Genomic DNA, 72089 nt, shown 5'->3' on the forward strand with positions numbered 1-72089 from the left:
ATCTAACCATCGAACCAGCTCCCTCTTCAGTTGATCGAACGTGGTGATGTTCCAAAACAGCATCAACATTTGAGGTTTGTCTCTCGCATAAATCACCTTACCGTATCGGCGACGAACACCAAACATGATAGCCAAATGATTATATGAGCTGTGGAACAATTGGTCATACAAAGCATCTATTTATAAGACAAAAAAGGCATTATGAGGGAGTCGCCAATTGAATTGGCGACTCCTCTTAAAACTTACACAAAGGCGCCAATTGGATTGGCTAGGGCACCTGCCCTAGCCAATCCAATTGGCGCCTCCATTCAAGTTTTAAGAAGATTCGCCATATGAACAACTTTCATGTTCATCAAAAATCCATTTGAAACTAGGAAACTCATCATTCATTTCAAAACATTATAGGTCATTTTGACAGAAACCCTAATTTTGGGTCAATTTCGCAAGGACCTAACTCCTTCATTTTTTATGATTTTGAGGTGGGACCAAGTGAATTGGAAAGTTTGAGATGTCTACTTAAATTGTTATGTTGGACAAAATTTCATAATTCTAAAAGAAACACATGTGATAATACAAAATATTCTAGGTCAGATAATAGTTGAAAAAATCAGAAGTCCAACTTCAAATACCCATAACTTTCTCATAAAAAATCCAAATGATGCAAAATATATGTCCAAATTCATTGTCTTGAAAATATCTACAACTTTCATGTTGGAGGTTTTGTCATTTGAGGATATTTTAAGGGAGTCGCCAATTGAATTGGCGCCTCCTCTTAAACCTTACACATAGGCGCCAATTGGATTGGTTAGGGCACCTGCCCTAACCAATGCAATTGGCGCCTCCATTCAAGTTTTAAGAGGAGTCGCCAATTCAATTGGAGACTCCTCCTAAAAATGGGGTACTTTGGGAATTTTTCTGAAACCTGGAGTATTTTGGATTTTTTTTTGAAAAACTAGGTTAACTCGGTAAAAAAATCTTATATGTTATATGACCGTTTATATATCTCATTCATTTCACTATTTTCTGCTATTTTATAATTAATTTAAATATATAACAATAGTTATGATATAATTTTATTCGTTTCAAACATGCATTTTAGTTTGTTTTAAACTATTTTTTTAGTAACTCTTATATGATTGTTTACATATTTTTTTCATTCTATTATATTTTTCATTAAAAATAATTAAAAGAAAAAATATCATTTATATTTTCTTATGTATATGGGCACTAAAATAATTGATAGAGACACTTGTAATAGTTTAAAATAAATTGAAAGTATATATTAAATAAATAGACCCATTAAATATAGATACTTATATATTGTGTGTTTTAAAAAAAACCCAAAATGAGATATATATTAATTATTAAAACAAATCAATTTAGTATAAGATGTATCAAAAATGATAAGAAAGAATCTAAAATTACAATTCAAAATTCTAAAAGAAAACAATAAAGAGCGGTTTGATAAGCAAGCTAAAGGATTTAACCTCTGGAATTGGTAATCATAATCGAAAGAAATATATTTTGATTTTAACCACCAAAACAACTGAAGTTTTACCCTTTTCAATAACGACTGCATATGCTTCGCTTTATTATGGAAAATATGCATATTTTGTTCTTTCAAATAACCCAAACCACAACGAACTAAATAGTGTTAAAAGCCAACCAAATATTTTTCGAAAAACCACCAAGTCCACCAAACCATATGAGATTATCCAAAATTGTTCTTTGGGATGTTGTTGAGAACCCCGACCAATTAGAAATAAAATACCATAACTGACCGAAAATATCACATGTTACAAACAAATGTGTTATGAAAACGATGTTGGAATTATAAAGTATGATTGATTTCTTGATTGGTAAGAAACCCACAAGGGTAGAAAAGAAGAAAATAATAAGAATATAATGAAATTGGTTATAAACTACCATTCTTTAATTTCTCTTTGAAACACGATTACAAGTGTTACAGATAGCAAATAACCTCTCTCACCCTAATTAAGATTTGCGTTATATAATAATGAGAGACTAGTATGCTATTTATAAGAAAAATAACATACTAAACTAATGTGCTTTCACACACATGCCCATTACACAAACTAACTTAGAGAACAAACTAACTTAAACAATTAGGCATAACAAATAGACCTTATTCGACATGCTAATAATCCTAGCATACTTCAACTACAACATGTGAATAGACTTCGACGTCATGCTAAGGTCCTGTCGAATTTTCGAACCAAGAAGCTACCCTTTGACCATACTAGAGTTAGATCCAATATCTCACAAATCTCCACCTTGGAACAAACTCTATAATATCACGGGAACAAACTAGCTTTCTTCATGTAGCTTTATCAAAGACATACAGTGGAAAAACTTTCAACTTGGTAATAACTTGGTCATCATATCAACAACATTATGATCTGTCAAAACCTTCAGACTTCTCCACGCTCGATTACCCCTCTGAAAAAATACAACCTCACATCGATGTGTTTGATTCGCTCATGATAGGCTGAATTTTTCGACATGTGTATAGCCCTTTGACTATCACATTTAACTGTGATAACTCGACCTTGAGGTTTTAGTTCCTTAGCAAAACCTTCAAGTCATAATGCTTCTTTCACAACTTCAGTGAAGACGATATATTCCCCTTTCAGTGATTAATAAGGCAACAACCTTCTGAAGTGTTGCTTTCTAACTAATTTATGTACTAAACATAGTGAACACATATCCAAAAATAGATTTTCTGGAATCCATACAACCTGCATAATCAGATTCGACATACCATTCTTCTTGTCAAACTTGCCATCTCTCTTTGTGAGTTTCGCCTTAACCGACAGACCATCACCAATCGAAGATGGTCTATGCTCCTTTTGTTTGTTCAAATCCTTAGAGAACAAGGTTGATTGAACTTCTTCAAAGGTTGAAGACTCTCTTCCATTCAAGAGTTTCTTTGAAGTGAGCATGTGTTCTAGGTAAAGCATTCAACACTAACAATGCTTGATCTTCATCCTCGATTTTTACATTGATATTTTCAAGATCAAGAATCAGCTTATTAAACATACCCAATGGCTCATCCAGAACTTTGTCTTCACTCATCTTAAATGAATACAGAGCTTGCTTCAGGTAGAGGCGATTGACCAATGATTTGGTCATGTACAGACTTTTGAGTTTCTTCCAAAGACCCGACGCCGTCATCTCCTTCGAAACCTGTCGAAGAACCTTATCACCAAGGCTCAATAAGATGGCACTGTGGGATTTCTCTACCATAGTCATTTTTTATTTATCCTTTAACGTAGCATCCATGGTTGTGACTCCCTTCAACGCTTCTAAACAACCCTGCTGAACCAGTAGGGCTTTCATCTCCAAGCGTCATAGACCGAAATTGTTCACTACGGTGAACTTTTCAATCTCATACTTTGTTGATGACATCTTCTCCACACTCACCACACCAATTTATTGTGAAAGTGATGTCGAAATTGCAAAGTATGATTAGTATCTTGATCGGTAAGAAACCCACAAAGGTAAAACGAAGAAAATAATAAGAACACAATGAAATTGGTTATAAACTGCTATTTTTTACTTTCTCTTTGAAACAAGATTACAAGTGTTACAGAATAACAAATAACCTCTCTCACCCTAATTATGATTTGCGTTATACAATAATGAGAGACTAGTATGCTATTTATAAGTAATGTAATGGAATTTTACACAAGCTCATTGCACAAGCTAACTTAGAGAACAAGCTAACTTAAACAATTGGGCATAACAAATCAGCCCAATTCTACATGATAACAATCCTAGCATACTTCGACTACAGCATATGAACAGACTTCGACGGCATGCTAAGGTCCTGTTGAATTGTCGAACCAAGAAGCTACCCTTCGACCATACTAGAGTTTGATCCAATATCTCACAAAATGATATTTTCTTTCATCCTCGCTACAATTCGCCATGCATATTTGATCATTTGTGGAAAGAATCTGCCGGCTAGTCAGATTGTCCTTCGTTAGACTACGGTTCAGTAACAACCACCATACAAAAATATACCTTAATGTGTACAGTCTTCAACCACAAACATTGGGAGTTATTATGGTTATTGATTACGTCAACTTCAGACAAATTTTTATAAGCACCGCTAATTGTGTAGCAAGAAGAGGGATGGAAATTCCAAACCCAACGATCTTCTACTTCCACCTGCAAAACAACCGAGGTTAACAACTTAATACACTTTCCTAATAACTCATCCTCCCAAGCAAACAACCTCCTACGCCACTTCCATGTCTTGTCGGCCTTCCCTCATCCCAACTCGTTCACTTATGCTATTGTCTCTCTTTTATACTTCACTAACTCAAACAACATACTAAATCTTATCTTCAAAGACATTTTATCAAGACAAGGATCTATCCAAAACAGAGTAGAAGACCCATCTCCTATTATCCGATTAATGTTATCAAGAAACCACCCTTCATCAACCAAACTGACACCCCCCTTATATTTTTCAAATTCCTCCACCAAATTGAACCACCACTACCCCCAAAACATAATCACCCCCTTCCTCACCATATCGAGCACACAATACCATATACCAAATACTTCTCGTCTCATTTAGAATCCTCTAACACCATCTACCAAATAAGACTAATAATATAAAACTTTTTTATATTGTCAACACATCTTCATTAAACTCAATTATCAAAGAGTTTAATTGAATATAAAACAGATTTACACTATCGTCCACTAAAATCCATGTCATGTCAATGTGAAATGATTTTACACCAATGATATCTCTTATTTTCTCGTTAAAAAAATATTGAGAATAAAGAAGAGAAACTTGACTCATCTACTATATAATATGAAAATAAATATCCACCAAAATTACTTCATTACCTAAATAAAAACTAATATAATGGTGTATTTCAAATCCTTAATTCTAATTTGGTAATGCTAATCATTATTACTACTCTATTAATACAATTGCATTTTTCTGTACATTTTTTTAACAAACTTTCACGTTTTCCAGACGCCAAATAAACCTTTCCAAATACCTAGGTTCAATGCTTTATTGGAATAGTAATCATCAACATGAAGAATAATTAAGGTAGTTTTCTTCTCCAATACATAACTTATATCTAAGCCGGTATAAATGTGAAACATATGTAATTTGCAAGCAAGCTTCCGAAACAATTGCAATTTGAAGCAATCTTCCGAAACAACTTCGACCCAACTTGTAAAGGTACTTTCAATTTTGTATTGTATGAACCTTTTTGTTGCATTGATATCGATCATTTCATTCTTTAGCATGAATCTGTTTCTTGATTTTAGCTGGCAAAGGTACTCTTTTTATGATTAGTCTGCTTTTCCATTATGGATCATGTTGTATGTACCTTATTGTTTCATTGATATCTATCATTTCATTATTTTGCATGAGTATGTTTCATGATTTTAGCTGGAAAAGGTTATGTTTTTATGATTATTTTTCTTTTCCATTTCCATTTATGTTGTATGTACCGTATTGTTTCATTGTTATCCATTGTTTCACTATTTTGCATGAATTTGTTTCATGATTTTAGTTAGAAAAGCTACTGTGTTGATGCTTATTTTCAGATTATGTGCAGCAAATATGTCTAAAACATTCGACTGTGTTAAGGACATCAATGATTCCAAAGAGACATGGCATCTTGTTATTAGAATAATCGACGTTTGGACCATGACTAAAAACAAGGGCATAGAACATGTTGAAATGGTTGTTATGGATGCAAAGGTAGTAATGAAATATAAATTGTTTCTTTAACTGTATTATATTGATTTATCAATGATTTGTAAATATTATGTATTTCCATTACATTATGATAGAATTCAAATATCGATTCGTCACGACCATACACAAAAGTGGAAGGATTTGCTCAAGGAAGATATGACATGTGTCATTGATAATGGTATCATTCAAAGAAATTTGTATTTCTAAGTGGCACAACTGTCAAACCTATTATGCTTCCAGCACCTCCCCATGAAGTTTTACTTCAAGGATTTTGCCGATATTCTGGAAGAGAACTGTAAAAATGACAAACTTGAAGGTAAATTTTTATAATTTGGCTATTTGTAAAATAAGCACTTTTTTAATAAACAAACTCATTTTGCATCATATTCAATCATTCTTAGTATACATTTTATTTATATCATATTTGATTGGTGTTGTCCATGAGATTAACAACATTCAAGAAAAAACAAGTGAGAAAAAGGTTGTTGTGTCATTGAAATTAAGGGATTTGAAATAAGTTAAACAATCAACAATATTTAATTTTTATTGTTTATTTGCCATGGATTTTGTATATCAATTTTTTTTAGCAATAATGTTTTTGTGATACAGGGGGAATATCATAAACTGTAGTCTTTGAGAAAATTATGGATCTAAGTTCATAACTTATTACAATGAGGCTGCAAATTCTGGAGGAATAGTCATTATTTTAACACATGCAATGATAAAAGATACACAAGGTCATTAAATCAGAAACCTTCATACATGTGCTTTTATATTTCCATATATTCTCATTACATAATAAAATGTTCCACAGTTTCAAATGGATAGAGTGGTTCAAAATTGCTGATTAATAAAGACATTCCTGAAATACAAGATTTTTTGTCAATGTTTATGTACTTGAACCTTTTAAAACTCATTGATAAATTTTATTATGTATGGTATATGTTGTTTACATTTATATGATGATTCAGGTTACCTCTATCTGAGAAGAATGAGAAACCTACACAGTCAACAAAGTCTTTCTCTAATTGGTCAGGTGGTTCGCAATTTACAACAATAGATAAGTTTATATATAATGTCAAATGCATGTACTTAACCGATTTTTCAAAACTAAAACAAGTAATATTAACAAGAATTTGTGTATTCAATTTCACAGTAAAGTTTTATTCAACTCGATTATTGGTTGCATATGCTTAGGAAACTTTCTGCGTTACAGTAGCAACTGCTTTGAAATTTGCTGTTTCAAAATACGAATAATTCTACTATGATTGCACCAATTTCTCCTTAAAGGCTCCTAATTCTACTAACTCTTTTAAATGTGGTTGTGGAGAAAATGTAGAATAGCCTATCCCCAGGTTAATAAAATGATTCAGTTTGTTATAGTTGTGGAAATTTATTTTTCTTATATTGCATTGTGTTTAATTAGGTACAAGGTTGAAATATGGTGCAACCATGGAGACATAAAGTATCAATTTATGTTTTGGGATGCTGATTATGCAAAAATTATTGGAAATACAGTTGTTGCACTTTGTACAACAATGCTGTGGGTATGGAAATTTTAAGTTAACTATTTGTATTTTATGTTATTTGTATAATTATCATATAATAATAATTATATATCTATTAAATCATTAGGACGAAGAAGATGACCATATGGTTTATCCAGATGATCATGATCTGTTATTAAAAAAAGAATGGTTTTGAGAGTTAAGGTTCAACCCACTTTTAGCCAGACTTATGTTTTTAAACTCGAAGTTGACGAATCATTTGTTAATGAAATTGAAAATGATTTCATCCTTTGAGAAGTACAACAATTATTCACTTATTTCTCACTGCCACTTCTATTCGTATCTTTATTCTACATACTGAAATTAATTTATTGCTACAATTTTTTATCAGAATTAGTCTAAACCATAAAGTTCAAAGCATAATGGTAGTGAAGAGAAAGTTGATTCACTATTGTAAGTGCAATTTTTTTGTTTTATGTTGTTACCAATCTGTACATTCAACATACAAGTTTTAAAACCAGAACTTTTTATCCTCGATTCACAATAATAATTATTTTTTGAGTTTATGATAACTATATGACAATTAATGACTCCTCCTTGAATAACTTTTCAGTGTAAGTCTAAATCATAGTCTGTAAATGTCAATGCGAGTGAGGAGAATGTCGATTTCTCATTTGTAAGTTACTATCAATTCGTTGTGTAATATGCCTTATTTATAAATCTACATCGTTCATAAATTCAAATATTCACCATGTGATTTTATATATTTTTCATAGCATTTAGTTTTTGCGTGTGGAGAAAATGAACCTGATGTTAAAAGTGGCTCAACACTGACAAAATTGGTATCAGCAGTGACCAGCAATGTGGATGTAGCTTGTGACATAGTTGGAGCTACTCAGGAACCAAGCCACCGAATAAAATAAAGACGGAGCCAAATAATCAACAAATATGAACTTTATTTTTTCATGATAATTGTTTGTTGTTTATCTTTATGTAGTTTAGTATTATCCATGTTTAATTATTCCATTTTCACACATTTGTTGGTGAAGTTTTTATTTATCTTAGAATGTCGTGTGAATTATTTAAACACAATTTTATGAATGCAACATAGTGACAAATTTGTCTGCATGTTCACAATTTGGTATGCTTTAGTAAGAACATAGAAAAGTATCAGTCAATTGTGTGTTGCTACTATTTTTGGATTGAGATTTGAATATTTCATAACATAAAACATTTTTTATTTTGTTCTATTAATGAAACATTGTATTTTTTTCTTGCATACATGTCGTGATGTTTGTTATTAATTTCCAGTTTAATGAGTTAGATGACTTTCTATTGCCTGAATGATGTTAATTATGCATTCATAATCTACAATATCTATGTTAAAATCAGATAATCTACTGTATATCTTTGGAAACCATGGAACAAGCAACTGATAGGTAACATATGTTTTTTACTAATACTTTGAAGAAGAAATTGGCTAAAAGAGCAAGGATGCTTAGAAAGACCATTCTTCAATACAAAAAAATCAAGAGATTGAAGACCACAAACTAAGAAAAAAATGTATGCACGTCTAACTGCATTTGCATAACATCTACAAGTAAAAGAACACCATTGACTAACATTGATACCAACATTCTAACTCATCTAACTATGAACACTGAATTGCAAGGTACCCACATTTCTTCAACAAGTTCTTTTCGACACAATAAACAACTTTCTATATCCATACCTCAATCAAATACAATGGTCAATATCAGATCCAAAAAACGAATGACAATGCATATTAAAAGGCTTGGAGTTAATTTGTCAAGAAAATTTAATGAGACATTGTCTCATATAGAGTTAAATATACCAAACATAAGTTATGATACACGTCTTGAGGCTAATGAGCTTTTCGCCGATTCTTCTCAGGATGAATCCGACAATATATTTATATTATATCCTTGCTTATTTTTTTGTTTGGCTCCTTAATTGTACTTTGTATAACATTTTATACTTTGATTGGTTTTTGTGATAATTTAGAGTTCCTAATACATTTGATTTTATATTATTTTAATCAATATATTTTTTTAGATTTTTTTATTTAAAATAAACACATCTTTCAAATTAATTTCTAAAATAACCAATATTTCAAAAAAATTATCGGAATAACCACATTTCAAAACAGACGCGCCAGATCAACTGGCGCCTCCATTTAAAAGCAAGATGATGCGCCAACACCATTGGTGCATGCCTTAAAAACTAATACATGGAGGCGTCAAGGTTGTTAGCGCATGCATGTGCTTGCGCCCATGCTTCTGGCGCATGCATGTGATCACATGTGTGGCGCCTAGCCCCTTTGGCACATGCATTTTGATACTTCTTATATAAATAACTCGCCCGTCACCCATATTTTTCACACAACTTTTACCCTACAACCATATTTTCTTTCATCCAACTTCAATCTCTTTCAAATTTTTTAGTTTTAACCATGTATTTTCATATTCACAAGAGAAATGCTAATTTAATCTTTTCTGTCGCTGCGTCTCCGATAAAGATTCGACTTTGGAATATAGATTTGTTCGAAAAGTCTTAATCAGACGTTGGAACATTGGTTAGAAGGGGAAATTGCAGATGGTGAAAGGATTAGAAGGATTGAATGGCTTGAGTCCATGTTCAACCAAAATAGAGAAATGCGTGAATGAGTGGATATAAGACCAACAAAGACGTTCGCAAGATGATGCATGATATGTTCAAAATTGTTCTGATGGTTGTAATCGCTTAGTTATAGTAATGGTATTTTAATTATTGTAGTTATTTGTGTTGTTGTTTATGTAATGGTATTTCCTCACAAATTTATAATCTGAAATAAATTTTGTTTTTTATATATTGCAAAAGAGGTACATGTGAATTATCTTGTTGTACTCGTTCTAACACTAGAACAATTAGTACGATTGTGACCCGGCTGACGGCATGAACTACATAATCTAACCATTTTGTTCGATGTATCCATTTTAGTTCGAATACGGGTGCTATTTGGGCGACCCTTTTTCTTTCTTCGCATAACTTCGTTGTGCTAGACAATGTCCCCTTGATATTCTGGCTAGTAATCCTCTTTTGCCACTACTGAAAAACTAATTTTGTAAACATTTGATAGACTTATGACTTTGTAAACGTCAGATAATAAATAGGATGGATCCCTTCGAACCTTTGAACATGCCACAACGACATGGGAGCAGGGCGTACGAAAGGTTTGTAACTTTTTGCAGTCGCACCAACCTCTATCCAGTTCCACTCTGTATTGTCCCATCGGCATGCCCTCAATGTGATCCATGGACTCAGCAACACTATACCAACCTTTAGTATGGTCAAACACCGTGACCACATGTGTGTTTGCTTTGGCATCTTCGTGTCTAATGAATTTCATTGAAGCATCACTGAACAACTGCCTAGATTGCACCACTGAATTCCATTTGGAATGTCTGGTCTCAAACAACGCCCCTAGCCTGAAATATGTTGCCTGCACCAAAGTAGTTATAGGTAGGTTTCAGATGCCTTTGAAGACAGAGTTCATTGATTCCATAATACTTGTTGTCATGTGGCCCCAACACAGATCGTTGTCGTATGCCCTAGTCCACTTCTCCAATGGAATATTGTCGATCCACCATGTTGCATCTGCGTTTGACAATCTTATTTCTTCGCGATAGTGTTTGAAAGAAGGTTATGATAATGCTTAACCTGCGTTGACAACCTTCTTCCGCAATGTTTTATCTTTGATCTCCCGCATAAAATTCTGAGCAATATGTCTAATATAGAAGACATGTGTCGAAGGAGGATCCTGCCAGCCATTATCAATGTTTTTATATGCACTGATGATTGAAGGGTGTCAGTCGGAGATCAAACATAAGTTAGGTTGAGGTGCAACGTGCAATCGGAGATTTCTTAGGAAAAAACTCCATCCCTCAGCAGCCTCCCCTTCAACAAGGGCAAAGGTGATTGGAAAAATGTTGCAGTTGCCATCTTGTGCCACTTCCACGAGTAACATCCCTTTATATTTCCCGTGCAACCATGTACCATCAATTTGTATAATAGGTTTACAGAAAGAAAAACCTTTGATGCATGGTTGATACGCCCAAAAGAGACAGTGGAATATTCCATTTCCAATAGCACACATCCCGTCTAGTGTATATGCCGACAACATTTCCAACTTGACAATAGTCCTTGGAGCATACTGTTTAAGAGCCAGCATGCATTTTGGAAGTTGTTTTTTAAGATTCCTCCCAATTGCCATACACTTTTTCAATCGCCTTTGTCCTAGTTATCCAAGCCTTCCTATATGATAGAGTGTAGTGGTATTGTGCTACAATATGCGAGATTATTGTACTCACCTTTAACGATGAATTGTCGCTAATGACAGACAAAATTTCATCGCATATTAAGTGAGAGCTAAGTTTCCGATAGTCTTGCATTGGGTTTGTGAGCATGCAGGCGTGAACTGGACCCATGGATCCAATCTTCCAAGAATCACTCCTCTTCCGGCACGAAGCTGAAAAACCTGAAAAGGCAGTGCTCATTTGGACAAGAAATTTTATATCTCAATGCATTAGTTCTATCAACTATGAAATCATTTGATAGTTCCATGTGAAACTTTTTAATGGCTTTTACACAATCTTCTTTTGTGCGAAAGGTTTCTCCTTGTTTCAAAGATCCTTACATTTGCACATAAGGATATCTGATGAAGGTTCATCGGAACCCAAATTCAAGCTTGTCATATGTTGAGGTGGACAATATACATGACTAACTGGTAATGGCTCCTTTTCTTCATCATCGTTCACCATTGAATAAACCAAAATCTCAACTTCTTCTTCTTCTTCCTCATCTACAACATTCACCTCAGCTTGTTCGTCATCATTATTTTCACAAAACACTTGTGTCTGATCCATGAACTGAGACACTTGTTGTTGTTGTGGTAATATATACAACTTTATATCGTTGTTCCTGGATTGTTTGTGATTGACAAACATATGATGAACATCGTCATCATCTCGAATCTTCTTCTGATAAAACTTTACCTGGTTGTCTGCAAACCACACCAGATTTTTATAGATGATTTGACCCACAGGACTGCACTGCAATTTCTTTTTTATTCTTTGTTTCAGATGTGAAAAATTTGATCGTCGATTTATTATAAACCGAGTTACCTCTGTGTTATAAAAATAAAAACCGAATAATTGATGCTCAAATATTTCACCTTCGGTATGGGCACTGATCATATAATGTGGTGAGGAAGACATTTTTCACCTTTATATTACAATTAACTGTAAATAATACTTTTCAATTGTTTATGATCTAGGTGGTCAGTTAGAGGGATGAACTACAACAGGTGTCTGAAACACGCTATAGTAGTCTATCGCAATCTATTGGACCACATTGGATTAGACGATATAATACTCCTACACAACTCTATTTTAATTTAAAAATACTTATCAAATTATTTATCATCTAATCGTCTCCTATTGTTGTACAATTTATCTGGATGCCATATTTGGGTCTTGATCATCAGGTTAACCATGATGTTGTTGTAGTTTGGACAATAATGATACAAATTATCCGGTTCACTACTGTGGAGATGCACTAGAGTGATCGGGTAAAATTGCAGTTCGACATGCAGCAACAAATTCCAGAACCTTCGACGTGTTTGAGAGATTGACATAAAAAAAGAGTCGATGTCCAATGGGATTATTCCGATTGGAGAGACTTCACAAAAGAGATGTGTCGTTATTGGAGGAATCGACGATAACACATCTTAAACGAACAAGTCATACATGATGCTAGACCAACTCAACAATATATGACATGGTTTATGTCGGTTACAAGGCAACACTTTGTGTCTGACCCACGATATTTGATTGATCCACGCCAACTAGCTTCGTCATCATACGCCAAATAACAAGTCCCCGTCCAACACCAATGTCAAACCACTCAAACCCAACAATCAATCTCACACCATCACCCTACCACATACACCCAACAACCAAACACCCAACTTCGTAACCTATTCATGCCACCCACCCAACCTTGCAATTCATTCATGCCACTCACCCAACCTCAAAACCAAGAATCAAACCCTACCCACCAACAACTATACGCATCAACCACAACTGTCTATAGCCTAGATGATTCATACGGTTCACTTCATCGTATCAAATACCGCTGGAACTTTCGCCGGACCTTCACACCAGCCATCATTGGATCAGGTCAGCACACAAACACCCCAAATACCTCAGGAAAATTGTGGGAGACCTCGAAGACAGACTAACGCACCTAGATGTGGATCAGGGGGCGTTTCAATCGGATCGGTCATTGAATTTTTGTCAATCTTATGTAACTTTTATTATATAATGAATAATTTTTTTAATAATATTTTATTTAATTATTTATTAAATAAATAATAAAAATTAAAAAAAAAATATATTAAGGTGTATGCGCCAGATGAATTGATGCATACACCAAGGCACATGCATAGGCGTCATGGTTGCTGGCGCCTCCATGCAATGCTTTGAAAGCATGCACCAACACCACTGACGCCTCCTCTTGCTTTTAAATGGATGCGCCAGTTGATCTGGCGCATCTGTTTTGAATTATGCTTATTCCGATATTTTTTTTGAAATATTGGTTATTTTAAAAATTATATTAAAAAATATGGTTATTTAAAAAAAATCTATTTTTATTTATTACAATTTCAAAATACTTAATTAAATATTAACAAATATTTATTTTAATTACACAACAATTACCATTTTAAATATATTTTATAATTAAAAAATTTTAAACACAATTATATAATTTTTATTCATATTTATTTAATATATACAAAGTAAATTAGAGATCCAAATAATAAGAATGACATGTTTCTACCTGATAAAAACCACTACTTTTTGCAAACGTGGGAAGAGAAGCAGTGGGCCAAGCAAAAACCGTGAGTTCTTGTCAATATCTTTTGCCGGGAAATCGTCTTTGACGGAAACAACCACCGTTCACAACATCGCTGATAATTGAAGCTTGAATCTTCATGGCTGGGTCTGCGTGTGCATCTTCTTGTTGTGCCTCTGCGCTCATTCCTAAATCAACGACTCGAATTTCATCGCTCGTTGGCGGCAATGCAAGTTTCGTCAACAACCGAATTTCTCGTCTCTGTGTTAGGGTTTCCATGGTTGACTCTTCCTCTTCCTCCTCAGATTTTACTAAACGCATGGAGCAAGCCTGGTTAATCTCTCAGGTTCCTAATCCAATCTCCAATACCAATTTTATCATCACGAAATTGTAATTGTGTGCTATTTTGTTCCTATTTTGAAATTTGGGACAAACGAATGAAGCGAGATAGGATAAAAATTTGAAATTTATAGCTTTATTACTCATGTTCTATACCTATAGTTATGTGCTTAACAGGGTAAATTAGCTTTAGCTGTAAAATTAGATACATTTTGATATTTATCTGTTGGTTCTTGATCCTTGCAGCAACCAAGACCAGTTGTGTGTTCGTCTTGCAACTCAAAAGGGCATATTGAATGCAAATGGTGTGGAGGTACTGGTTTTTTGGTTCTTGGTGACCACATGCTTTGCGAAGTTCCATCCAGAAACACTAGTTGTATTATTTGCACTGGAAAGGTACATTTATGAGGAATGAGTACACTAACTTGTAGTGTTAATTAGTGCACTTTCAGCATAGAACAGTTTGCAAGAGACTTATTCTGTTGTTAATTTGTTGTCATTCACTCTTTAGGGATCAATGTGCTGCTCAAATTGTCAAGGAACAGGCTTTCGTGCAAAGTGGTTGGAAGAGCCTCCTACATCCTAGATGTGGACATATGTTTTAAGTTGGGAGGATTGGATCTGTCTGACTGGTGCAGCACTCACTTTTGTTTTTTCAGCCAAGGCTTATTATGTTGTTGTATTTTTCTCTGTATAATAACACGTACAAGTGTAATTGTTATACCAAATGAAACAGAGTATCCTTGAAACCACTGCTGTAGGTTTCAGTTTCAAACATGTAAATGCCAAGCTTCCTGTAAGAACACAATGTATGAAAGTTGTTTGATTTTGCAAGGAACAGTTCAGTTAGGATGTAGTTAAAAAATTATATTGTTTTATGTATAATGTAATTCTTTGCAGTAATGATGTTTTTTATTTGTTTTATCGATCTAACATTGTCAATGTATTATTTTTTCTTGACCTCTTTGCGGCCAAAATACAGTAAAGTACTCTATTCTTTGCTTAAAAAAAAATACTGGCAGACCTTGACTTCCTCACCTGAAAACATCTTTAAAAAGTTTTTCTTCTATTCCCTGTTTGGCCTAAATAACATAGATGGATAAAACACCAGATGTCATCCAACCATAATACAAACTGTAAGTTGCTCACAATCTCCTATGTATCCTAATAAAGTTTGTTGTATTCATTGCAATAGCTGTTGAACACGCATATACTCCAACAGAGCACAGGGATGCAGATGCCAATAGAAGGACTTTCCATTGTCTCAGATAATCAGAATTGCCAATGCAGCTAAGGCAACAACCACAGCCGATAGGACTTTTTTCCAAATTTGAAAAGCTTTGACAGCAGTACTACATTCTTCACAATGTATTACATGTCTGAAATATCTATTTGCTGAATTTGGAGCATGCATTGTTCCAATGCCTCCTTTGGTAAATTTGGAGCATGCATTTGCTGAAATATCCTCTTCGTTGATTTGTGTTGTATGATGAACAATTGATTGAAACTTTGTTTTTATGCTATGAAGTGCTTACAATTTCGTGTACTGTTTTTGTGTTCATGGTCTCATATGCTATTTGTTCATAAACATGATTTTGACATGAAATTTATTTCAAAGCATGAATGAATTCTAGTTTTTGTGAATTAATCAAGGGAAATATATGTTAGATTGATATGAATTAACATGTTTTTATGTGAGAATCGTGTGGGTAATGTTTATGCACTCTTTGGGAGTGTTTAGAGAGAGCTTAGAAGAGTTTTTGAGGTTCTTCCATTGTAGAAGAATTTTTGCTTCTCTTAGCAGGGTGACGGGCGTCACCCGTATGATGCCCTAGGCGTCATGCGCTGTTAAGCGCTGATGGATTTCAGACATCTGATGGGGAGACCGTCATGGTCTCCAGGCGAGCGTAGTCGTGTCAGGTCGTCATAGTGTGACGTGTTGAGTGATGGGAAGGATGACAGACGTCATCCTGGTGACGGGTTACCCGTCGTCGAGTCAGAATGCGTGTTATGGTTTGCTGAGTTGAGTTTTGAGGGTGATTTTGTCGGACGGCCAAAGATTGGTTTTTGTTTGGTATATTTTGATAAGTATGAGTTAATTAATTAAATTATATGATTAATCAAGTGGTATTATGCATAAATTGTGATTATTTGTAATTGTGAGTATGTGTGATAAAAGTGAAAATATGATGTGATGTTGATTTGTGTTATTGAGGCGTGTGATTTGAGATATGAGTCATTATTGATGCAGTGAAAATATATATTGGTTGCAGTCAAAGAGGGGTTGTATTGCATTTGTTGTGTTGAGTAATTAAGTATAGTCAGAGTGAGGTTGTACTGCTTTATGTGAGACATTCATCATATGTGTCATTGTTGTGAAAAGGGCATGTTCGCTAGTTCAGAATGGGGACTAGTGACTTGTCTCAAGCCTTGAGTGGGGGCTCGGGGTTCGTAGAGATTGAGATCCGGTACGTATGAAGAACCAAATGTTAAGTCGATACCGCATGCATGTAGAGTTGAGTTGTGAGTCTGGTTCAGAGTAGGGACCGTGACGAGCATGAGTCGAGTCATTGTTTCACTATATCGCATGATTGTGATTGAATAGTTGTGGCGTGGGTGAAATGTGAATACATGATATTGATGTGTTTTCTGATAATGTGAGTGATTATGTGGATATATAAATCTACCTTGAATGTTTATGCACTGTTTATTATTTGAATGTATTCTTATCCTTTTTGCGTTGTTGCGTATGTGCTTTTTAGGAGTACAAATAATCAGATACATGAGTAGGAGTTTAAGGTTAAGGACAATGTTATGCCTCTTTAGTTGCTTGTCTTTAGAGTCTATAGTTGGAGTCGCTCTGATATGACACGACGGGATCTGGATGTCTTATATTTATTTATGTTGTGTATCTTTCTGTTTGGTTCTTTTTTGCGATGAATCATCTTTTTAAACTAATTATGTTGTTAAGGATTGTATGCCAAGTGTTTTTTTTAATTCTGCTGCTTAACAAACGAGTTGTCTTTCTTTATTATGTGGTTCTAAATGTTTTAATGGTTGTGAGTAACATCCTGTATGGTGAATATTTATGGTTTATACATGTTTTATTATTTAATTATCGAGTTGGGAAATGGGTTGTAACATAGTGGTATCAGAGCAAGTTGGTTCATCTGGTCAGGTTTTGACATGATAAATATTCCATAGTATGCGACATGTATGTGTACACTATCGATGTGTTGTTTCTTCTAATGTTTGTTTGACGGTGTCCATAATGGCTGGAAGAAACGGTCATGCAATTGATGATGCTTTGGAGTCAGTGGCTCAGGCGATGCATGGACAACATAATCAGGTTGGTGACGAGTTCCGTGAAAATGGGAATTTTCAGAGGAATAATTCACCAATGCTCAAGGGCATGTATGGCCCAGAGGGTGCTTATGCATGACCGAAAGAGATTGAGAAGATTTTTCTATTGATGGCATGTACTAAGGAATAAAAGGTATTGTTCGGTACTCACATGTTGTTCGAGTAATTCGAGAATTGGTGGGATAACACACGTCAGAGGTTAGAGGTGGTTGTTACTGAGATCACTTGGTTAGGTTATGGCTTATGCTTCTAGACAATTGGGAGTTCATGAAAGGAATTATCCTATGCATGATCTCGAGTTTGCACCAGTGGTATTCGTGTTAAAGATTTGAAGACATTATCTGTTGGGCTCTAGGTTTGAGGTGTTCAATGATCACAAGAGTTTGAAGTATATCTTAGATCAGAAGGAGTTGAATATGAGGCAAATGAGATGACTCGAATTTTTGAAGGATTACGATTTTGGCTTGAGTTATCATCTGAGTAAAGCCAATGTGGTAGCGGATGCATCGAGTAGGAAGTCATTGTATATGTTGATGATGATGGTTCGAGAATTGGAATTGATTGAGAAATTCAGATATCTGAGTTTGGTGGGTGAAGAGACTCATATCAGTGTGAAGTTGGGTATGTTGAAGCTGACTAGTGGTATCCTTGAAGAGATCAGAGAAGGTCAGAAGATCGATGTGGGAATAGTTTACCAGCTAGTGTTGATCGATCAAGGTAAGGGAGACGACTTCATAATTAATGAGAATGATGTGATAATGTTCAAAGACGGAGTTTGTGTACCGGATGTACGAGAACTTAAGAAGAGTATTATTGAGGAAGGTCATAGGAGTGGTTTGAGTATTCATCCCAATGCCACTAAGGTGTATCAAGACTTGAAGAAAATATTTTGGTGACCAGGAATGAAGAAGGAACTAGCTGAGTTTGTTTATGCTTGTTTGACTTTCCATAAGTCGAAAATTAAACATCAGAAGTCATTGGGTTTGATGCAACTGTTGAGTATTCCTGAGCGGAAGTGGAATAACATTTCCATGGATTTCGTGACAAGTTTGTCGAAAACGATGAAAGGATATGATTCTATTTGGGTTGTTGTTGATAGACTGACTAAATCGGTTGTTTCATGCCGATTAAGATCAATTATCCTTTGCACAAGTTGGTTGAGTTGTATATTGAGAAGGTTGTCAACTTGCATGGTATTTCATCGAGCATTATATCAGATAGAGATTTGAGGTTCATGTCGAGCTTTTGGCAGAGTTTGCAAGAAGTGTTGGGTATGAAGTTAAAGTTGAGTTCGGCTTATCATCCACAGACAGACGGTCACACAGAGAGAACTATTCAATCCTTGGAGGATCTGTTGAGGGTTTGTGTGATAGAACAAGGAGGTGCTTGGGATAACTACTTGTCGTTGATTGAGTTCACTTACAATAATAATTTCATTCGAGCATTGGAATGACCCCCTTTGAGGCGTTATATGGTAGGAGGTGTATGACACCTCTGTGTTGGTATGAGTCAGGCGAAAGTGTGGTGATTGGACATGAGATTATGCAACAAACATATGAGAATATCAAGATGATCCAATAGAAGATGAAAGCTTCACAGAGTCGTCAGAAGTTTTACCATAATAAGAGGAGGAAAGCACTTGAATTCCAAGAGGGAGATCATGTGTTCTTGCGAGTTACTCTGGTAACTGGTGTTGGTCGAGCTTTGGAGTCTCAAAAGCTTAAGACACGTTTTGTTGGTCCATACCAGGTCTTGTAGATGATATGAGATATAGCCTACCGAATTGCCTTGCCACCGCCACTTGATATTCTTCATGATGTTTTTCATGTGTCTCAATTGAGGAGATACATTCTGGGTCCGTCTCCTGTGATCCAAGTGGATGATATGCAAGTGAGAGAGAATTGACTGTTGAGGCATCACCCATGCAGATAAAGGATCGGGAAGTGAAGCAGTTGTGTGGTAAAAAGAATGTCTTGGTGGTGGTAGTGTGGGGGAGGACCAGCAGGTGGAAGCGTGATGTGGGAGCTGAAGAGTTGGATGAGAGAGTCTCATCCAGAGTTATTTTTTAAGGTAATTTTCAGGAGAAAAAATTCTTTAAGTGGAAAAGAGTTGTAACACCCAAATTTTTTATTTATTTTATTTTATGATGCTAAGTGAATTATTCATGTTTTATTATATGTAAAATTATGTGATTATTGATTAATATGAGTTATTGGAATAAATGTGGATTTATATAGTTTATCGGGATTTAGAATAATTCTATTTAATTTAAATCATAGGATAATAATTATATGATGATAAAATAGGAGATTGGGTGGAAAATTTAATTTATTATTAGTATGAGTTTAATAATAGAATAATGAGAGTTTGGTATGATAGTTTGAATTGAAAGTGTTGAGGGCTAATGAGATAGTTAAAAAGAATCGTGTAGAAAATCCTAGGTATATATATATTCTAAAAGGTGATGGAGAGTTAGAGTTCATTCAATTCTTAGAGAACTTGAGAAAGAGATGAAAAGAGAATCCTAGAGCTAGCAGAGAAAAATAAAACTATTAGAGAAGAGACTTGCTATTGGAAAACGTAAGATAAGAGGGGGATTTACTCTTAATATGGTGTAAAATGCATGATTGGGTAGAGGGAAGTCCTCAATCCCAATAGAGTTTCCTTACTTTTTTCATTTTTGATGGATGATTGATGAACAAGAATGATATTCTGAAATAGCATGAATGATATGATGTACTATTTGATTTTCGTGCACTTTTTTACTATAGGATTCATGTGTTCATGTTCATGATGTTTATTTGTTTGGGTGTTCATATGTGGGTGATGAATTTGATGAATAAAGTATGTGAATTCATGGTTAAATGAGTGAAATTTCATGTTATTTGGTGTATATGATGTGGTAATAGTAGATAATTGGTGTATAATATTAGATTTTCGAAATAAGTTGTTATAATATGTGAGGGCATGTTTGGATGGGCTTTTGGAAGAGATTTAGGTGGCAGAAACTGAGTATTTTCGTCATGGGTTCTGTGGTTATCGATTACCAGCTTAAAAATTAAGTTTTTTTAGTCTTTTGAGGTTGGTAATCGATTAGCACGTATTTGTAATCAATTATTGTAGGTGACATGATATTTTTTTGAAGTAAAACTAAAAATGACATAACTTTAGTTTCGTAAGCCCAATTGAGGTGTCATTTTAAGTGTTGGAAAGCTAACGCACAAATCTATATTATGGTAGTTCCTTGTGATATGAATTGACATGTTTGAATTATGTGTGAATGTATTGTTAAATGTATGAATGTATGTATAATTGTCTGAAGTATTGTAGATGCTTAATGATGAATCAATATTGAGATGATTTAACATGATTGAGTGACGTGTATAAATATGATTAGTATTGTGTATGAAATTCATGATTATATGGTGATTAATCATGTATTGTTGGTGTGCATAATTGTGGTAATTTCATGGTGATAATTCTGGGGTATTGCATGTTGTTGAAAATCATGCATCATGGTGTACGAGCTTCGGTCCAAATTTGATGTGCTTTGGTCTGATGGTGTGGATTCAGAAGTGAGTAGATAATTCCAATGAGGGATTAGTGAAACGTTTCTTATGGTGATATTAACTAATTTTGGCATGCTCTGGTCCGATGGTATGAATTCAGGAGCGAGTAGCCGGTTCCATATGAGAATTAGTGAAGAGTTACCTATGGTGATGGTAATGATTGGTGTGCTCTGGTCCTATGGTGGGGATTCAGAAGATAGATGAACTTGTGTTATCCATAATGGTACTGCATGCATTATTGAGTCAATGTGTTGAGTACATTTGCATTCATTATTTGCACATGTAGTTAATGATTAAGTTGATATTGGTGATTAAGAATGCTTTGATGATGTATGTGATTGAATTATGTTGAATAATTGTTGATATCGTTTAGGCCACCCTTGAATACTTTTGCACCATTATATATTATGAGCATATTCTCACCCCTTTGTTATTTGTGTGGCTCTATTCTCCTTCTTCGAGTACAAATGAGTAACTACTTAAAAGCTGAAGAATGACGTTGAGGTTGTTCTTCTTTATTTTCATTTTAATGCGATGTTTTAGATTTCTTTGCTCTGATCTGTAACACTGGGAGGATGAACATTTATTTTTCTATTTTCTATTGGTTTATGATGCTTATGTTGAATGCATTTTTCGTAACTATGTTGATGTTATTAGACACACTTGGTTGTTGAACTATTTTAAAATTGACTATTTTATTGCGACGAGCCTATGTAAAGGCGAACATGTGATGGTAAATGTTTTATTTAATGCATATTTTCAATAATGCGTGTTACGGAGCATGCTTATGTTATGTTTTGAGTGACGTCCTATATGTATAGTTGTTGTATATTCGCTTTATTTCGCGTTTTGGGATTCAGGGTCTTACATCACAAATCTCTTTAACACAAACATATTTCTCAAAACTTTTTCAAAAATACACAACAGATAATCTCAAACAGGTTCAACTGAATAAATACAAACATATAGTTCAACACTCAAGCATGAGGGAGACAACCTCATAATCTTAAAAAAAAATAAAACACTAATAAAAAATCACGTCCCAGTGTTACATATCAGAACGACACCGCAAAACTAATCAAAACTCAAAAATGTAATAAAGAAGAAGGCAATATGCATCATTCTCCAACTCACAACGAATGACTGTTATATGTATCTGCAACATAAGAATAACAAGTCACACAACAACATAAAATGGGTGACAATAACTTTACAGAAGTTATTGGTCTATTAGTCAGCAAGGATAACATACATAGACATTATACAATCATACACAAATGACAATAATGAATCACAACGCAAATGTATTAATGCAATGTACTCCTTTTCAAAAAATGCATGTGGTACCAAAAGTTTGGATGTCCGAGTTATTTTATGGAATTATCCATGTCTCCAATTCCTCTCTGAACAATGAGACTGTCACTGTCTCTCTCTAAGAATTGGACCTCATCATTGGCTCTTTCTGAGAAATGGACCTCGTCATTGGCTTTCTCTGAGCAATGGACCTCGTCAGACCAAAGTCCCACCTATCTCCGATATACATAAATACATGAGAGTCAACAATAATTCTCAAAATATGTAAGCAACAATTCAACTCGAAAATCAAAGAAATGACATCCACATATCATACTTATTTTCTCTCTGAACAAAATGTCCTCTCTGGACAAGGTTCTCTCTGAACCATAATTTGCCAATTCAATGCCAACACAATAGTTCCCTCTGAACTACACAACTTGAAAATATGTTATACAATTATAACTCAATTATATAAACATATCATATTCACACATACTCATCAACAATACAAAATATTAACATATTATCTAAATACTACTCACCAACAGAGTAATTCACATTATTACTTATGTATGACCACTAACTGGGTAAGACAACAAATATTCAAGGCAACTCTAGCCTTATCAAAACAACTCTAAAGAGTCCAATTACTCAAATCTCAACTCAACTAAATAATATTAATATAAATTAATCAAAAACTCAATTGAAATCTTTTGACTCGACAATCTTAAACAAATAAAAATATTACTAAAAAAGAAGCCTTATAATATCAAAAGGCTTCAAACTCAACTCAAGTGTATCCTATATTCTGATCTCCAACTCTAAACAAATAAAAAGCAACTACGACAATTCTAAAATAACTAATCAAATAAAATAGGACTCTTAAACTCATAAAAAAAAGGTAATGAAGGTCATTGAAATCACCAACTACTCAAAACTCAACCTTCTTGATTCAAATCGATCAATCACACAATTGAAACTCTAAAATAGAATGTCCGACTTCAAAATAGCACCAAAATTTACATACTTATGATAAAATTATGAATCTCTCTAGTTTGAAATATCATTAGACTCTCTTTCTAATGCAACTTACTACACCAAAAATGAACTTACGAAACCCATGTTATGCGTGAAACATGATGACTAACGCATGACTGAAACTGACTACGCCTCTGGTATAAAAATAAGTGAGTTTCTACTGTTGTAGTACTTCTAGAATCAATTTCCCCACTTAAAAATAAATATTATTGTATTAGATTTCTAACGCAACCGACAACACCTCAAATAGACTTACGAAACTCAAGTTATGCATGAAATAAGACGACAAATCCCCTTATATGTCTACATGCGATTTTTTTGTGTGTTTTTCTCCCTATTTATCAGATTCAAAACTCGCATATTTTAGTTCTAATCGCCCCAAAAACATACACAATAGATTACAACTATTACAATTTTATATTTCCGCCTTAATGCGTTACCACGACTCATCAATCAACACCATAAAGGCAGAAAGGGCACCAAAGAGAAACATACACATTTATTTAAAATTCTCCTTATACAAGTAATAGGCATCTACAAGGAATAAAGTAAAATAATATAATATTTCTCAAGAATCAATCAAAAAGGTTTTTGTCCAAACCCTTTGTCCACAAATATAGAGCATAAACACAAACAAGGCGGAAGGGTTCAAGGCAAACTCCTTAGCCACAAACACACAACACATATACAAAATTGATAAGGAAAAGATAAGAGGGTTAGAATCCCTCACTATTCGACTGACTAAACACCCATATGTAAATAGTTTCTCTCCAATTACCTCGAAGTTGCTTGATCGTTGAACTCTCTTGTTCTTGGGATCTACCGCTCTCTTCCTTCCTAGGATTGTTATAGCCTTCTGTCTCTTTTTTCAATTTCTCAATTTGACGATCTAACATAACTTCACATCATAGGATCTATTTATTTACCCAAAATTCTCATTTACTTACTTCACCCCCAATTTCCCTTCACACCCTCACTAAACTCTATTTTCTAAAATTTCAATTTAGTTAAATAAATAACACTCTAATTAAATAATTATTTAGTTATTCTAATAAACTGAATTGTCTCAAATAATTAATAATTATATTATTTTCAAATCTCAACACACACTTAGCTCTTTACCCGAAACACTCATTTCTCTCTAATTTTCTATTTATTAACTAGTTATAATTAATTATAAAAGATTCCAATAAAGCACATATAACACTTAAATAAATCAATATAAATTAATATATAAAAAAAAATTAAAGTTGTGGTGTTACAATAAGCATATTAAATTCCAATCTTGTCTTTGAAACATTTTGCATGATCGTGCGTACATGTGGCCTTTAGTTCCTACGATAGAGTGTAATTCTGTCACTTAGAGTGTTCAAGTGCACTTGAGTTCTATTGTAATAATGCGTTAAAGTCATCATTTGATTTTCGTATGCCTACTCTCCTTTTGTTATGGATTGTAAATCTTCCTACCTTGCTCCCTTATATAAAGGTTGTTTCTACTTTCGGGTTATATTTCCTCTCTTTTGCTTAAATTGTCCCATTCCCTTTTCTACCTGCTTTGAACCTCCTTTATTGAGCTCCGACGATATCTAATCTTGTTTGTTTGCTAGTTTTTCTTTCCAGATTTTGCAACCCATTTTATTCTCCCGCGTTTCTAGGCGATCCTTTCATCATTGCTTTATCTTTATATCTCAAGTTTTTACGAGTACCATTTATATCTCTCTTGTTTAATGTTGTTGTTTATTGCCCTTTCTTCTTAACAATTATCAATTTAGGAGATGTTTCTTCAAACTTTATAGATATACCTAGTTGTAACGAGAGAAACGAAGTCTCATCTCAAACAAGAGTTGTAGACCTAAAAGTTTGAATGTTGTTCCTTTGACAATTATTCATTCCCCCTAAAAATTTCATAATTCTTAGTAATAGTTTTTATTTTATGGGGGGTTTCATCGAAACAGGTGGTAAAGTCATGAATCCTCAGTTTGGTGAAAATAAAAATGCTCTTTCAGAAGAAGGTGGATGGGGGAACTTGGTTCATCCCATCACTAGGGAAGTTGGTTTTGGCCTTTCCTCTTGTGAATTACATATGAAAAATCCAAAGTCTGTTGAGGCTTACAATGATGATCTGGGGGCTCATTCCTACATCAAACCATTTATATCTTTGAATGGGCAGAAACCCAACAACAAGGAAGCTAGGGAGCATCTTGACTTCTATGGGCATTCTAGAACTAATAATGGGCATTTTCTTTTGGTTGACAATGAGGAGAAGATGGTTCGAAAGGACTAATAAGGTCTCGAGGTATCTGCTGACACCATTAAGTATTATTGGGTGGATGTAGATGTTGTAAGGACAATTTTTATGTTTGGAGATGCCCAAAGATTAGAGAATGCCCATTGGGACCTAGAATCGTCTTCTGATTGGTTGGTTTCTCACATTGCACCCGACAAGAGATTTTGTAGTTCCTTTAGTGGATGCCCCGTGCCTTTTCATGAGTTTCTATTTTATGAATTGTGGTTTAAGTTCCCCCTCAATGATTTTATAAAGTGAGGATATTGAATCACCTGAGAGTTTCCCCTTCTCAACTATATTTGGTGAGTCGAAACTTCGTAAATGTGTTTTAATATTGGTGTGAATCCCAAAGTGGAGTGTCGGTCTTAAAGTTATTCTTCAACTTATTTAGTGTAACACGTACTTCTTCTTTATTGGAGCAAGGATATGGGTTGCTCTCATATCCTTAGCAGAATAAAGTGTTTGATGTTTATATTGATAGTTGAAAATTTTCAAAGATCATTATTTCCTAGTCATCTCCTAGAGTCAAGAAGCTCACTCTAGCTTTTGTGCTCTTCCAAAGACAACTATTCCCCTTCTTTCCCCCTAGTTTGGATCCGGCCAGATATGGAGATAGATTTCAAAAATACTTGACTCGAGACATCTTCATTAGAGTCCCGAACAAGTATTCATTTTCTTCATATGCTCTAACCTTGGAGAAAGGGTTGTTGAAGGAAGAATTAGTTGCTCTCTGGGAGAGTCTTGGTTATGAAGACATGGTCGGCCTTTCATATGTGTCGCCTACACAACACAATATGTGGTATATCGACATGCGATTGATGGTAGAGGTGGTCGATGCATGGGAGAGGAAAAATCTTTTTTGGTGAAAGGAGGAAGTCATCTTTTAATTCTTCTTTTATGTTCTTTTAATATTTGACATGATCGTTGTTTTTACTTTGTCTTAGAGATAACATGAGACTAGTTCATGATGTTATGAAGAGGAAGAAGGCATTGGCGACAAAGAATACTCATTTGCCTCCCCCACCGAATCATACTCTGATTATTGTTGAGGCGACGTAGGGGGTTACTCTTGAGAGAAGCAATGCTTTAAAACTCAAAAGACATAGGCGACCTAAGTCGGGTGAGAGTACAAGTCAAACTGAATTGTGTTAGAGGGTCGCAACAAGAAATTCCACGATCGATAGGGTGAAAAGATTGTGGATCAATCAATTACCCTCGGTGATGATTCTGCCAAGAGGGACAGGAGCAGAGATGTGGACCACGAGGAACATCTTGCTAAAAAATACAAGTCGACACAATCTTCTGTTGAGAAAGTGATCATGGGCGGTAATCAGAGTAGGCCTCTTGCTTACTCCACACATCAATTCTTCATGAACAATGACTCTCGTACTGTCAAGGAAGTACAATCTTGTTTCCCTAAATGGAACTACGTTTATGTTTGGAACTTGTCTGACACCACTAAGAAGGAATTGATGGTGAAATAACTTGTTAGATGCAAGAGGGTGCCACCTTGATGGCCATTGAGGCCCCTAGTCGGGAGGATGTTTTGGCATCGGGAAATTTGAGGAAGGAGAAAGAGCTCCAAAAAAAATCAATACGACTTTGTCCTCTTAGAGCGAAACAAACTTTAGGAGCAACTTGTCGCTCTACTAAAGGACATAGAGAAGCATATTGTCCTCCGAACTTGCTGCTAAGGCCACTCTCTTAGAGGGGTTGTTGTTAGAAAATGAGAAGACTCTCGGGAAATTTCGGTCTTCTCTAACTAAGGCGGAGGAATCCCGAACTAAGGCGGAAAAAGAGTTAGCTAATGTCTGAGAAACCCTTACTTCTTCCTCGACTAAGGTGACGAAGGTGGAGACTTCCGTGCAGAAGAAGGACGACCGCTCCATAGAAGCGAAGGCTTATGAAGATTGTTTGGTGGAGTTGCAGAAGGAGCTCGAAGATTCTGTCAACCTCAATGTCCTGGTCTGAAGATTCCCCAAGAGTAACTGGATGTGGAGAAAGAAGTTCTGGGGGAGAAGTTGGTTGCTCTGATAATTAAACTTTGTTGTTATAATGATTAATAGTTGTTATTTTCCTTGTCGATTTTCAATGTTTCTAATGTTACTTTCTTAAGGATATTTTGTGGCTTATCTTCATGGGCGATTTTAATTCATCACTTTGGCCTAGGTTGGTTTCATCACTAGTTGTATTGTTTGCATTGAAAAGGAACATTCATGAGGAATGATTTAACCTGAATTCAAGCATAGTACAATTTGCAAGAGAGACTCATTCTATTATTAGTTTGTTGTTTTTCAATCTCCAGGGATCAATGTGCTGCTCAAGTTGTCAAGGAACAGACTTTCGTGCAAAGTGGTTGGAAGAGCCTCCTACATCCTAGATGAAATAATACTGCTGAAATGGTCGACATACACCTCATGCAGCATCTGTCTGCCTGATGCAGCACTCACTTTGTTTTTTCAGCATACACTGATTAAGTTGCTGTATTTTTCTTTGTATAATAACTTGTACAAGTGTAAATAACACAGATGGATAAAACGTCACATGCCATCAAACCATTATACATACTCTAAGTGTTCCATTGGAAAGGTTTTCTTTACAACTTGTTGCTCACAATCTCCTATGTACCCTAATAAAATTTGTTGTATTCATTGCAATAGCTGTTGAACAAGCATATACTCCAACAGAGCACAGGGATGCAGATGCCAATAGAAGGACTTTCCATTGTCTCCCAGATACCAGAATTGCCAATGCAGCTAATGCAACAACCACACCCGATAGGACGTTTTTCCAAATTTGAAAAGCTTTGATGGCGGTACTACACCCTTTGCAATGTATAACATGTCTGAAGTATCTATTTGCTAAATTAGGAGCATGCATTGTTCCGATGCCTCCCTTTGCAGGCGAGGAAGCTGATAGTCCTGCAACAAGTCCAGCAGGTGCATGTTCAACCACAGCAGGCTCTTCAGGCAAGGAAATAGTGCTGTGGCCGAAATGATATGGCATGCCGTGTCCCACTTTATCCATCCACTTTCGGTACTCGGCAACCCATGTGTCTGATGATTTTAAATTCAGGTATAGTTCCTTTGTTGGAACCTTCTCTTTCAAAAGAATTTCATTTTGGGATGATAAGAATCCCATGTCTTGTTCAAAAACCTTGCTTGCATTCTGATGGAAGTACCATTCCGGAAACAGTTTTATTAATGGAGATCTTTTTGTTGCTCCAAACCTCACTATCAACATGGATTTCCCTTGCCCTGTTGGTCTACAAAGGAACAAACCACTAAAGTGGTTTATTTCACCATTTTTATCAACGATTTCCCGGTTATTTTGTAGAACACAAGGAGCCTCAAACCGCAAGAAGTTAGGCTTGGAACCATCTTTCTCTCGTCCCCACCAACCTGCAAAACCTCTATCAGTTCGTTCAGTCACCTCAAAACCTAGTGCCTGCGCGTCTTCTCTTTTTGCAGACCAATCCGTTCTATCGTGCGAGATTGGAACATGAGCAGGATCCATCAAGTTTTCCAGCAGAATAGAATGATCATACGGGAGTTCATGAGTTGTTGAAATATCTTGAAACCCTGGCCTCGCAAAGTTCTCAAACCAAGGTATTTTACTTACATTTGGAGGTGTCTTTCGAGACATCCATACCCAAAGAACACCTTGCGAGTCCCTTACCTCGTATGTTTTAACACAAGCTGACTTGGGAATTTTGGCATCAGCTGGAAGCTATTGAATCAAAGAAAACAATTACTTATTACCATCATGTGACTACATAGCAATTAGCTTAGAAGCAACATAAAACTACCTGAGGTATCTTCACACATTTTCCCTCTCCTTCGAATTGCCATCCATGATATAGGCATTCAAGCCTTCCATCAATCAACTGACCTTCAGATAGTTTTGCGAGCCTGAATCATACAAGAGTCCAGACCAGACAAGCATTAAGGAACAAAAAAAAATCAGAATTTCATATACATTAATTGAGGTACTAAACATCCTAGTCTCTTTCCTATGTATAAGTATTGTAAAAATCTATTGCAGAAAGATAACTAACATAATAACCTACGAAAACCAATATCCTATTCCGAAACACATTAATATAAATCTCATTATCAGACAATCACATTGAATTAGTTTATGTTCCTTGAGTTTGACTTCAAATAATGTTATAAAACAATGAAACCAAACATTAGAAGTGAGAGAAACTATAACCAACCTGTGAGGACATCGATCTTCATAGCATTGAAACTGATCATTACCATCTCTAAACAGCACAATGTTCTTATCATATACTTTGAGACCCAATGGTGCATCATGTGGTACATTCTTAGTGAGGTACAAAGGGTACCATTCTTCTGTCCAATCATAATCTGCAACCTCTCTCTCACCCTTGCGTTCTTGCTCACTGGAAGGTCCCACTAGAACTTTCTGATCTTCTTCTCCATCAAGTAAAGTTGCATCTTTGACATCTGCAGCTGCGGCGACACACCATGCTTGCTTCCTTCTTCTTGATGACAAGGCTTTGTTGAGATTGAATTTGGAAGATGGGTTAGTACAAAGGAGGAGTGTTTTTTTGGATGGTGGAGGTGAAACATGCAAAGCAAGATGGGTTTTTGTGGGGAGAAGAAATGAATTCGCCGACGCCAACGCCATGAAGGTAGCACTAGAAACTGGTAGAGGAAAAGAAAGTAGAATCAAAAGAGAGACTTTCAGGTGGGTGTGTGGTTGCAAAACTCGTGTACCATTCGTAGCCACATATTATTCATGATTTTACCTTAAAAATGAAATTATGACACGGGTAAGGTTTCGGTAACTTTAACGCGGCAAAGTCACCGTACCTTTGTCTCTTTGTCTCTTTTATTTTGCATTTTTTTTCATTTTTCTATAATTTGTTACTGTATACTATATTTTTTCCCGGCAAAAACATCATTATTTGTACTAAAGTTACGGCAACTCTCCCGTAATAAAGTTACCTGATCCAATTCCTTATTTGGCTAGGAGGGTCTATCTTTTATTTTTGAATTATGAATTCTTGAGAAGAGGTGGCAACGAGACATGGTTGCTCCGTTTAAAGACGTCATCTAAAAGTCTCTAAAAAATAGGGGTAAATGAATATATTTGAGAGTGTGGATTTAAAATTTTAATTTGTCTTGTATGAAAGTGAAGGTGAAACGGATCCGTGGATATTGAATTTTTTTAGCTTAAAATTTATAAAATTGTAGTATGAAAAAGCACAAGTCCGCAAAAATCCGCAAAAATTGAATGATGTAAGTCAGACACGTTAAAGGATGCAGGCTTAAAATTTTGAACCGCCCTAAATAAAGTGCTGGTAAAAACATACCAATATGACAGTTTCGTTTTGTCACCATTATTTTGAAGTATGGATTATATTATAGAGATTATTATGAATATTGTTGAAATAATTATAGATAAATATAACTTTTTGTCGAGGGTAATTCGGATTTTAATTTTGATAAACTGAATATATATATATATATATATATATATATATATATATATATATATATATATAAGTTGTAACATATAAATTCTAATTCCTAAGACATAAATAAAGATAACAATAGTTATTGTATCGTCGTAAAGGTAGACATCATTGATCAAACTGCGTTAACAAAGATTGTTTATGTTCATTGTCATTTACTTTTGTTTATCTTTAATCTTCTATATTGATTGTTGTTCTAACAATTGGTATCAGATGCCGGTTAACTTTAGTACGAGGTTCGAAGTAACAAGGTTGGACGGAACGAGTAATTTCAGATTATGGCAAAGGAGGGTTAATGATATGTTGGCTCATCAAAGTTTACAAAAGGGGCTACGTGAGACGAAACCAAATGACGTGGAGGATACCAATTGGGAAAAGATGAAGGAGAACGTTGTAAGATTGATTCGCTCATGTGCTTCGAACTAGGTCATGTATCATATTCTGGACTGACGACCTCGAAGGAGGTTTGGGACAAATTGGAGATTCAGTATATGTCAAAGATGTCGATGAATAAATTATTAGTGAACCAACTACTATACAATCTGAAGATGCATGAAGGATCTGAGTTGTAACAATATGGAAATATGTTCAACAACATAATCATCAATCTGGTGAAGTTTGGAGTGAATATTGATGACGAATATAAGGTAATTATCTTGCTCGGCTCGTTACTAGGTTCTTATGACCACTTGGTGACTACTCTAACCTACGGAAAATACGTTATCAGTCTTGATGTGATTACTGCAACAATTTTATCTCATTGTCAAAGAAGACAAAATGTAAATGAATGAACTCAAAGTGACAGTCTGTATGTGAAAGGGGATCAAGATCGTAGGCGAAACAAGTGTAATGGAGGTTCTAGAAATAAGAGTTAAAAATCCAAGAATCGTAAAACAACTTAGTGTTATAGTTGCAAACAGATTGGGCACTAGGAGACGGACTGTCCAAACAGAAAACAGGGGTTATCAAGTTCTGCAAAGGTGGTTTAAATTGATGATTCTGGCAATGAAGCAGGTTTACTGTGTGTTTTATCCAACAAGTGCATAAATGCATGGATTCCTGACTATGGTTGTTCTTACCATATGACGTTGCATCAGGAATGGTTCACTATATTGAGGTCGGATAATTTTGGATTTGTTTATTTAGGTGATGATAAAACATATACTATCACTAGAATGGGACAAACTGAAATTGTCATGGATAATGGTGACGTGCGATCATTGGGCAAAGTTAGATATGTTCCATAATTGAGGAAGAACTTGATTTTCGTATGCACTCTCCTGGAAAATGGTTTCTCCAACAGGTCTGATGAAGATATGGATTTTGTGAAGGTAAGTAAGGGTGCATTGAATATGATGAGAGAAAGGGGGACTACATGTAACATTTACAAATTATTGGAGAACACTATTGTAGGTGATGTTGCACCAGTTGAGTCTGATATTGATGCAACCAAACTCTGGCATATGTGTATGGGTAATCTCAGTGAGTGTGAATGATGGAACTTAATAAGAGAAATCTATTAAAGGGAGTTCGTAGTTGCAAGTTGTAATTGTACAAATATTATATACCTGGGAAATAATTTTGTGTTGAATTTAAGACCGAAAATCATAAAACAAAGGGAATTTTAGACTATGTGCAATCTGACATGTACGGACCTACCAAAGAGGTTCCCATGGGTGGTTTCAAGTATTTTGTGACTTTCACATATGATTTTTATCGCAAGGTTATGGTGTATTTCTTAAAGTGGAAATATGAAGTCTTTACCAAATTTAAGTTGTGGAAGGCAGAGGTAGAGAATCAAAAAGGCAGAACAATCTAACATTTATAGTCAGATAATGGGATAAAGTACACTGATTTGAAATTCAAAAGGTTCTATGAAAAACATGGTATTCAATGAAATTTCTCGGTCCGTAAGACACCACAACAAAATGGTATGGTAGAGAGATTGAATAGGTCTCTAACTGAAAGGGAAAGATGTCTCTTGTTAAATGCTGGACTATCAAAAGGTTTTTGGTGTCTCTACACGAAAATTACAAAGTCGCCATCAGATTTTATTTATTTCAAAGGAAAGGGAAAATATCGAGAAAACCCCAAAAAGAATGGTCATCACAACCATGAACGGATTCAGAAGTCAGTTATGCAAGGGGAAGGTATTAGCACCCCTCACATACATTGTACTCAATGGGAAGCATCTAAATTGTCTCTCGCTTGAATGGTGTATTTATCTCAATGCTTATTTGCTATAGATTTGCGGAGTGGGAGTGAATTTTTTATTAGTGTGCCCACCAAGGATTTGGGCCCTCGTGTCTACGTATGCTCACTTATTGAAGTGAGAAATCAGAGCCCCATAGTTTGTGGTAAAAATGATTGTTTGTTGGTTGAATTTACCTTGAAAAAGAGCTTTCGGAATGATGCCCTAAGGCACAAAAATATGATTTGATGAGTTGATGTTGTTTTTAGGTTTTTTGAAAAGGTGGTTAATTTGAATTGCACTACTACACGGAGTGCGCAATCCTAATTGTATTTTATTACTTTTTGATTTTTGATTGAAGAAAGACCGCTTGATGTTTGACCAATGGTTTATTTATAAAATATGGTGACGATCCTAGCTCCTAAGGTTGGCTAACAAGCAACAACACAACAAAGAAAAGCGAGGAAAAAAGTACACCAAAGTGGGAAGAGGGATACATGAAAAGTACAACTGAATAATGCGAGAAATAAAAGGTCTCGTTGTAAGGTAGCCCGAGAGAAAGCCTTGTGTGTGCATTGTATCCTACGCTAACAAATGGATAATGGAATCAACATCTCTCCCTAGTGTAATTCCATATGTGAAAGCCAATCTTGCAATGAAAGACTACAAGTTCTCAGAAACTCCAAGTTGTGCATAGGTCAATCACAAAAGTCCAAGTCCAGCAAGGGTACTAACAAGTCCTCTAAGTCTCACTCCATGTCAAGTTTGGGTGATACACAAAGTCTACTGTATCCATAATACTCCAAGCTTAGGTCTCAATGAAGATGAATTAAGTCTTTTTTGTATTTTCCATTTTTATCATGTTTTTGCTCATTTTAGATTAGATAACAAGATAAAGCAATAAAAGGTCAATAAAATGATATGAAGATAAAGGGCATGAATGCTAATGTGCAAGAATTTAAATTGCACAAATTTAAATGTTAGGAGTTATTAAAGGTGTGAAAAATACATGAAATGGGGGTTTGAATTGAGTTTTACAAGCAAAAGTTTTTTCCAAAACAAGAACACCACTAACAAGTTAATAACAAAGAGATAAAAACACGAGTATTTTGTTCCTGGATCGCTTGAAACTCAAAGCTAATCCAGTCCACCCGCCAAGGTGATTTTTCCTTATACACAAGGACTTGATCCACTATAATCAACAGATTACAGTAATCACAAATAATAACCTTCTTGGTATTCTCAAGGATCCAACTATACCCTAGTCTCCTTAAGGACTCACAAAGAACAATCTTTTTTATCTTCTCAAGGATAACCTCCTTAAGGAATCAAATAAACAATTTGAATAATATTTTATGCGTTACAAGATGCTTCTATACAAGCATATTTTACACAAATGAATAACAAACACTTAAAGAAAAATGTGTACAAAAGAATGATAGATTTTCACAAAGAAATAAACTTGTCAAAATATTGTGTCACCGATGTTTTTCTTCAAGTCTCCAAGTCTTACTTATATAGAATGAGCATAAGACCGTTGGAGGGAAAATGGGGAAAACTCATTTGAGCAGTTGTCCACTGTTGGATGGGAAAGGTCGCCCATAAAATCAGTGACATGTGTGATGTATAGTACTATCCTCGCCCATAAAACCAGGTAGTGGAAAAGATGTTCGATTTGTACTATGTACTATTTGATCATGTTCCTATTTTGATCTTATATTCGAGCTCATTGGCTTCTAATCAAAGTTGATGAAGCATGAAATAAAGAAACATAAAGTTGGATTCAGAAACTTCAGAATCTTTGGTCAGAACCTTGACAGCGTCAGTAGTCTGGCTTGAGATCTTCAAAACCTTCAGAATCTTCAGAGTCTTCAGAATCTTTAGTCAGAACCTTGATAACTTAAATTGTCTAGCTTGAGGTCTTCAGAATCTTTTTCTACATAACACAACTTCAGAAGCTTGCCAGTCTTCAGAAATTTGGTGATCACAGTCACGTCCAGAAGCATGAACTGAGAGAATATTTCAGTAGCAACATATTGTCTTCTCATAAGCTTCTTAGGAGTGAATATAAGCAGATAAGTAGAAAGATCATTGCAGCAACAATATTGAACATCTTTCAGAACTTCTAATAGCTGGCGCAGAAGCGAATTTGGAATACATAGTTCAAAAACTGATGAAGTTGCACATCATATATTCAGAATCAGAACTAGTTGTTAAAGCTACACAATAATAAACCATTATGGTACCAAAATTGTTCTCACACAAATACAATATTGTTATCATCAAAACTCAATGTATAAATGCAAAACCAAATCTTGTTCTAACAATATCCCTTTTTTTATGATGACAAAACATGTATTTTGATGAACAGTTTTGTACAGGATAATCACAGAAGAAAGAACACTTTCCTAATTAACCTTTTTGAAACACCAAAGTGAATTTTCTGTCATAATCTGGTTTATCTTCAGTGTTGTCTAGAGCACTGGTTTGTTAACATCATCATTCTGATAAGCTTCACTTCAAAAGCTTTATTGAGTTATTTTGAAGAAACTTTAGAGCTGGTTATCTTCTTAAACAAGTTGGTTTTCTTATAGGAACCTTGACTTTTCATGTCTGATTACTATAGAGGAAAATCTCCCTTATAGATGGATTCCAAATCCATGATTTTAATAAAGAACTTTTCATAAACACTTTGATGCTAAGTACTCAATGTTCTAGGTTCAGAACATGAATATTAGTTCCTTGAATCTGATATTCAATCATCAGCATGAAGGTGTACAGACTCATATAGAAGACCATTTCATCATAAACTGGTAACTTATATTCTAATCTTTGATACTTCATGACAACTTCAGATGTTTGATTTTAACCATTCTGGTTCTTGAGATATAACCATGTAAAACACTTAACAAACTCTTTTTCGAAGTAGTTGTTAGCATAAAACATTAATCGATGTTTGAGTTTTTAATTAAGGAATTTAGATATCAAAATAAGAACTAATTCCTCCCCTTAGATACATTATGTTTTCTCCCCCTTTGTCATCAATCAAAAAGACATAGACAAAAATAATAAAGTAAATGAAGATAAACAAATATATTTTCATTAAAAATGCCAAAAAGGCAGTGAAAGATATAACAAGTATTTAACAAATAGGATATACAAAGAACTAAAAAGAGCTACAAACAAAATGCATGAAGTAAACATAAAAGACATGCATACACACTTAGATAATAAAAACATGTGCTAAGGCACTTTTTAGAAAAACCAACGGTTTTAGGAAGAAGGAGGAGGAGGAGGAGGAGGAGTTGGGTACTCATCCGGGAGGTTTAGGGGATCTACCAATGGATCAACACCATCTTCAAAACAGATCTCCATGTAGTACGCCAAAACTTTAAGTGGATCAATCTTTGTGAATATAGGATAGATATCCAACTGGGTATTACTTTTGTTGATTTCATCTTTGGATGGAGGAGAGTTTTCACTAGAGACAGATCTAGGAGAAGATCTAGGTTGAGATAGTTGCAGTTGTTGAAACTGTTGTTGAATCGGTTATTGTAATATCCATTGATCAACTGGGAGATTGTTGTTGAGAAGCCATTAAAGATGATAAAGATGAATAACAATTATAGAGAAAGGGTTGTTTTAGGTTTGAAAACTGAAAGTGTGGGAGTAATGTTCGCGTAGTGTGAAAATGTGAGTGAAGTGGGTTTATATAGAAAATTTTGCAATGATGACAAAAAGGAAATATGCAGTCATAGGGGTAAGCGTAAGAGTTTAAACCTAATTCCAAGAATTTATAAACCCAATACGTCACGCTTTTATCATGCATGCTCAGAAAGTGGGATAGTTGTCGCCATTAAGAACCACATGAAATCGAATGACAAGACAACCATTTAGTGTAACAACTATTCAGAACCAGTAAGACAAATCGATAAGATTGCTTCTGATCAGAACCTTTCTGATTCATGAAAACTTCCTTACTTCAAAAATCTCATGTTTCAGAGTAAAAAAGAAAACATTCTCATAATCTAATCTAGAGTTCTGAAGACTTAAACATTCTGAAATACATATTTTCATTCTGGACATAATTTCATAAATAATTTTTTCAGAATGAACACGAATCTATCTTCAGCAAGAGGTTTTATAAAGATATCAACCCATTGATGGTTTGTATAAACAAATTTTAAATGAAAAATACCCTTTTGAACATAGTCACATAAAAAGTGACGTTTAATTTCAATATGCTTAGCCCTAGAATGCAAGATATGATTCTTATATAAACAAATAACAGAAGTATTATCACAAAGAATAGGAATGTTACTATCAGATATCTGATATTCTTTCAGCTGACTCTTCATCTAGAGTATCTGAGTGCTGCATCCAGAAGTTGCAATATATTCAGCTTTAGTTGTTGAAAGCGTGATTGTTGACTGTCTCTTGTTGGACCATGAGATCAAGTTATCTCCTAGAATTGGCAACTCCCAAAAGTACTTTTCATTTCTATTTTGTCTCCAGCATAGTCAGCATCACAATAGCCTACTAATTTGTATTCACTTGATTTTCTATAAAACAAACTAAGGTTAGTAGTACCTTTCAGATACCTAAAGATTCTCTTAACAACAGTTAAGTGAGTTTCCCTATGATCTGATTGGAAGCGAGCACATAAGCAAACACTGAATAATATATCAGGTCTATAAGCGGTTAGATATAAAAGAGAGATTATCATACCTCTGAATAGCTTTTGATTACCTTACTGCTTACCTCTTTTTTCTCCAGAATACATGTAGGATGCATTGAAGTCTTAGCTTGATTACATTATGACAAGTTAAACTTCTTTAGAAGTTCCTTTGTATATTTGCTCTGATGAATGCATGTTCCTACTGAACATTAATCATCTGGAATCCCAGAAAGAATTTGAGTTCTCCCATCAAACTCATTTCAAATTCTGCCTACATTGACTTTGTAAAATCCTTGCACAACGACGCATTAGCAGAAACAAAAATAATATTATCAACATAAATTTTCACAACCAGAATATCATTATTAAAGGTTTTGCAAAAGAGAGTTGTGTCCACTTTCCCTCTGGTAAAATTATTTTCCAAAAGAAAGTTATTTAGTCTATCATACCAAGCTCTAGGAGCTTGCTTCAGACCATATAACTATTTGTTTAGTTTTAAAAAAATCAGGATTTTGAGAACTTTCAAAACCAGGAGGTTGATGCACATATACTTCTTCATAAATATATTCATTAAAGAATGCACTCTTAACATACATCAGATAAAGGATGATGTTATGATTGACTGCAAATGAAATTAAAAGACAAATAGACTCTAACATGGAAACTAGAGTAAATGTTTATGTATAGTTTATACCTTCTTGCTGACTATAACCTTGTGCTACCAGTCGAGCCTTGTTTATGACAACCTCGCCTTTCTCATTCAGATTATTTCTGAAGACCCATCTGGTTTCAATGACATGGAAACCCTTTGGTTTAACTTTTTTCTGAAGACCCATCTGGTTCCAATGACATGGAAACCCTTTGGTTTCTGAACAAGATCCCAAACATCGTTTATGGTAAATTGGTTCAATTCTTCTTGCATATCCAGAATCCATTCATTATCTAGAAGAGCTTCATTAATAGACGTGGGTTCTATTAGAGATACTCAACCTAGAAGAGTCTCTTCAGAAGGTATTAATGAAGATCTTGTTCTGACTGGAGCATTCTTATCTCCCAGCATCAATTCTTCATAATGAGAAGTTCTTAATCTACTCTTCTTCTGAAGAGTTAGATCAATTATAACTTCTAGTTGAGTCATTTCTTCGAATTCGTTGGCTTTTCCTTCAGAGTCTTTTTCTCCAGAAACAGTATCCTTGGATTCTGAAAGATTAATCTTCAGATCTGCAAATTTCTCAACTAGCTTTGACTTTTTAGGGTCAAGCTTATCATTGAATCTAACATGAATTGATTCCTCGACAATTTGTGTTTCTGTGTTAAAGATTTTGTAGCCTTTAGAGCATTCAGAATATCCTAACAATAAACACTTATGTTCTTTTGAATCAAACTTGTCAAGATTCTCTTCAGTGTTCAACATAAAACAGTCACATCCAAAAGGGTGAAAGTATGAAATGTTGGGCTTTCTGTTCTTCCACAATTCATAAGGAGTCTTAGCCAGAATAGGTCGGATAGAAATTCTATTCTAAATATAACAAGTTGTGTTAACTGCTTCTGCCCAGAAATGCTTAGCCATATCAGTTTCTTGGATCATGGTGCGAGTCATTTATTTCAAAGTACTATTCTTACTTTTTACAACTCTATTTTTCTATGGAGTTCTAGGACAGGAGAAAACATGGGAAATACCATTTGAATCAAAAATATTTTCAAAATATTTTATTTTTAAATTCTTCACCATGATCACTTCTGACTTTGACTATTTTGAAATTCATTTCTGTTTGCACTAGTGAGCATAAGGTAGAAAACACAAAATATGTCTCATCCTTGTGTTTCAAGAACTTTACGCATGTCCAACGACTGTAGTCATCAACTATGACTAATCCATACTTCTTTCCATCGATATAAGAAGTTTTCACTAGTCCAAACAAAATCAATATGCAGAAGTTCTAACGGTCTAGAGGTAGAAACAACAGTTTTTATTATTATTTTGAGAGATGTTTTAGAGAACTTGCCTTTCTGACATGCTTCACAAAGAGCATCTGAAGCGAACTTCAGGTTGGGTAGACCTTTGACTAATCCAAAATTATTTAGCTGAGAAATCCTTCTCATGCTAACATGGCCCAAACTTATATGCCATACCCATTGCTCCTTATTAACAGACATTAGACATTTTACACTTTGATCTTCAAGATCAGAAAGTCTAATTTTATAAATGTTGTTCTTTCTCTTTCCGTTAAAAAGGATTGTACCATCTTTCTGACTTACAGTCTTACACAACTTTTGATTAAAGATGATATCATAACCATTGTCACTAAGTTGACTAATAGACAATAGGTTATGCATTAGACCATCAACTAAAAGAACATTAGTGATAGAAGGAAGTTTATCGTTACCAATGGTTCTAGAGCCAATGATCTTTCCTTTCTGGTTTTCTCTGAAACCAACGAAGCCTCCAGGATTAAGTTCCAAATCTTGGAACATAGACCTTTTGCCTGTCACGTGTCATGAGCATCCACTGTCCAGGTACCATGACTGGTGTTTTAGCTAAGTTGTTAAGGATGTCTGCAACATAAATTATTTTATCCTTAGGTACCCATTTTCTGGGTCCTCTCTTGTTAGTTTTCCCATAGTTTCTTACAAATTTGGGTCTTTTAGCAGAAGGAGAATCATGAGATATTTTTTCATGATACTTAGGTTTCATAATAAAGTTGTTATCCTTTATATGCTTATGTGTCTGTGCAGAAGTATCAAGCTCAATGCCAGCAGGCACAAAATGCACATAGGGAGGTTTTAGTTTTACCTTCTGACTTTCGTCAGGTTTTATAGATTTTGTACAGCCTAAAACTTTCTTTCCATTTATGCTAACTCCATAGATCAAGGAAGCCATTTTTCTTTTATCTATGCTTTTATCCAGAAAGGACTGGAATGCTCTATCATATCTAATAACGCAATTAGTACCAGAAGCTTATGAGATTATTTACTCCTCTAGTTTTGAAATTTTGATTTTCAAAGTAGAGTTATTACTTTCTAAATAAATTTCTTTTTCATTTACAGAGGAAATATCTTTCTCAATCTTTCTCCGAGTTTTAAAAGCAGTTACTTGGACTTGTTTTAGGTCCTTGTATTTACTCTGAAGACTCTGGTACTTTCCCAGCACTTTAGAGAGACATAATTCAATATCAGAACGAGATAGGTTAGAAAATACCTCTTCAGAATTGGAGTCGGATTCTGATTTTGATAATACCTTATCTTCTGATTCTTCAGAACTTGTGGGATCCTCTATAGTTGCCATTAGTGTAATGTTGACTTTTTCTTTGACATAATCTTCTTCTTCAGATTATGAGTCATCCCAAGTATCCATCACCCCCTTCTTGAATTTAGAGAAATTCTTCTTGGGCCTTCTGTCCTTTTTCAACTTAGGACAATCATTTTTGTAGTGGCATGGCTCCTTGCACTCGAAGTAGATAACTTCTTTTCTAGAACCTTACTTCTTCTGTCCAGACGAAGAATCAAAGTGACCAGCAGTCCTTCTGACTCCTCTAAACTTTCCTTGACCATTTTACCTATGTTTACAGAGTCTGTTAACTCTCTTTGAGATTAGAGACAACTCATCATCATCTCCTGAGCCTTCATCAGATCCTTCTGATTCTTCCTCAAGTTGATAGGCTCTTGTCTTCTCAAGCTTGGATTTTAGAGCAACAGATTTACCTTGCTTCTGAGGTTCATCTTCTTCAAGCTCAATCTCGTGGCTTCTTAAAGACCTAACAAGTTCTTCAAGACTGATGTTGTTGAGATCCCTTGCCAGCTTCAAGGCAGTTTCCATAGGTCTCCATTTTTGGGGAGGACTTATGATAATTTTCTTGACATGATCAACTGTAAAGTATCATTTGTCCATAACTTTAAGTCCTGCAACAAGCATCTGAAACCTTGAGAACATAGTCTCAACTGTTTCATCATCTTCCATTTTGAACGCCTCATATTTCCGGATTAAGGACAAGGCCTTTGTCTCCTTTAGTTGAGCATTTCCCTCACGAGTCATCCTCAGAGAGTCAAAAATGAATTTGGAAGAATCTCTATTTGTTATCTTCTCATACTCCGTATAAGAGATAACATTAAGCAATATGGGTCTAGCCTTATGATAATTTTTGAAGTCTTTCTTTTATTGATCTTTCATAGCACTTCTTGCTATAGTATTTCCTTCAGCGTTTACTGGGTGAACATAGCCATCGACTACAAGATCCTAGAGATCAACATCGTAACCAAGAAAGAAACTTTCTATTCTATCTTTCCAATAGTAAAATTTCCCACCATCAAAGATTGATGGTTTTACACTGTAGTGATCTCTTTCATTATTATTAACAATGTTAGCAGCGTTAGAAGCGACCATTGTTTTTCACACAAACCGGATCAGCACTAAACACTGTGAGGTGTTGATAAATCTTTTATCACAATCAGAACCGGAGCTCTGATACTAATTAAAGGTGTGAAAAAAACAAGAAATAGGGGTTTGAATTGGGTTTTACAAGCAAAATCTTTTTTGCAAAACAAGAACATCACTGACAAGTTAATAACAAAGAGATAAAAACACAAGTATTTTTATCCTGATTCGCTTCAAATTCAAAGTTAATCTAGTCCACCCGCCAATGTGATTTTGCCTTATACACAAGGACTTAATCCACTATAATCAACATATTACAACAATCACAAAGAATAACCTTACTTTTCTTCTCAAGGATCCAATTAACCCTAGTCTCCTTAAGGACTCACAAAGAACAACCTTCTTTGTCTTCTCAAGGATAACCTCCTTAAGGAATCAAACAAACAGTTTGAATAATATTTTTTGTGTTATAAGATGCTTCTATACAAGAAGATTTTACACAAATGAATAGCAAACACTTAAAGAAAAACTGTGTACAAAAGAGTGATAGATTCTCACAAAGAAATAAACTTGTCAAAATATTGTGTCACCAATGTTTTTCTTCAAGTCTCCAAGTCTTACTTATATAGCATAAGCATAAGACCATTGGAGGGCAAAATGGGGAAAACTCATTTGAGCGGTTGTCCACTGTTGGATAAGAAATGAGTGATACTGCATTTTGTCCTTCGCCCATAAAATCAGTGACATGTGTGATGTATAGTACTGTCCTCGCCCATGAAATTAGGTAGTGGAAAGGATGTTCGATTTTGTACTATGTACTATTTGATCACATTCCCATTTTGATCTTATCTTCAAGTTCATTGGCTTCCGATGAAAGTTGATGAAGCATGAAATGAAGAAACATAAAGCTAGATTCAGAAACTTCAGAATCTTTGGTCAGAACCTTGACAATATCCGTAGTTTGGCTTGAGATCTTCAAAATCTTCAGAATCTTCAGAGTCTTCAGAATCTTTTGTCAGAACCTTGATAACTTCAATTGTCTGGCTTGAGATTTTCAGAATCTTCAACTACATAACACAACTTCAGAAGCTTTCCATTCTTCATAAGCTTGGTGATCAGAGTCACGTCCAGAAGCATAAACTGAGAGAACATTGTAGCAGCAATATAGTGTCTCCTCATAAGCTTCTTAGGAGTGAATCAACACAGAAGCAGAAAGATCATTGCAGCAGCAACATTGAACATCTTGCAAAACTTCTAATAGCTAGTGCAGAAGCGGATTTGGAACACATAGTTCAGAAACTGATGATGTTGCACATCATATATTCAAAATCAAAACTGATTGTTAAAGCTACACAATAACAAACCATTAAGGTACCAAAAATATTCTCACACAAATACAATATTATTATCATCAAAGCTCAAGGTATAGATGCAGAACCAAATCTTGTTCTAAGAGTTAGAAGTTAGCATTTCATAATGTAAAGGTTAGGAATTAAATATTAAAAAACGACCACCTAGTGATTATCTGTCAACAAGTCAAAGAACTCAAACATATGCTTCTCCAAGGGATAGTTTATCATCAATTCAAAGTGTCAAAAGTAATCAATTGATCATTTATCAACAAGTTTGAATCAACCGAAGGATATTCATCTATGGATGATTTGAGATGATGAAAATTAATCAACCAAGCAATCAAAAGATGAATAAAAGTTGAAATAAAAAGCATTAAAGAGTTAATAGTTAGATGTTAATTTTCATTAAAAATTAAATAAAGTATTAACGCAATGTAAAAAAAAATAGCATAAGAGATAATAAGAGAGAGAAAATTAAGCAACATCAACATCTCTACACATCATGTACAATGTTCCATGTCAAGAAGCAACCACCACCACTGTGTAGGAATCAAGAAATATAACCACTTTTCCATTCCTCTCAACCTCCTTTATCCTAATCTCTCATCTATCCTAACCAAGAGTTAACAAGTTCTGAAAATTGGAGCATTAAAGTCAAGAACCTTAAGCACAAAAATGAAATTAAATGGAGATGAGGGAGAATCAAGCCACCAAACCTTGGGGCTTTGATTCTCTAATGTACAAGATACATTGTGGTATCAAAAATTCAGCAAACAAAGAAGGAAAAAAAGCGCCGACCTGCAAGACTGAGGATTACCTTAGAACTTGCTGAAATTTGAAGGTGATGAAGATGCAAAAAACTGAGTTATGTTTCTTTGATCTTCTACTTCTGCTTTTTATGATTTAGCTCTAAAAAATCATGAAGTTGATTATTGATCTTGATGTTGATTTTCTAAATTTGAGTAATGTAAAATGTAGGAGGTTTAGCTCAATTGATAACAAGCTTCTATGTGAAGCTTGCTCCAATGGTGAGAAAAAGAGCTTTAGTGTAGGGAGATGAATTGGAGAAGATGAAGTGAGAGGAGAAAAATTGAGTTTGCAATGAGTGTTTGAAAGTTTGAATGATCAAGGTTCAATCCAAAAAAATAATTATGGATAATGGGATCTAATTTATAGAAATTAATCAAGGGTAGATTAGGAATGAATTGGGGATTTGGATTTGGATCAAATGGAAATGAATTATTTGAATTATTTGTGAATTTATTCAAAATAAAACGTTGCTAAAAATGAAAATATAGTGTAATGTTGCTATGTGTATTGATGCATGCATTGGAACTGATTTTGTGTTGAATTGGAACTGCATTGTTGCTGAAAAATGTAATATTTTGGCACTCTATGTTAGGTCTAACCGGTTACCTAATTTTGTGTAACCGGCTACACACCTGAAAACTGGTGTAAAAATTCTGATTTTTGCCTGTGTAACCGGTTACCTGATTCAATGTAACCGGTTACATGCAGGAAAACATGTGTTTTTGGGCAGCTGAAAGGCTTGAAAAAGCAGGTGTAACCGATTACCTGGTTTTGCGTAACCGGTTACATGCATGAAAAAAATGTTTTTTCTCCTTTTTACTATTTTGTGGCATGTTAGGACTACGACTCATTGTGTATATTTTCTGGTATGTTTTTGCAGGTCCGACTTGTGATGTTGTGTTGAACAACACTCTGACATGGTGCGGAAGCTCGAACATGAAACATATAGAGTATGGTATGGTCAGTTGACTTTGGTCAACCGTTTGATCGAAAAGTCAATTGGGGGTCAAATGAAGTAGAAGTATGTAATTTGGTTTTTTATGACTCTTTTTGCAATAGAATGGGATATTTTTGTAAACAGAAAAAGCTTTCTACCATGTCTTGTATTGAACATCCGAATTATACTTGAATGGAACTTGCATGAAACAATGAATTGTTTGCCTTGACTTTGATTTAAAAAGCCTTATCTCGAGTTCATTTCAAATGGACAACTCTATGAAAGATTAGTTGATCCCACTTGCAGTTCATATCCAGATCCAATGCCATGATGCATTCCATCAGACCAAAATTAATCATAATACCAAAATACCACAGGCTAGGTTTTCAAGAACACCATAATAGGAGTTGTCCAACGCTTGAACCATAAACACTGTCTCCTGATTCAATGATGCAAATGGATGAATATGCCATGAATATGCAGATGAATATGCGAATGAATATGAAAATGAATATACGAATGAATGTTAGGGTAAAAAATCAGGGCAAATTTTGGGGTATGACATCTGGGTTGTGGCAATTGACATGGTGTGCTATCTTATAAACAGGTCACCATGGGCTTCATTAGAGGGTAAGATTGTATATGAGGTATAGACATGCATCTCTATTAATCTTGAAAATTTAAGAATTTTTATTGGTACAACTTATGTACATATATCTAGTGAAGATCGGCCCAAACTTGATCCAAAGTCGAAGAAGTGCGTCTTTATCCTTTTACGCAAAAGGTGTGAAGGGGTTAAAGTTTTGGAATCCAATTAAAAGTTTGATGGTAATCAATAGAGATGTTATTTTTTATGAGCAATCGATGTTGTAGCAGACAGTTGCAACAAATGTATCTGCATCTGAAGAAAAACCTTCTCTAGCAAGTAGGTGATTCATGTGGATGTTGATATGCCACCAATGAACAATATGCTGGTAGTGCCTGAATAATAGAAAGAACCAGAATTTGATACTGAAATTGACCATGAACCTAAAGATTCAGGTGGAGTACATGATTATATTCATATATGTGGTAGAGATCATCGTTTAACTAAGCCACCAGAAAAATATGGGTATGAATACTTGGCAGCATATGCACTTCTTACTAGTTTGGAAACCCATATACTTTTCGATAGGCTATAGCTAGTCAGGAGAAAGATAAGTGGATGGGTGAAATGGTGGATGAGATGGAGTCCTAGAAGAAAAATCAAATATGGGAGATTTTTCATCTTCCTAAGGGAAAAAGGGCCATCGATTGTAAGTGGGTGCTCAAGAGAAAACTAGCAATAACGAAAAAAGAAGAGGAAATGTTCAAGACTTGTCTTGTAGAAAAGAGGTAATCACAATAAAAGGATATTGATTATGATGAGATTTTCTCTTTGATCATCAAACATAATTCTATCTGGATAATTTTATCCTTGGTAGCCATCTGAGACATGCATTTAGAGTAGATAGATGTGAAGATAACCTTTCTTCCCGGTAATCTAGATGAGCAAATTTACATGGAGCTAGAGGGGTTCAGTGGCACTAGATATGGAATAATATTTTGTAAATTTAAGAGGACTTTGTATGGTTAAAACAGTCTCCAAGGTAATGGTTCAAGCACTTTGATTCATGCATGCTTAAGATTAGTTATAGAAGGTATGCATATGACTATTGTGTTTATGATAGGAGTCTTGATGATGTCTCTTTTATTTTCCTGTTATTGTATGTTGATGATATGTTGATTGTTGATAATCATTTATATGATGTAAATGAACTTAAAATCATGTTAGGAAAGGAGTTTGACATGAAAGACTTTGGTATTTCTAAGAAGATTCTTGGTATGGAAACTTACAGGGAAAGAAGTAATAGAAAATTGTGGTTCTCTCAGTCTCAAAAAAGCTATGTTGAAAAGGTGTTGGACAAGTTTGACATGAATAATTCGAAGGTTGTGAGTACTCCATTTGTCAATAACTTTATTCTCTCATTGGATCATTGTCCAAAAACATATGTTGAAGATGGGTATATGTCAGAGGTCTCTTATGTCAGTGTTGTTGGTTGTTTAATGTATGTTATGGTCTGTACTAGACCAGATTTGACATAAGATATAAGTCAAGTTTGTAAGTTTATGTCCAAACTAGGAAAACATCACTAGGAATCAATCAAGTGGATTTTCAAGTACTTGAAGGGTACTGTGAGTTATGGTATCGTGTTTAGCAGTGAACATGGTGATCTTTTCAATTGTAGGAATATTAATTCAGATTATGCTAGTGATATGGATGATAGGAGGTCTACAACTTGGTATGTCTTTACTTTAGCAGTAGGACCTACTTGTTGGAAATAATCGGTTTAATCCATGTTATCCATGTTGATAACTAAAGAAAAGTACATGGAGGTAGATGATGAGCGACGATCGTGTCTGTCAGATTATGACTGCAAGCGCACAGCCTATCGTGTAGTTTTAAATAATTATCGAACCCACAGGGAGTAATGGTCAACCTAATGCCATCTATTGTTGTAGTGCAAAGCTAAGGCTAAAGATTATAAGGGTAGGGACGAAAGCGAAAATACTAATTTCTAACGGCTTAAAAGTTATGATAACAAACGAGTCCGAAATATGGATTCCGCGTACCTAAGGGATTAAGTAGAATTGGGCACTAAATATGATTCTATTGCATTATGTACAAAATACCGACTTAAAGATCCCGTCTCACACTCTCAGGCTACTGACAAAGATCACACCTCCTAACCACAGGATTTTGCTCTTGCTCGCCCGTTCTAATTAGAAAAGGCATTTTGAAAGTAAATGAGATCCTAAATGATGCCTAAAGCACTTTCGTTGTTTTTAGGATCGATGCCTAGTTTCCACTATCTGGTTCCTTCCTCACACTCTCAAGATATCAGATTGAACCTTAACTTGTCTCACACTCTCGTGCCAAAACAATAAAACATACAATTGGAAACTAAAGCCATAACATAGTTAAAACATAAATTCGCACCTATTATTTCCACCGAGTCCCGTCGGTAACGACGATCCTCATACGCCAAGCTCAGAATAAATTAGCAAGACATGATATTATTTGGGAACATCATAATTAAAACATTCAAAATTAAGAGCAACATGGAATACAAGTAATTGGAACAATAAAACATGTAAATATCAGAAGCAGTAAAAAAGAACCTGAAATTGCTTAAAATAAAATAAGAATTAACTTGAACTTAAATTAACTTGAAAATAAAATAACGGCAGGCTTGTTCTTTGATCCAAGAGTACAATGAATATGAAAATAGAATAAAACTAGAACAGGTGTGACAATCCCTCGATGTGAGTTATTGTCACTTTTACAAGTAATTTATGCTTAATTCTAAAAACTCGATTCAGCAGAGCTTCCACATAACTTGGATACTTTCTAAAGTCTCCCACAGTCCTATTTATAGAGGTTTTGAGACCTGGTAACTCCCTTGGATATTGCATGGAGAGTGGAGGGAAAATAGAGGATAAAAAACGGTCAAGAACTGCCCACTAGCGCAGTTCTGTTACTACGCAATAATGGCGAACACCATTAGGGGAATGGTGAATGCCATTCCTTCCATATTTTAAATGGCGTGGCAGCGAAGTAAATGGCGAACACCGTCTGGACAAAATGCATAAAATTGGCTTTTTTTGCTCCTTTTTAGCTCCTATTTTGCTCCTTTTCCGCGAGGCTTCCAAAACTTCAATGATATCCGATAATAACTGCAAAACAAATAAAGTGGAAGTAAAAGACGATAAAATGCATAAACACATAAACAGATATCATGTGAATTGCCTAAAAGCACGATACGATTTCTGGTTATCGAATTCCCCCACACTTAGATCGTTACTTGTCCTCAAGCAATCACCCAACGCACATGATAAATAATTAAACACAATGTCTGAAACATATGCACGATGGCACTCAAAGTAGTACGAGACTGCTAGACTAATGTTAGATAAATAGGTACTAGATACCAAAAATAAGGATATCATAGTGACACACATCCGCATTTCACGGACAAAAACTCCCCCCTATGTAAAACCAATTCGAATCTTGCCATTATAACTCGACCTACATTCTTTGTTCCTTTTCAATCTCTTTTTCATTCTAGCACAATCACATTAAGCCTGTTATCCGTACACATTCAAGGTAGGTGAACCTGTTAGTGAATATGATCTCGATTTCAATTTTATCGCACTTACTTAGAAAAAATTTCTTAAGTATCAATTGAATTTTTAAGAGTTCGTATAGTTGGGCTAAATGATCAGGTGAGGATCACCTAACTTAGAAGGGCCAAATCTTATCACATATTTTATTCATTATATTTTTCATTTTTGTGTTTTGGTTTGAGATCATACACTTATTTGCATCGGCTTCCTTGCTCATGTGTGTTTTAGGATGGTGCTGACTGCTAGTATAAACTACTCAAGGGGTTACTTAAAGAAACTTAAAATTAAGGTCTTGACATTATGGTTATTCAACTCAATGTCGCATACTTAGGGAATTTAGGGTGTTAGGACGGTATCGATATTATCGACACTTTCCCAAGTCTACCTAACAAAGCCTAAAAAGTACAAATAGACTATAATAAAGTTGTGTCATGCCATTGAATCAGAACAAAAAAAATTATCGTTGGGGGTCAAATCTAAGGGAATTTTCAAACAAAAGAAAAAAATTATCACGCAATAGGACTCGACAGCACATGTATGACTCGACCAAAAGCTAAAAATAACTAAGAAACTAATGGAAATAAAACAGTAAATAATAGAAAAGCGGTAAAGCTCCTCCCCCACACTTGAACCAAACATTATCCTCAATGTTTCAACAAGGCGAAGAAAGGAGTAGTGAAACCTGGTAGGGTGGTTCAATGATGTTGGTCGCTGCCTCTATGTCGCGTAAAACCTCCTCTACTGAAAGCAAGGTTGGGCACATGCTGCATGTACTCCCTCATACCTGCCACCTCCATATGCACTTCATTCATATTGTCGATGAGATCAGCTATGTGGAGCTTCGTCCGCTCGACAAAGTCAAGTTGAGTCTATCTGATCTGATCAATGGAGACTCTCATCTCTTCCTGCTACATTTTGAATGCTCCTAAGTAGGACATCACGATCCACCTTGGCATCATTCCGGTGTCTAAGCTCACTTAGGACATCATCAAGAGCTTTCCTCATGGCGGTGTAGCCATACTCTTCGCGAGGCTGATGTCCGAATGAGGTACCTGCAAAAGAGTCAGGAAAAGCAGGTGCGGTGTGTGCTTGGGTGCCTGTGTGCGGAGCATCATGTGATCGGGCTCGGGAGCGTTAAGATAAAATGTCAAGTTAATGCTCATCCGCACGTTGATACGTGCGGTGCAAGGTAAAGTAACTCCCATAACCTCTCGGTTACTAATCATTAAGAAATAATTGTCATCAGGTTTATTTTTAATGAGGCGTATGCTACGGCAGTAATCAAGGTCGGCAAATGAAGTCTCTAATGGCTCAAGCATAACCAACTCCATGCATAGTGTCGCATTACGCGAAAAACCGGCGGGAAAACGAAACAACAGAGCCGCCACCGTGCGTTATTTATCCCAAAGGAGGGAAAGGAAACGCTCGAAGTAAACCTGGAAAAGACATGGTCTCGCGACCAGAGAAAGATGGGATCGGGAGTCGGTTATGCGAAGGGAAGGTATTAGCACCCCTACGCATCCGTCGTACTCGACGAGATCCACGCTCAGAAAGAATAGAAGAAAGGTTGCTAAAAGCTGCTCACAAACACTGCACACACGCTGGAAACAAACACAGATGAAGGACGGAGGAAACGGGACTCGGCAGGATCTCGCATCCTGGGCCTACGTAGTTTGTCAGACACAAACATCAGAGTCGACGTAGTTCGGGACAGGGGAAACGTGCTTGCTAGGATGTCGCATCCTATGCATACGTATCTTCTCTAACCAGAGAAGAATCAGAGCACTCGTAGCTCGGCTAACGCACGCCAAACAAAACACAAACAAGAAACCGACTGCCAATCGCTGGACTTACGTCAGACTCCACACAAACAGGCAAACATGGAAACCAAATGCCAATCGCTGGACTTACATCAGACTCCGAACCAACACACACACAGGAAACCAACTGCCAATCGCTGGACTTACGTCAGACTCCAAACAAAGAGACACAGACACAGGAAACCAACTGCCAATCGCTGGACTTATGTCAGACTCCAACACAACACAAAGGGTTGAAAAAGAAAAGGGGCGCCCAGAGAGGTCAACTCATCTCCTGCCTACGTACCTCATCTGGTATGAGGATCAGGGCGACGTAGTTCCCCTAAACAGGGAAAGAACTTCTAACCTAACCAGAGACTGGGAAATGACAAACTAGAAGGGAGACTACGACTCGAGCCTAGAAGTTGTCATGCATAAGATCCCTATGTTGAGGTTTCTATCCTAACTTGCACAGGAAGCAAGCTATCTTAAACAGCACAATCAAGCAAACAAGCACAATAAAGCAAACAATTGGCTCACACAAGGCTAGGCTGTAGAAACAAGCCAACTGGAATGGGGTGTTTTTAGCTCTTAACCCTAACATTGAGAGTTAGGGTGAAGCAGATGAAAATAGGAAGTGAGGGTAAGACCTCACAGCTCTTATCCCTGGCCTGGGAGAGCATGAATCAAATAGAAAGTGTGGGAGTTCAGAATGTAGGAACTCTTCTCCACATGACAGACACAATGGACTAGATTTTGGGTTCTTACTCACAATGCATCAACACATGGTGTGAGCAAAGTGAGTGACACAACTGAATAGCAGGGGATGGATTGCACATCCCTTTTATCTGCCAATTGCCTCTTAAGAGGACTTTACCTGCTTGGCACAAAATTAAACATTCACAAACATTGCCTCTTAAGGAGGGCTTCAGACAGGTGCCTACCAATAACAGTAGGTCTTCCAGACTACATGAAGATCAAGGAATTATACCTCAGTGGTATGCAAACCACAAGCAATGCCAAGCAAGTTCAAATGAACTTAAAGCAACTTAGGTACCTGTGGAAACAGCTAAACCAATCAGTACACAGTTCAGACCAACAATCACAGTCAGAATCAGACAGACAAACAAGTCATCATCAGACAACAATGAGTAAACCACAAGGTAAGCACAAATGAGTTATCCTCAACCTACAAAACACACAAAGGTTAGCAAATAACAACAAATGACCAAGCTTAAATGAAGGAGCAACTCCAATCATGGAAATGTAGACTTGAACCTGAAATTCACAACCCAAATGGTAAGTCCAAACCACTAGGTCAAAGCCTAGGGTCAAAAGAGGATCAAAAATCCAAAACAGAACTTCAAAATTAACATGGATCATATTTAATCAATCAAGAGCAAGTCCTAAAAAGTACCAAAGAAAAATCATCATGCAAGTTCATGTAATAGGCATGTGAAGTCAAAGACCAATTCAAGGCACACATTTGAACATTAAGAATGAAAAATCCCAATCAAAACAGAAATGATTCAAATAATTCTGGAAAAAATCATGAACATTCAACACATCCAAAACATCCATCATACAAAAAATCAGAAGAAATAGAGGTCATTTGGCATAGAAATCAAATTGCACAAGTTGGACATCAAAAGGTGTGACACAAATTGTCACACCATGTAAACACAAGCATAAAACAGAAATGGAGCATGAGAAAAATGTCAAACCAAAGCCAAAATGTCCATCAATATGTCTAGAATCAGCATGTAAAATTTCAAGTTCATTGGATCAAAAACAAGCATTTCATGATAGTTTGAACAAGGCAAGGTCATAAATGTACATGTGTTCAATCAACCTAGCACCAAATAAAATCCAGCCAAGCACAACTTTCCAATTTATGATCATAAAAAACTAGACAAAACAAGGAGTATTTTGCAAAAAATTGGGATTGATTTGGATGATTTTTCAATTTTATATGATTTTATGAAGTTGGCATAAAATTTGGAATTTAAAAATGAACATAGCATGAATTAATGGAGGGAAATGTGAAAATGGATTAAAATTTGAAAACAGCGCTCGGCCAGGATCGAACCTGGTCCAAATTTGAATGTGAGCGCGCCTAAGTGAAACGACATCGTTTCACTGGAAAACCCTAAGCCTGGCGAAATTCCAGAATTCGTAGCTAATGATGAAGATTTCGTAGCAAAACATGAACATTCGTAGCTAATTCTGGAAAATGTGATGATCTTCATCTTCCTCATGAAGATGAAGATGAAGATGACATGAACTTCAAATGCAAATTTCCAGATTTCCAGAAAATTCTCAGAATCCAACAAAATTTATACCATTCGAATCCTTGTCTCATGTACATTAAAGATCAAAACACAAATCATGCTAAAACATCATGCATCGTTCAAATCGAAGAGAATAAGATTGGACATCCAAATTTGAAATACACATAACTTCATGAATAATGCACCATTTCACTTGATTTTTTGCTCAGAATCATCACCAACACAAGATCTACACAAATATAACAATGAATTTAAGAATTAGTGAGATCGAAACTTGACCTCTTGAAGAGCAGCAAGTTGGGAACGCGTGCTACAAGGCTCAGCAATGGTCCAAAGCTCCTCTATAATGCTTGTTGAAATGATTGATGGAGAGATTGAAGCTCAAACACGTGTGAATCCAGTTGAATTTGAAAATTCCATTAATGCTTCAAGCTTCATGTATGCTTGAGTATGGCACGAACTCCTCCAAATTCACGTTCAAATTCACTCAAAACCTTACCAGAAAATTATGCAAGGAAATGGAAGTTTATGTGAAGAATTTGGAAAATATTTTTGAGAGAAAAATTTGAAAAGTTTCTAGATCTAGATCTGAAAAGCTTGTTAATGATCAATGCAGTTGTGATTATGCTTATATATGCTTTGCTAATGATTCTGAAATCATGCTTAAACCAAAACTAAATGAGATTAGCAAGTTACAAGGTGTGTTCACAAATTGGTGTTTTCACCCCATGCATGAGATGCATGCGTGAACAGTGCCCAAAGCTGGCCCAAATCCACTCAAAAATAGCCCATGCACACATTAGAATTGGTATTTCATGCATATGATCACCCAAATTGATTTTAGTAATTTTCCTTCAAAAAACTTCATGAATAAGCCAATGATCATGCAAATGAGATTCATGCCATGTAATGATATATTTGGAAAGTGCATGTCATGAGGAACAAAATGCAAAAAGAACCACCAAAATTGGAGTCTTGGTTCAAAAGATATGGCCATTTGAATTTTCAAGCACACTTTGTCATGATTTGATCATAACTCCTTAACCATTCATTAGAAATTCATGATCTTGGACTTTTTGGAAATGGGAGAGAAATATCTTCAACTTTCATGTTGAACAAAATTTCATATTAAGCTTCTTTGATGTTGGAAAGTTGAGTTGAAGTTGGTCCAAAAACTTGTTATTTTTGGAAACTTGAAAATTACATGTCATTTTCCATTTTTGGAAACTTTTGATCTGGCTTCAAATCCTTCAAGATAAATGTTTGACATGTTGAATAACCTTCTTTGGGACATGAATGAAGTGTCTCAATCCATTTCTCCATCTCCTAGCCCTCAGTTGACTTGCAGTTGACTTTTATGGGCTGCAGATGACTTGATCATGCACTGTGGACTTTGAACCTTCAACACCTGGCCAAGTTGCTTCAAAATGATCCTTGGGTCATGTAAGCTCATTGGAACCACCATAGGGCTTTCATCTCATGGAAACACCCTTGCTCTCTTGCACAGATGGATTCTCCTGATCAGTTTTGACTGATGAAATGCAATGGACTGTGCAATGTGAATGCAATGTTAATGACCTAAACATGAAATGAATGTACAAATGGGAGGTGCAAATTTGAGGTGCTACAGCTGCCCCTATTCAATCAACTGGGAACCTGAACGGATGAGAGCAACGACTATCAGACTTTCAAGGTACACAGGGATTGAATACCAAAGAACCGGAAAATTTGCAATCTGCGGGGGATAAAGCAAAGAAAAGCAAGGCCATTTACCGATGGCGGATGCTCAATAAAACCTCAGGAAAGCCAGGTCATTTACCGATGGCGGCTTTACTGGAAACTTGATATTTACCGATATCAACGTCAGCGAGGCCATTTACCGATGGCGGCTGGGAAACAACATCCAAAGGAAGCGGGACCATTTACCGATGGTGGCTTCAACTAGGATCTGATACTTACAGGGAGCAAGACCATTTACCGATGGTGGCTTCAAAACAACCTTTGATATTTACCGATATCGAAGTCAGCAAGACTATTTACCGATGGCTGCTGGAAAACAGATGTCAAATAAAGCGAGGCCATTTACCGATGGCGGTTGAACTAGGCATTCGATATTTACCGATATCGAAGAAAGCGAGGCCATTTACCGATGGCGGACAAGCTGGGGATTCGATATTTACCGATATCGAAGAAAGCGAGGCCATTTACCGATGGTGGCTTGGGAATAGTCGACTTGATATACAACTGATATTAAGGAAAACACTACCATTTACCGATGGCAAACTCCAACTGGGGAGGAAAAAGATATTTACTACTGGAACCAGACAAGATGTTTACCGACGACTTTACTGGGGATTTGATAGAGAAATACTTCACAACCAGGCATTTACCGATGACTGGGAAAAACTCAATGTTTACCGACATCGAAAGATGATGTTTACCGACACCAAAAAAAGGGACGACCAAACATTTACCGATGACTGGAAAAAATATATACAACCAGACATTTAACGATGACTGGGAAGAGACTCGCTGTTTACCGACATCGAAAGATGATGTTTAGAAATGAAACAAGACCAGACATTTACCGATGACTGAGATGAGACTCGATGTTTACCGACATCGAAAGACGATGTTCAGAAATGAAACAAGACCAGACATTTACCGATGACTGGGATGAGACTCGATGTTTACCGACATCAAAAGATGATGTTCAGAAATGAAACAAGACCAGACATTTACCGATGACTGGGATGAGACTCGATGTTTACCGACATCAAAAAAAGAACACACACGAGTGTTTATATGACACTAACCAATATCGCAAAGATGACATATACATATGTCAAGATAGGGCAGGCACCTGCCAGGGACTACGCTGGGGGAGTCAATCAAAACTTTCTGAGGAAAAAAACCTCTCTGGGGGATATCAATTCTGAATGCTGTCAGGAGCAACTGTTGCAAATGTGCCATACAGATGTTGAAATACGATCCGCCTCTGCTGGGGATATGATCCAACTGGTGTAACGTATGTATGCATATGTTTGAGTTTTTCATGGCGTAATGCTCCATATTGAATGGAAATGCTACGCAATTTGAAGATGCAAATGATGATTACTACATGCAAAATGCAAATGGAGGAGAACTCCTGCAGGGAAAGCACACGACCGCTTCCGAGCGAACAACTCTGATTTGATCTTCCAACTCTATGGGGAGATGCACTGCTGGGAGTGCTTTGCTGATCTGACACTCTGGGAACGACAGAGAAACTAAACCAACTGGGGATTCATCCATTGGGAAAACACCGCCTCTCAGTGGGGGACAACACTGCTGCTGGGGAATAGATGATCCTCGCCGGGGATGACCTCTACTGAACCCGATCCGCTTGGGGATTCCGCTCCGCTGGGGAAATAACACTGCAGACTTCCGCTGGGGAAACTGTCAACTCAAACCTGATGGGGATTACAACACTTCAAACCTGGCTGCTAAGGAACTATCCATGGATACCTCCACTGGGGAACAATAATCTTCCGGCTCGCTGGGGAACTACTAGTCCTCAGACCTGCTGGGGAAATACTCTTCACGACCCTACTGGGGATTTGTAATCAACTTCAGGCCTGCCTGCGGAGGCAACCCTGATCTCTCACACTACTGGACCGTGTTGAAATTCCTTTTGAACAAACTGTGGCTCACCTGCCTTAGCCAGCAATTAAAAGATAGGGATCTGCAAGACAGCAAGACATACATGCCCCAGGGGATTATACAGACAAAATACACCCAAGTGTAATCGACATTCAAAATGATTTTCAAATGTTTATCTTTCTGCACGTTATTGTCTAGCCTTCATGTTTTTATATGCAATGTTTTATCAAAAATTCAGACATTTTTTGCAAACAAAACAGTAAAATAAAAACGAGAGAGCAATTTATCTGAATAACGACTTTTATTGATTGAAAATGAGCCTATAAAGGCAAATACATCAGGAAGCAATTCCTAGGAAGAGGTAATTGCGCGCAAAAGGAAATAAACTATCCTATTGGCAATGTGAACACGGCATCCACTATTTCCTAATTCTGTTATGACTCACAGATCATCAATTTCTCCCCAAATTCCTTGCTTTTTGAGAAGAATGATTGGACCGATCATATCCTTCGAGATGGTAGACACTAAAGCGTGGTGAAGTACAGATAACTCAGACTGTAGTCTTCGCTTTAATCCCTCTTTTGCCTGGATCGCCTTTTCGGGTTTTCAATCCACCGGGATACCCATTTTTGCCTAAGCCGCCCTTGCGGGTTTTCGACTTACCGGGTGTACATATTTTTCATTCTTTATCCCTAACTTTTGCCCGAACCTTTTTCTCTTTTGTTTTTGTTCGCCGGGATGCCCTTTTTTGCCTGGACTCTTTTATTCTTTTTGTCCTGCGGGTCAATTTATGCGAAGTATTTTTTTACTACATCTGAGTTAACAGGGGACGGAAAATCTTCACCATCCATAGTTGTAAGCATCAAGGCTCCACCAGAGAAAACCTTTTTAACAACATATGGACCTTCGTAATTAGGAGTCCACTTGCCCCTGTTATCTGTACCGGGAGGAAGGATTCTCTTCAAAACTAAATCACCAGCCTGATAGCTTCGAGGACGCACTTTCTGATCAAAGGCTCTCTTCATCCTTCTCTGATAAAACTGCCCATGGCAAATAGCTGCTAACCGCCTCTCTTCGATAAGGCTCAACTCATTAAACCTTGTCCGAATCCACTCAGCTTCGTCAAGCTTGACATCCAACAAGACCCTCAGAGAAGGAATCTCCACTTCAACAGGTAGGACTGCTTCCATACCATACACAAGGGAGTAAGGGGTTGCCCCGGTCGACGTACGTACTGAGTACGGTACCCATGCAAAGCGAAAGGCAGCATATCATGCCAATCCTTGTACGTCACGACCATCTTCTGCACAATCTTCTTAATATTCTTGTTTGCCGCCTCTACAGCACCATTCATCTTCGGTCTGTAAGGAGAAGAATTGTGATGTTCAATCTTGAAATCTTTACAAAGCTCCTTCATCATCTTGTTATTGAGATTCGAACCATTATCAGTAATGATTCTCTCAGGAACCCCATAACGACAGATAATCTCCTTCTTAATGAACCGGGCAACCACTTGCTTGGTAACATTAGCATAGGAAGCTGCTTCCACCCACTTAGTGAAGCAGTAAATCGCAACCAGGATGAAGCGATGTCCATTAGAAGAAGTATGCTCAATCTTCCCAATCATATCGATGCCCCACATCGCGAATGGCCAAGGCGAATTCATGACATTCAGAGGGCTTGGTGGTACATGCACCTTATCAGCATAGATCTGACATTTATGGCACTTCCGAGCGTACTTGAAACAATCGGATTCCATAGTCATCCAGTAATAACCGGCTCTCAACAATTTCTTGGACATTGCATGACCACCAGCATGGGTACCGAACGATCCTTCATGCACTTCTTGCATCAACATGTTTGCTTCGTGTCTATCCACGCATCTGAGCAGCACCATGTCAAAGTTCCTCTTGTACAACACGTCATCCTGATTCAAATAAAAGCTTCCAGCTAGCCTTCTCAGGGTTTTCTTGTCATTCTTTGACGCTCCTTCAGGATACTCCTGACTCTTGAGGAAATTCTTGATGTCAAAGTACCACGGCTTCTTATCAACAACAGACTCGGCTGCAAACACATACGCAGGCCTCTCGAGTCGATTCACCGCAACATGTGGCACATGATTCCACCAATGAACTTTGATCATAGAAGACAAAGTAGCCAAGGCATCAGCCATTTGATTTTCATCTCGGGGTACATGATACAACTTCACTGTCTTGAAGAAAGTCAGAATCCTTCGGGTATAGTCTCGATAAGGAATCAAATGCGGCTGGTGAGTATTCCAATCTCCATTGACCTAGTTAATCACTAGAGCGGAATCTCCATAAATGTCTAGAGTTTTGATTTTTAGATCGATGGCTTCTTCAATCCCCATGATACAAGCCTCATACTCAGCTTCGTTGTTGGTTACGTCAAAAGTCAATCTGGCAGCAAAAGGTATATGAGCACCTTTAGGATTAATAAGCACTGCCCCAACACCGTTGCCATTCATATTCACCGCCCCATCAAACATCAATGTCCACTTGTCATCAGGATCCGGTCCTTCCTCGACAAGAGGCTCTTCACAATCTTTCATCTTAAGATACATGATGTCTTCATTAGGGAATTCAAACATCATCGGCTGATAATCATCGATTGGTTGCTCGGCAAGGTAGTCTAACAGAATACTACCTTTGATGGCCTTCTACGACGTGTACTGAATATCATACTCTGTTAAAATCATCTGCCAACGGGCAACACGTCCAGTGAGAGCCGGCTTCTCAAAGATGTACTTCACTGGATCCATCTTAGAAATCAACAAGGTAGTATGGTTCAACATATACTGTCTTAGTCGGCGAGCAGCCCAAGCCAAAGCACAACAAGTTTTCTCGAGCTGCGAATATTTTATTTCACAGTCGATAAACTTTTTGCTAAGGTAGTATGTGGCATGCTCTTTTCGACCAGACTCGTCATGCTGTCCCAATACACACCCCATCGAGTTCTCAGTCACTGACAGGTACATTATCAGAGGCCTCCCAGGAACTGGAGGTATAAGGATTGAAGGTTTCTGTAAATACTCTTTTATCTTGTCAAAAGCTTTTTGACAATCATCATTCCACCTGATTGCTTAATTCTTCCTAGCAATTTGAATATCGGTTCACACGTGGCAGTTAGGTGAGATACAAACCGTGCAATGTAGTTCAATCTCCCTAAAAACCCACGAACCTGCTTTTCTGTTTTCGGTTCAGGCATTTCTTGAATAGCTTTGACTTTTGCTGGATCAACCTCAACCCCTTTCTCATTGACAATGAACCCAACAGCTTACCGGATCTCACCCCAAACGTACACTTGTTTGGATTCAGCCTCAGTTTGAATTTTCTCAGTCTTTCAAACAATTTCTGCAAATTCACCAGGTGCTCCTCTTCTGTCTGAGACTTCGCAATCATATCATCCACGTACACTTCAATCTCTTTGTGTATCATGTCATGAAAGAGAGTCGTCATAGCCCTCTGATAGGTAGCACCGACATTCTTCAGTCCAAATGGCATCACCTTATAGCAGAACGTGCCCCAAGGTGTAATGAATGTCGTCTTTTCCATGTCTTCTGGCGCCATCTTGATCTGATTATAGCCAGAAAATCCATCAATGAAAGAGAAAACCGAAGATTGAGTAGTGTTATCAACCAATACATCAATGTGAGGCAATGGGAAGTCATCTTTCGGACTTGCTCTGTTTAAATCCCGGTAGTCGACACACATCCTGACTTTGCCATCCTTCTTCGGCACGGGAACGATGTTGGCCACCCAAGGGGGATAAGTAGTAACTGACAGAAAACCCGCATCCAACTGCTTCTGAACCTCTTCCTTGATCTTGACAGCCATGTCAGGACTAGTTCTGCGAAGCTTCTGCTTGACTGAAGGACAATCTTCTCTGAGAGGTAGTCTATGCACCACAATGTCTGTATCCAAACCAGGCATATCTTGATACGACCAGGCGAATATCTCCACATATTCTCTCAGCATTTCAATCAGCCCTCTCTTGACATCTTCCTTCAAAGCGGCCCCGATCTTGATCTCTCTTCTGGCGTCCTCAGTACCAAGGTTAATAATCTCCAACTCCTCCTGATGAGGTTGGATGACCCTTTCCTCCTGCTTCAACAATCTGACCAGTTCTTTGGGGAGTTCACAGTCTTCCTCACTCTCCTCTTCAGCTTGGTAGATGGGATTATTGAAATCATACTGAGCCATAACAGAACTGTTTATAGTGGAGTCCGTAAGATCAATTCTGCATGTTTAATGCTTTATTTTAGAAAAAAGAGTTCAAAAAAGTCGCAAAAACAAAAACATTGCCATTTTATTGTTTTGAACAATGAAAAACAAAAACGAAAAGACAGGGATCACAAAATTGTTTGCAAAACGTCCTTTATTAATGATATCATTGAAAAACATGTTGAGGCCCTACAATGAACCACTACGCCTTGGGCAGAACGTAGGGTTTTGTGCAAAATGAAAAACAAAACAAAATTACTCTGTTTGAAGAGTAACTTGGACCACTTCTTCGGCTGTCCAATTGTTGATCGACTCCCCTGGAGCACACGGGCGAACCCAGTTGTTCAGATCACAATCACTGTCACCGTCTTCACTACCGACTGCAAAGACGTCGCCATGATTCATCAGCCCAGCACTGGTGAAGGTACTCGGCCCTTTCTGCTCACCCTGCTCCGCCTGCAGAGGTTGATAACCAATACCGAATTTGTCTTCTTTGACGGGCAAGTCCACCATCTTGCCCCAGCCTTCTGCATTGCCTGAGTTGACAACCTCCACAGCCTGTTTGTATGATGCAATCGAGGCACTTGGCTTCTTCTGCTCAACGAAAGCCACCTTCTCAAGAGCAACGGTCTCAAACGCCTGGCACAGAGTTTCATGGATCTCGCCATCCACCTCCACATACTTGAAAGAGGATAAATGACTCACAAGAATGTCCTCCTCTCCGCACACGGTTACAATCTGACCATTCCATACGTACTTCAGCTTTTGATGAAGAGTTGACGAAACTGCCCCAGCCCCATGTATCCAGGGACGCCCCAAAAGACAACTATATGCTGGTTGGATATCCATCACATAGAAGACAATACTGAACACCTCCGGGCCAATCTTCACTGGCAAGGTGACTTCACCAAAAACAGACCGTTTGGATCCATCAAAAGCACGAACAATAAGATCGCTTGGAGTGAGGACAACCCCTTCAACATCTATCTTGCTCAAAGTCTTCTTGGGCAACACATTCAACGAAGAGCCAGTATCTACCAATACATGTGACAACATGGCGCCTTTGCACTCCATGGTGATATGCAGAGCTTTGTTATGGTTGCGACCTTCCGGCGTCAGATCCAAGTCTGTGAACCCCAAACCGTGCCTTGTACTGACATTAGCAATAACACCCTCCAACTGGTTGACAGAAATCTCTTGAGGCACGTAAGCCAGATTCAACATCTTCAACAAGGCATTACGGTGTGCCTCAGAGCACAACAGCAATGAGAGTATAGAAATCTTGGACGGAGTTTGATTCAGCTGATCTACAATCTTGTAGTCACTCTTCTTAATAATCTTCATAAACTCCTCCACATCCTTCTCAAACGAACCCTCAGGCGCCTCCTTCTGTACGGGTTCTTCTTCAACCACAACTTGTTTCCCCTTCGCTTTGGCAAGAGCCTCAACATCATTGTCTCTCAAGGTCTGCGGTGCAAACAGACGACCACTTCTTGTGAAACCTCCTGGTCCCCCTACATTGTCCACAACTGGACCAACAATCACAGGAGCTCTACTCGGCAGACCAATAGTTACAGGAGCTTGATTCACTGGCCTGATCTGACTTTCTGACCTTCGGTTGTTGCGGTAAGCGTTGTCATACTTCCACGACACAGCCCTACTATTCTCAACAGCCCTTTTACCAGACACAACAATAGTAGTGGGAGCACTGACAGTTACTGGTGCAGATATGGTTACTGGAGCACCAACAGTTGTGGAAGCACTAACAGTTCTCTGACCACGTCCCTCAGATGGTTTGAAATAAATGGTGACAGTTGACACCATCCCATGTTCTTTCACAGTCCTAGCAAATTGTAAACAACCCTCATCCATCAAACCCTGGATACTATTCTTCAACTGCATACAACCATTCTCTGAATCTGCACAGTCTGAACAATCCTCATCACAGCCCGGGAACACTCCCCCATTCAGCAGACGCTTTTTTACAACCAGCAATGGTGTCTGAATCTCATCAACGTTAGCCACCAAATCCAAGGCTTCCTCACCTTCCATATTATTCACCCTGGGCCCACCATGTTGAGGCATAAGGTTGTTCACAACATTAGGCACATGAGCAAAATTGATTGTTTTGGCGTCAATCAAGTCCTGGACCTTATGATGAAAAGCCCGACAGTTTTCAATATGGTGCCCCGGTGCACCGGAATGGAAGTCACAACAAACGTTGGCATCATACCCAGCAGGTATCTTCGTCAACGGACCTATAGTGCGTAACTCAACAAATCCCAACCTGAGCAATTCGGGAAGCAACTCAGCATATGTCATAGGTAACGGGTCGAATCGACGATCCGATATTCTTTGTCTCGGCTGAAATGGACGTTGTTGTTGTTGTTGTTGTGGTGGTGGTGCTCTTTGTTGTTGAGGTTGACGTTGTTGAGGTGCTGGGATAGTCACAGCAGCAACCTGACGGTAATGTCCGCTATTCATATTTCTTCTGTGTTACACAACATTGGTCTCTCCCTCTCTTCTGCGGGGTGCCCCAGAAAACGGCTTCTTTGAAGATGAAGAACCAGCATCCTGAATCTTTCCAGCTTTAATGAGACTCTCTGTCCTTTCTCCATAAATTACCACATCAGATAAACTACTGAACGGGCAACTCCCCATCCGGTCCATGAACACACCTTGCAAAGTCCCAATAAACATATCAATCAACTCCCTTTCCAGCATCGGAGGCTGCACCCTTGCAGCTAGTTCCCGCCATCTTTGGGCGTACTCCTTGAAACTTTCTCCTGATTTCTGACATAAGCTCTGTAACTGAGTTCGGCTCGGAGCCATGTCCATATTATGCTTGTATTGCCTCAAGAAGGCTTCACCCAGATCCCTCCAATTTCTGATAGATTCTCTTTTCAGCTCCATGTACCAATCCAAGGAAGCTTCAGATAAGCTGTCCTGGAAAAAGTACATCCACATCTTCTCATCATCTGTGTAGGCAGAGATCTTTCTGTAGTAAGCCTGCACATGGGTGCGAGGACAAGAAGTGCCATTATATTTGTCAAAGGAAGGCGCTTTGAACTTATAAGGGATCCTCAGCCCTTCAACCAATCCCATATTTGTAACATCAAACCCCAAAGAGTTCTGACACTCCATGGCTCTGATCTTCTCAGCTAGGGCATCAACCCTCCTATCCCTTTCGTCAGTTCTTCCCACAACTTCATCATCCTTACTGAGGAGAGTAAACATATCCTCCTGCCTATCAACCAATGGAGCAGGATTACGGACTGGAGCACGAGTCACTCTGGCATTAGCTGTCTCTGGAGCAATAGGTTGACCGTTGATTCTGATACCCCTCAACTCATCACCCACGGCATAATTGTTGATGGGAACAGCAGTAGTAACGTTGTCATTGATTGGGCCTCCCTCTGGCAAAGTATGGTTGACCGGTGGAATTGCAGCTTCTTGTCTCTGGACTAGGGCTCGAAGTTCCTCTTGACCTTGCGCAACCCCTTGCATCATATGCATAAATTGGGCCATGTTAGCCCTCATCTCTGCTAACTCAGCTTGCACTTGATCCATATTCCTCTATTGATTCAACCTCGTAGCGTAGCGGTGCGGACGTTGATCAGCAATCCTGCCTGAAACAGGAACCAGCATGAGAAGTCTTGTTCAAGAACACCTGTAATGCAAGAATGATGTGTGTATGATGCTAATGATGCGTATGATGCACATGATATGTCCATTTCTCAGGCATTCAAGAGCCTTATTCACTTTGGGAAAATGGCAACCTGCAACAAGAACACCAAAGAAACAACCTACACAGGATAATGAACAAAAGGTGAAACATCAACAACCTCATCTATAGACATGAGCAATAAAGGTCATACAAACATAGTTCAAACAAAGATCCAACTGACCAGATTACAACAATGAATCCCATCCAACAATCCTGGAGGTGATTCTCAACATAAACAATAAGATAAACTACGGAAGTCGTCCTCCAGGAATGAGAGTCTTCAAATACTGGCACTGGTCAATCAAACGGTCGCACTCTGAACAATCAGGTAAAGGGGTGATCTTCTCCTTCAGTTGCCTTCTGAGCTCCACAACTTCTTCTACAAGCTGGTTCTCTGATGCAAGCCTCAGGTCTACCTCCTTCTTCAACTGGAGATCCTTGTCTTTAAGCTGCCTTTCCAAGTCTCGTATCTTCTTCTGATAATTGGCTTCAACTTTCTGCAACCTCAAGCGCTCACGGTGTTCTCCATCCAACATTGCTTCTACCTCCTCATAGGACCTCTTCTTGCTTCCCAACCTGCTAGCACTCTCACCTTGCACTCCTTTGAGTTTATGGTCCAAACTCAACTTATCAGCTTTGGCTTTGTAAAGCTCCATCTGGATCTCTTGTTCTTTCTCTTTCAACCGACGATTCTCCATTAAGGTTTGTTTATAATACTCAGCAGACACATTCTCAGAAAGGATCAAAGGCGGTTGCTCCTGCAATGGTTCCATTCTATCATAGGGTAACAACAAGGTCTCAACTCTATCCTTGACCCACTCAATGTAGGCAGGCATAGCAATGGCAAACTTCTTTCCCAAGACAGATCCATCTTTAACACCAATACTCTTCCAAGCCCTTCCCACTTGCTCCAATCTAGCAGGGTCACTCTGCTTCTCAAAGAACACACTTTCAGCTATCTCAGCATCTAGTGGTCTTCCATTCCTAACAAATCCCAACTGCCGAAGAGAAAGAAACGGATTGTAATTGATGCAACCCTTAGTCCCTACGAGTGGCACATTACGAAACTCTCCACAACTCATAATAACATTGCGCACATTCAACCTGTAAGCTTGCCACCTGATATCATAGGAAGTGAGAGACATAATCCTCTGAGTCCACTTATGAATGTTCTGAGTATCCATAAAAGGTCCACTGGTTGGCAGAAAAGACAAGAACCATCTGAGTAGCAAAGGGAGACAACACCTGATAGCTCCACCCTTACCATGCCTGCTATGGATAGCATAATAAGTGTCAGCTAACAGGGTAGGGACCGGATTTCCTCTGATGAAGATAGTGATAGCAGCAAAGTCCATAAAATTAGGCATGCTAGGGAACAACACAACTCCATAGATCATGATAGCTAACTGAGCATTGAAAGCTTCCCAATTCCCTTTCTTCGCTTCTTCCTTAGCCATGCTCACTAAGTACTTCAAAGACAAACCCACAACATCACCACTCGACTTCCAATTGTCACTCACCTCCTTGATACTCAAATAAAGAGCCTTAGCAACAACCCTGAAATCAACCTCCTTTGGCACATCCAGGAAAGGCACCTAGAGTCTGATCGGGACATTCAGCAGAATAGAATACTCTTCGAGAGTGGGCGCTAACTGATAATCTTGGAAGGTGAAACAACGGAGCTCTGGGTCATAGAACTGTAGGAGAGTCTGCAACGGTACTGGATCTACCACCATCTTCAACAGTGTCAGAATATCCCCATACTGGTCATCAAACATCTTCTGATTACCGCCGGTCACAAGATTGCTCAATTCTATCAACGGTGTCAATGGCTCACGGTGAAAACTGTAGGTGCAAGTCTTCCTCTTCGACCCTGGAATGGTTGCCATCTCTCACAGTGAACAGACTCCTGAATGAACCTGAGAAATGATATGCATGAGGAGATTAGCTTTTTTCTTTTCTTTTTTATCATCATTTTTTTATTGCATTATTTTTTTTGAAAATAAACATGCTATGATGCAGATGATGCAATTATGACTGGTTGGCTGTGTATCTAGGAGCACAGGTTCAAAGCTTCGGCTTGAATTCGGAACCACAAAGTCATCTGGAACCCCAAAGTCATCTGAGACCCATATCTCAAGAACCAAGTCACTAACAGGACCCAAGAGTCACCAACAAGTCACCAACGGTACCTGTAATGATTCAACTCCCTCCCCACTCACGGGTGTCATCTAGGCCAGGGTAAAGTCGAGAGAAACGTAGGATAAATAACCCTTTCAAGAATATCATCATGTACACACCAGATGTATGTAACGATAATACCCCATCGGAGTCTGAACTGCTCGTGATATCATGCTCTGCTAAGTGGCGCAATACCACCCGCTTCCCATGAATCACTCTATTCCTAGGTGTCCTAAAGTTCACTCATGGCCTGGGTATTGGGCCTTTTACCTCTTGTAACTCCCACCCCACAGAGAGACAAACACATAGCCAGCACAGATGAAAATATGATGCATGCAAACATAAATGCAAACGTAAATGTAAACATAAACAATCACATCATAATCATAAATGCAATAAATGAAACAGTAAAAGCAACCAACACTATCCTAAAGAGCGCTAGGACTGACTCGCTTAGGGAAGATGGACCAGCAAGAGGTCAACTTCTCGGGATAGTCCCCAACAGAGTCGCCAGCTGTCGCATTACGCGAAAAACCGGCGGGAAAACGAAACAACAGAGCCGCCACCGTGCGTTATTTATCCCAAAGGAGGGAAATGAAACTCTTGAAGTAAACCTGGAAAAGACATGGTCTCGCAACCAGAGAAAGATGGGATCGGGAGTCGGTTATGCGAAGGGAAGGTATTAGCACCCCTACGCATCCGTCGTACTCGACGGGATCCACGCTCAGAAAGAATAGAAGAAAGGTTGCTAAAAGCTGCTCACAAACATTGCACACACGCTGGAAACAAACACAGATGAAGGACAGAGGAAATGGGACTCGGCAGGATCTCGCATCCTGGGCCTACGTAGTTTGTCAGACACAAACATCAGAGTCGAAGTAGTTCGGGACAGGGGAAACATGCTCGCTAGGATGTCGCATCCTATGCATACGTATCTTCTCTAACCAGAGAAGAATCAGAGCACTCGTAGCTCGGCTAACGCACGCCAAACAAAACACAAACAGGAAACCGACTGCCAATCGCTGGACTTACGTCAGACTCCACACAAACAGGCAAACATGGAAACCGAATGCCAATCGCTGGACTTACATCAGACTCTGAACCAACACACACACAGGAAACCAACTGCCAATCGCTGGACTTACGTCAGACTCCAAACAAAGAGACACAGACACAGGAAACCAACTGCCAATCGCTGGACTTATGTCAGACTCCAACACAACACAAAGGGTTGAAAAAGAAAAGGGGCGCCCGGAGAGATTAGCTCATCTCCTGCCTACGTACCTCATCTGATATGAGGATCAGGGCGACGTAGTTCCCCTAAACAGGGAAAGAACTTCTAACCTAACCAGAGACTTGGAAATGACAAACTAGAAGGGAGACTACGACTCGAGCCTAGAAGTTGTCATGCATAAGATCCCTATGTTGAGGTTTCTATCCTAACTTGCACAGGAAGCAAGCTATCTTAAACAATACAATCAAGCAAGCAAGCACAATAAAGCAAGCACACACTATATGCAAACAATTGGCTCACACAAGGCTAGGCTGTAGAAACAAGCCAACTGGAATGGGGTGTTTTTAGCTCTTAACCCTAACATTGAGAGTTAGGGTGAAGCAGATGAAAATAGGAAGTGAGGGTAAGACCTCACAGCTCTTATCCCTGGCCTGGGAGAGCATGAATCAAATAGAAAGTGTGGGAGTTCAGAATGTAGGAACTCTTCTCCATATGACAGACACAATGGACTAGATTTTGGGTTCTTACTCACAATGCATCAACACATGGTGTGAGCAAAGTGAGTGACACAACTGAATAGCAGGGGATGGATTGCACATCCCTTTTATCTGCCAATTGCCTCTTAAGAGGACTTTACCTGCTTGGCACAAAATTAAACATTCACAAACATTGCCTCTTAAGGAGGGCTTCAGACAGGTGCCTACCAATAACAGTAGGTCTTCCAGACTACATGAAGATCAAGGAATTATACCTCAGTGGTATGCAAACCACAAGCAATGCCAAGCAAGTTCAAATGAACTTAAAGCAACTTAGGTACCTGTGGAAACAGCTAAACCAATCAGTACACAGTTCAGACCAACAATCAACAGTCAGAATCAGACAGACAAACAAGTCATCATCAGACAACAATGAGTAAACCACAAGGTAAGCACAAATGAGTTATCCTCAACCTACAAAACACACAAAGGTTAGCAAATAACAACAAATGACCAAGCTTAAATGAAGGAGCAACTCCAATCATGGAAATGTAGACTTGAACCTGAAATTCACAACCCAAATGGTAAGTCCAAACCACTAGGTCAAAGCCTAGGGTCAAAAGAGGATCAAAAATCCAAAACAGAACTTCAAAATTAACATGGATCATATTTAATCAATCAAGAGCAAGTCCTAAAAAGTACCAAAGAAAAATCATCATGCAAGTTCATGTAATAGGCATGTGAAGTCAAAGACCAATTCAAGGCACACATTTGAACATTAAGAATGAAAAATCCCAATCAAAACAGAAATGATTCAAATAATTCTGGAAAAAATCATGAACATTCAACACATCCAAAACATCCATCATACAAAAAATCAGAAGAAATAGAGGTCATTTGGCATAGAAATCAAATTGCACAAGTTGGACATCAAAAGGTGTGACACAAATTGTCACACCATGTAAACACAAGCATAAAACAGAAATGGAGCATGAGAAAAATGTCAAACCAAAGCCAAAATGTCCATCAATATGTCTAGAATCAGCATGTAAAATTTCAAGTTCATTGGATCAAAAACAAGCATTTCATGATAGTTTGAACAAGGCAAGGTCATAAATGCACATGTGTTCAATCAACCTAGCACCAAATAAAATCCAGCCAAGCACAACTTTCCAATTTATGATCATAAAAAACTAGACAAAACAAGGAGTATTTTGCAAAAAATTGGGATTGATTTGGATGATTTTTCAATTTTATATGATTTTATGAAGTTGGCATAAAATTTGGAATTTAAAAATGAACATAGCATGAATTAATGGAGGGAAATGTGAAAATGGATTAAAATTTGAAAACAGCGCTCGGCCAGGATCGAACCTGGTCCAGATTTGAATGTGAGCGCGCCTAAGTGAAACGACATCGTTTTACTGGAAAACCCTAAGCCTGGCGAAATTCCAGAATTCGTAGCTAATGATGAAGATTTCGTAGCAAAACATGAACATTCGTAGCTAATTCTGGAAAATGTGATGATCTTCATCTTCCTCATGAAGATGAAGATGAAGATGACATGAACTTCAAATGCAAATTTCTAGATTTCCAGAAAATTCTCAGAATCCAACAAAATTTATACCATTCGAATCCTTGTCTCATGTACATTAAAGATCAAAACACAAATCATGCTAAAACATCATGCATCGTTCAAATCGAAGAGAATAAGATTGGACATCCAAATTTCAAATACACATAACTTCATGAATAATGCACCATTTCACTTGATTTTTTGCTCAGAATCATCACCAACACAAGATCTACACAAATATAACAATGAATTTAAGAATTAGTGAGATCGAAACTTGACCTCTTGAAGAGCAACAAGTTGGAAACGCGTGCTACAAGGCTCAGCAATGGTCCAAAGCTCCTCTACAATGCTTGTTGAAATGATTGATGGAGAGATTGAAGCTCAAACACGTGTGAATCCAGTTGAATTTGAAAATTCCATTAATGCTTCAAGCTTCATGTATGCTTGAGTATGGCACGAACTCCTCCAAATTCACGTTCAAATTCACTCAAAACCTTACCAGAAACCATAATTATGCAAGGAAATGGAAGTTTATGTGAAGAATTTGGAAAATATTTTTGAGAGAAAAATTTGAAAAGTTTCTAGATCTAGATCTGAAAAGCTTGTTAATGATCAATGCAGTTGTGATTATGCTTATATATGCTTTGCTAATGATTCTGAAATCATGCTTAAACCAAAACTAAATGAGATTAGCAAGTTACAAGGTGTGTGCACAAATTGGTGTTTTCACCTCATGCATGAGATGCATGCGTGAACAGTGCCCAAAGTTGGCCCAAATCCACTCAAAAGTAGCC

The 72089-nt window shown here is 37.2% G+C and overlaps 2 protein-coding genes across 2 annotated transcripts; one reads left to right on the forward strand and one right to left on the reverse strand.

Moving 5' to 3' along the window:
- The first annotated feature begins 14146 nt into the window (after window positions 1-14146).
- On the forward strand, window positions 14147-15423 carry LOC127087796 (protein PHOTOSYSTEM I ASSEMBLY 2, chloroplastic). The gene is made up of 3 exons (XM_051028724.1): window positions 14147-14527; window positions 14767-14916; window positions 15032-15423. The coding sequence occupies exons 1-3, from the start codon at window positions 14321-14323 to the stop codon at window positions 15104-15106; spliced, it is 432 nt and encodes a 143-aa protein (XP_050884681.1). The 5' UTR covers window positions 14147-14320; the 3' UTR covers window positions 15107-15423.
- Window positions 15424-28456: 13033 nt separating this feature from the next.
- LOC127087797 (protein TIC 55, chloroplastic) lies at window positions 28457-30858 on the reverse strand. The gene is made up of 3 exons (NM_001426938.1): window positions 30293-30858; window positions 29882-29984; window positions 28457-29802 (listed from the first exon to the last, which is right to left on the reverse strand). The coding sequence occupies exons 1-3, from the start codon at window positions 30727-30729 to the stop codon at window positions 28684-28686; spliced, it is 1659 nt and encodes a 552-aa protein (NP_001413867.1). The 5' UTR covers window positions 30730-30858; the 3' UTR covers window positions 28457-28683.
- Window positions 30859-72089: the final 41231 nt, after the last annotated feature.

Source organism: Lathyrus oleraceus, chromosome 5, assembly GCF_024323335.1.
Source record: "Lathyrus oleraceus cultivar Zhongwan6 chromosome 5, CAAS_Psat_ZW6_1.0, whole genome shotgun sequence".
Taxonomy (NCBI): Eukaryota; Viridiplantae; Streptophyta; class Magnoliopsida; order Fabales; family Fabaceae; genus Lathyrus; species Lathyrus oleraceus.

Bases quoted from the DNA above. Each gene is read 5' to 3' on its own strand.
- LOC127087797 (NM_001426938.1), bottom strand. From the start codon at position 30,729: ATGGCGTTGGCGTCGGCGAATTCATTTCTTCTCCCCACAAAAACCCAT. The intron at 29,985-30,292 runs GTTGGTTATAGT...TGTATGATTCAG, and splicing joins GAAGATCGATGTCCTCACAG to GCTCGCAAAACTATCTGAAG. The intron at 29,803-29,881 runs GTAGTTTTATGT...TTGATTCAATAG, and splicing joins AATGTGTGAAGATACCTCAG to CTTCCAGCTGATGCCAAAAT.
- LOC127087796 (XM_051028724.1), top strand. From the start codon at position 14,321: ATGGCTGGGTCTGCGTGTGCATCTTCTTGTTGTGCCTCTGCGCTCATT. The intron at 14,528-14,766 runs GTTCCTAATCCA...TGATCCTTGCAG, and splicing joins AAGCCTGGTTAATCTCTCAG to CAACCAAGACCAGTTGTGTG. The intron at 14,917-15,031 runs GTACATTTATGA...TTCACTCTTTAG, and splicing joins GTATTATTTGCACTGGAAAG to GGATCAATGTGCTGCTCAAA.